Raw genomic sequence first — 72,089 nt, 5'->3', positions numbered from 1 at the left:
TCTCATATCCTTCTGTTGCGAGAGGTGCATTAAAAAGAATACGCAGCGATTTAATAAATAAATGCTACGTTGTGAGTGTTGTTTAAAGGTGATATATTTGTGGTTGATATTGATCAGAGTTAACAGAACAACAGTTAAGGTTGATATGCCTCCCTCATGAATTGGGTCCGGTCCTCCCCTCTTCCGCCTGGGGAAATCTCCCATTGACTGTTTAAGAGAAGAATAACTTTGCCATTATGCCCTCATTGGTCCCCTTCCAGCAAAGCATTTAATCACATGCCCAACTTTAATCATGTGCAATGAGAGTACTCATGAGTTTAAAGGTGAGCACAGGCTTTAGCGTGTTGCTGGATCAGGGCCTAAAGGCATGGTAGCATTGGCATTGGGAGCAGGTGGAGGAGCATTGTTGTGTAATACACAGTTCGTCCCTGCTGTAGAACCCTTATTCACGGTGGTGATCACTTTGCTCCCATGAGTTGTCTGACTGAATTCAACAGGGTCAATGGAATGTATACTCACCAGTGTCAATAAGGGTTGCTCAGTCTGGGCATATCGTGTAGGTTTCTTAATAGTGTTTTACATACATGGTGCAATACCTAGGCATAGCAGTGTGAGTAAAAAATAAATAAATTGCAGAAGTGGGCAAACCACTATATTTCTTTGATGCTGTTGATTTAAATGACAATCTGAATGTTAGTTTACTTCCTCCAGTATTAAAGGACAGTGTATGTGTCTGGATAACCGTTTAGTGGAATGGTCATTCCAATCGAATGCTAGTCTAGCCAGGAAAGGCACTCTTCCATGTGGCTAAACAGACCAGGCCAGCCTTTGCATTATATTGATTTGAGTGGCTATATCGTTACAGTGGCTGCAATGACATACATGCAGCACTAAAGCAGTGAAGGTGTTAACATAATTTATTGTGTTCTTTGTATTATAAATCAAGTTTACATTTTTAATGAAATCAATAAAGTGTAATCATTTATTTGAAAGAGAAAAACTTTGTGCAATTTTCTCAGAAAACAGTTATAATAATGCAGCAATTTGAGTCCAGACATCAATTGACATTTTGCATTTAGTTTTCCAGACTGAGAGTAAATAAATCGAAAGATAATCCAAAAGGTAATTTTTAAAGCCATAAGGGTATACATTATAAAAGGCATGGCCTTGTGAATAATGTTAACAAATGTCTCAGAGTTAACAAACACATCTAGAAATTGATGGTGGTAAACTATCTATAATATTTTTTGCATGATTTGTACATTGCTATTGTATGAAATGAGCACAGTGGGATATTTTATTTTTTATTTTTTGTTTTACTTAATTTTATTTTGCATCCAAAGAGTTGGGAAGGAAATATAACAAGAATGTATTGATAATTGCTCTATTTTGAAATAAAGTAAAGAAAGCAAAATGTATTGTTTTTACCCTGCCTTGATCATTCCTATTTTTAGATTAGTTTATAAAGAAAATAGAGTCAACTTATAATATCCAGTATAATGTAAAACTCAGAAAAAATGTTTCAGTGACCTTTGTTTGCTTTCAACAACATCAAAATATTAGGCAGAATTTATTTAAAAGATTTGTATGGAAATATTAATAAAATTGTTTGGTACAATCATATTTCTGAAACTAGACTTTGTTAAATGTCTATAATATTCTCTTTGAGTTTGTTTTCAGAAGAGAGAGAAAAACTGTAAAGTAATTAGACATTATTTTATATTCATAGATATTAGGGCAAATATTTTAAAATATTTATGAAAGTTTATCGCACTATTCAGTGTTTAGATCAAATCTACTTGCTTACTCACCCAAATAGTCTCACTGAAGTCAAAGTAGTAGCATGAGCAGAACGTAGCCTCTAGTCAGTTTCTGATCTCTTCCACATTGAAATGCCTGGAAGTACAATCATACAATGTCAAGGACATTTGTCTTGACCCTGATCCCCTCTCATTAATCAGTTTGTATAAGACAATTTTGCAAAGGATCAAAATTAATTTATGTTTAATGAATTCCCTACAAATATCCATCCACCTGCCTTTATTATAGCTTAGAAGCATTTGTAGCTGAAAGTCAAGAGGAGACCATCAGGTAGCTTAGGCTCCAAATTTAGATTTTTGTATTAAAAATGTTTTACAAATCTTAATAAAAATCTTCATGAGCGAAAAGATTAAACATTCCCCTGCGGTCCTAGATTAAACATGCAGCATGGCAGCCAAATATGGGAACCAGAGTGAGATACAGACTTAAGAAGTCAGGACTTAATGCTGATTTTTTTTCTTTTCATTGTGCAAGAGCAGTGAAACCTAGAAAGTGACCCAAAAGCACTAGTCGTGAAAAGTATAGGCCCAGTCATGCAGTCAATGGGAGTTCCTGCTGAGTAATAACTTGAAGATTAAGCCCTAAAGTAGTTTTTGAAAATTATTTCATTTGTAGTTATGATGGTGTTATTAATAATATAGATACATACATTTGTTTTCTAAAAATACAGGCTTGTTAACTTGATGGTGTATCGTTTGTATGCCTTGCATTGGTTGTACTGTATTTTTAACTGCAATGCAAATTTACTAAACACATTTTGCAGTGACTGATACTGTGCTGAAAAATAAAAATACAAAGGCAACTTTCAGGGATAAAATCTTCTCACAGATACACTAGTGTTAATGTAGTGTATCTCCACTGACGATACTGGAGTTTCTCCAGATTTACTTTGGTGAGCATGACAGCCGAAATTGGTTCTGTAATTGTAAGGGCTGGACCCATTGAAGTCAGGAGGGTGTTTGGTCATTGCTTTTAGTTGGAACGTGATCAGTCCCTAGAGTAAAGACAACATGCTCTTGCTTCTGCTGCCATTAAGTCAGTGGTGAAGCTAAGATTAACTTAATTAAGAGTGGTATTTAATCTAGTATGGGCTTGATCCAATGCCGACTGAAGATAATGGCAAAACTCTCATTGATTTATGTGCTGTGAGACATTATATAATAATATAGATGCCCAAACATGTTAGTTTGCTGTTTTGAATCCCTACATTTAGTATGTACAAAATTGCCTTTCCTATAACAGCATTTTTCTCAGGATCGCTACAGTACAAACATGTATTTGGAGGGTAGTAGATATTTAATAATAATAGAACCCCAAACACCTCAAAATTATTCAAGTGATGATCCTGGATTAGATAAAAATGTTATGGATACCAGTAACCCTTTATCCTAACCCCACTCCTCCTGAGATAAATAAGGGCCTTATGTAAAGATCTTTACTTTATTAGTGATTTTTTCATAGCCATTAATAATATTTAACCCTGTTTTAGATATTGTCTGAAAGCCATGCATTTTGAGTACTTTACTATGTGTAAAATATCAATCCTTATTCACTGACTCCCGTGCTATACTGTATTGATTTTTCAATCACTTTATATAAAGTGTGTCATAAGTTAACACTGAGTAATTTCTCCAAGACACAAATATATATAGGGCAAGGACAAAGAAGCTCATTTTTTTGTTTGAGACCCAATTTGTATTGAATATGAATCGTTCGGATATAAATAGGCCAATCCCAATCAGCTTCCATGGAGACGCTACAGTTTACACTTTCTGAGCATCTGGCCTATGGTCCCTATTTATCCAAAAATAATGGGTGACTTAAGTGGAGCTTTGCCAGCCTCTTTCACCAAAACAAACAAATATCTCTAAATGGCTGTCCAAGGGAGTTTCATTTCATTACTGAATCTTATGTGTTGTCCAGAAAGTTGTGTCCTCCTACTTCTCTCAGGGTACCCTTCCACTAAACCATCTCAATTTTTATCTTGTATCTATTCAGTTCTGTACCATTCAGTGTTTGTCTAGACAATTTCTAAAGAGCCACAGGCCCAGGTTTCACCCACCATCAGCTGGAAAAAATAAGGCAAGTTGTAGTAGACTTGCCTCTGGGTAGTTTCAGAGGCCTGTCAGATAATGGATGGTGCAAAAAATGGTGAAAACCAAGCTATGAAAAGGAGATGATATTAGCTTCCCTTATGGAAGATTCGGGTTGAGCCTGTGAAGCCCAAACTGTCCTAAGTTCATGACTTTCAGGCACGATGGATGTTAGGCAGAGCCAAAGTGGCAATTCAAGATCCTCCACAGATCTTTTATTTGGAAGGGGATTTGTACTGTAGAAGGAGAAGAAGTGATCCAGCACTTCGAGGCTGCCAAGTCAAACTAGGGACTAAATCACATCCATATGGATCTATTTATAGGATTTACTCCTAAATTTGGTGCCATTTGTAGGTCAGGAGTGCTGGGCAAATGTTTATGCTTTCTGCATCATATTCATTTCCGTATGTGGATATTATTTGTATTTGAGTACCAGGGTAAATTTTGTTTGCCAAAATTTTGGAGAGAATGTATTTTTCAGGTGTATTCGCACTCAGACCTGGATGTGAACCAAAGCCCTATAAATATATCTCCATGAGGAGAGTAACAAAATGCATAGCTTTCTGACAGGTTTTGCAAATCACTCAATGCGAGAAACTGCAGGAAACAATGTACTGAACTGCAGATTTCCTTGCTTCCTGGAAGGATTTCATAGACTGAGAGTCCCTATCTGCATGATATTTTTCTTGTCTATTGTTTACAAACCACAGACACAAGATCTCAGGTTGCTGGTGGTTATTTTGCTGTTCTTTGATTTGTACCCAAAAATAATTTTGGAGAAAAAATGACTCCAGCCCCCTCCCCACCAACCCCCCCCCAAAACCCTCATCTATAACATTCTTTAAATAAAACCAAAACATTTCAGATTTATATTTTCCAATAAGAAAAATACACAGGTTTGAAGAATGGCTACACTGGTGGGTAATTACCTATATTTAGAAAGTATTTTCCTAACAGAGAGAAAAAGCAGGTAGTGGATAGTGCTTACAGGTTTCATGCCTTTTCACTTCATGGGCTAAATTCTGCCCTTTGCTGCAATAGGCAGCCCCCTGTAAACCAGTCAGATTCCATGGGTGCAATTGAGGGTGGTATTTATCTGCATACATAGGTCCTCATCATCTCTCTTCATTTTGCCTTGAAATGAAATGTGAAGTGTTGAGCATTCTCACCTTCCGTTGACTTTAGTGGGAGTTGAGAGCATTCAGCATCTCTAAGGATTGGTCCCTAGGGCCAGATCCTGAAACTGGGGTGAGTGGTATCAGTGAAATCTCTGGGATTGCTGGTGTGAGTAATAGAGTAGACCTCAGTAACCTGACTAGAGATTTTTTCAGGATCAGGCCCATTGTAAAGATGTGTACTACCCCTTTAATGGCCAGGCTGGAGCCAAGAACCAAGACAGCCCGAGGTAATCAAGGAGGGGCCGGGCTACTTAAATAGATTAAATGATATTCAGTTGTAGTGAGTTCTCTCAGGGTCCAGGAGACTAGCCTGACCAGACTGAGCGACTTTGTTTTGTAGACTTTAAATTGAACATCTCTGAACCTGGGTGCTAAGGCGAGGGTTATATAAACTTTTGTTACAATTGCTCCTTCCTTGAGAATTACTGCTTGTTTGTTTTGGCTTCTCATCATCCAGACCCTTTTAAAGTGAAAGCATTGATGCCCAGTTGGAGGAAATTTAAGTGGGGCACATTTGCAGTGCCACGCTGAGCTGCAAAGGGGTGAGAGGGGATGTGCCTTTTACACCCACAATGAATGGAAATAATCATTTTAAATACTCACTGGGGCATGGATTCCTTCATAATTTTTGGCTTACTCAACAGCATCTTGCCTTAGATTGTGATAAATTAGCATCATAAGGGCCTGGTTTTGCAGTCGTCCTTCTTCAAGTGACATTTCTGATGTGAAGGCTGTCGACCACCACGTTCTATCTTTTGCAGTCACAGCAAAGTTGGAAAACTTCCACTCTCCTTTGGAAACCAGTGGTGATGGGTTCTGATGTTTCTCTCTTTCTTTCTCTTCCTGATTTGACTGAAATCTTGTCTGATCACATGAGTGCTGGAATTGGGCTGTTCCGCAATCAGCAAGCAGTGTATGCAGCGAAAGAGGTTATTTTCTTATACAGGCTCTCGAGTAACTGTGATTTTTTTACATTAATCCTCCCTTTCACTGCATTGTTTGCAGTTCTGGTTATCCAGCTAATTTTTGAAGGTAGGCAGGCATTACCATTGGGAATAGTCCTGCTGAAGCCAGTCAGAGTACACGTTGGGGAAAGGGCTACAGTACGGAGCCCAAGAGTAAGCAGTATATGGCCAATAGATATTCTCTCAACACACACAACGCCTTAACAAGTACATATAGAGCAACCGCATCATGAGTAATCTACATTTCAAGACCTCTTTTGATTTAATGAAAATGTCCTTTAAATCTAAAGGTAATACAGCACAGCGAGTAGTTTGAATGAGCTGGTATTTAACTGAGGAGTAACATACTTATCCTGCAGTCTTTCTGCAGGCAAACCTTCCATTTATGCAAGGGAAGTTTTGTCTTCTGGCTAGGCTCCCCAAGGTCAGAGGAGTTTGTAGTGACTGGAATCACGACGGTGTCATATAGTGGCATAAGTATGTTTTTGTGATGTCCTCATGAGAATTGCCTGCTCCAGCGGCCAGAGAAACTGACACCAGGAACTCAAGGGTTCTAAGCCTGAGCTCTCACAAATACGTTCCCTGCTATTTGTGCAAGACGTTTAAATGCTCTTCCTCAACGTCCCCATCTGAAAACAAGGCTAGTGAGGCTTACACATTTAAAAGCTGCGCTTGGGAGGATTCATTCGGGTTTGTAATGCAAGATGAAAGCAGTATGTAAATGATGAGTATTATCTGCATACAAACTATTTCATAGGAGGAATACCAGGGGCACAGGCTTTGTGGGAGCAGGACCACGGCAGAAACTGTTCAGCAGGTCTTCAGGGCTGGCACCTTTTAACCCTACAGAATATCTCAATATACAGTCCATCTACCTGGGTTATACACTAAGGGGAAAAAACCTGCCCCCTTAGGTTCAATCCAACTATACAAAAAGTTGGGGGAAAGGGTTTCCTCTTGTAACTGTTAGCTTTGGTTTTTTGCAGTGCAGCTGCTATCAAATCCTGGTGCTTGTGTCTGTTTGCAGGAGATAGGACTTGTTTTTTTCTGTTTGCTAAGCTTTATACAATATGCAGTTTGAACTATATGAAAAAAATGTTAATGATTCTGTGAGCTATTTATTGTCCATTCTGCAATATCGTAAACAAAGTGAAAATGTAATACCTGTCCATCTTTGGTAAGGGTGATTTGCAGGTATGCAGGTACATGTTTTGATCGCAAATCCTGATCAACACATTCCTGGATAATATGCAATTGCAGTGTTTCCTATTCTCCATAACACAAGGCATTACATGTGTTTATCTGGCTGTTACATATCTTTTTTCTGAGATATAATGCTGTGATTCTCAATAATACATTTAGGGAGAGGGCTTTGGCTTTTTTTTCTTTAAAGTAGCCGTGATTTCTTTTTATATTTCCAGCTCATAACGAGCAATGAACAATTCTGTGCAGGAAAAATCCACTTTGTATACTGCACTGAAGATGGCACTGTAGTAACAAGTTCACACTGTAAATGATAGGATATGCCCATGTTTCTTGCTCGGATTTGTGGCTTGTAATTTATTTATTTAGCTCAGCAAATATAATGCCAAAGGTCAGCTTAATGTAGCAGCACCTGACATTGATACAGTTTTAATTATAGTAGCAGTGTTTCCATTATTTAGACCTATTTGCAAGGGGACTACAACTCAGCTATAAATATGTGGCTTGACTTGTAGCTGATCATACAATATCTTACTAGGAAGGTGGGTTTTTTTAATCTGTTTTTTCCCCTATCCTCTTATCCTTCATTGAGATCTACAGGTGTGGGAGCCTACCCCCATGAAGCCCTATTGACACATGAGTGGATCTCTGCATTGGTGCAAGAGATCCACACATACACATCTGATTACAGGATCAGGACCTACAAAATTGCCATGTTTGTGTCAATTATACAAAATACCTAGAATTTAGCTAGCTTTGGTTTCTTGTTTCAGTCATATAAATACATTAAAAAGCTTCAGTTTTTAAAAAAATGAATGAGAGAAGATGTTAGACTCCGTAATTTGGTGAAATGGCATTTGGGATTTGAAGGGGGAAATATAAGTCAATACTAAACTAATGAGAACTGGGTAGGACCATAGGCCAAATCCTGAAGTCTTTAGTCATGTCTATACCATCCCTTAGTCAACATTCTTGCTCAGGTCAGGTGGGAGTTTTGCCTGGATTAGGACTGTGTGAACACTGAGTAATTGGACCCAGGTGCAGTAATTATTTTTCATAGCTCCTTTCCCTGCACATCTCCAAGCATAGCTATCTATTTAATGGGGAACTATTTTCTTTTGGGGCCCAATCACCCTCACCTTACTCTTGTGAAGTCATTAGGGCTGCTTGTGGGAGCCAGGCAAGCAGGGTTTAACTTTTTATTTTTTGGAGAAATAATCCAAGATTAAAAACCTCATTTCCACAACAGACAGTAACTGTCCCGAAGGATCTAATATGGTCTGTCAGGAAGCCAATTCTATGCCTGTTTAAAAACACCCTGCTTACATGCTAGACTGCAAAAAGGAAGTCTCTCCTGTCAGTCAGTGCTCATGCACTTCTGTGATGGATTGTTCTTTTCTTTTTCTACAGGCTATCGTAGGACCAGCCAGCTGGCACATTGCTTTAAAGTACTATGCAGTCGGCCCAGATTTGATTTCCAGTTATGGGGCCTGCTCCACCAGCCACTGAAGTCAGTAGGAGTCTTTCCATTCATTTCCTTGTGTTTTTCCATCAGGCCTTTATGGTTGTTCCTTGTGCTGACAAGGACTGTTGCAGAAGCAGCCCCCGGAGTGGTGGGAGGGAATGAAAACAGTATTTTGCATCACTTGGCATGACTCCTCTGATCAATTAATGAGCAGTGTGAGCCTCCCAGGATAGTCATAGCTAGTGTTCCTTAGTGGGAAGAATGATAGACAGGCAGGGCGTGGGGAGAGATGTTACAGGAGAGGTTTGCAGAGGAGATACAAACACAGAAGCACTCCGTTGGAAAGCTGAACAGACCTTTACTGCAGTAAGACAGTCGGTGTCACTAGTGTCTCCTTAACGCCCCTAGGCAGGGCTCTTGGTCCCTGCACAGAGCTCTTCCCAACCTGGATTAGCCTTGATCCCTCTTTGGACTGGGCTTCTCTTCAGGCTCAATAGTTCAACCAATGAAGCTGTAAAGGCCCCCAGTCTTGTCAAAAGGCCCTGTCTCCCCTACCCCCTCACTAGCCTTCAATGTAGCCCTCCTTCCCAGCTCAGCTTTCCCTGGCCCATGCAGTCTCATGCTTCCCAGAGTCCCTTTGCTGGTGTGCCTAAAGAACAGCTCCCCCAGTGGCGTAGTCTGGAACTAGACCTCCCCTTTTGTCTTTTCCATTGAACAAAAATATCCACGTTGCCGTGTTTTAAACACTGTTCCAGGCTACAACTAGCACGGCGTGCTACATAAACAAATTCCTTTGCCAAAAATAGGGGCTCATTCTAAGCTGGCCCTGCTGGAACAGGACCCATCACTCTAGATCAGTGGTTCTCAAACTTTTGTCCTGGTGACCCCTTTCAGATAGCAAGCCTCTGAGTGCAACCCCTCTTATAAACAAATATATAAAAAAAGTGTTTTTAAATGCCATTATAAATGCTGGATGCAACGCAGGGTTGGGGTGGAGGCTGACAGCTCGTGACCCCTGAAGTAATATCCTCTCAACCCCCTCAGGGGTCCTGACCCGCAGTTTGAGAACCCCTGCTCTAGTATCTAACCTCCATACTCTCACAGAACAGAACAGAAACAAAATTAAAGTCTACTTAAATTTTCCTCCAAATGGGGCCCGATTCTGACCTTACACCAGGTAAATCAGGAGTTAACGGAACTGCCCTGAAGGAAAAACTGACGTGAGATCAAAATCAGGCCTGCACGACCTTTATCCCCTTCCTAACTCTGGCAAAATTTTCATTTATTCCAGTCAGCATTTCTTAATGCAGCTTGCATACAACATGTGTCACAGACACAAACGATGTTTACAAAATGAATGAGATGATAGTGCACAATGAAGACAGTAAACTAGCTAAGCATGTGCTGGGGCATAAGAGGTTTGAGGCAGAATTGAGCCATTTGTGAGGCTTGCTTGCATGTAGGAAAGGCTGTTCCACAGCATGGGAACAGAAGGGAGGCTGCGGGAGGTCAGGAACTGAGCTTACGGTGGAGTGGAGAGCCAGTGGGTTAGGGAGACAGGGTAGATGGAATTTTGACAAAAATGGCTGCTCTAATTTATACTGTATAAGGGGACAGTGCCATTTCATCAGGCTGCCTCCTCCATCTCTTCTGCTTGTGGGCCCGCTCCAGAAGGAGAAATGGTGGCTCCATTACCTGGGCTCCCCAGATTACTGAGCCACTCCTTAGAGTAGGGAGATGGGTCTGGTACTGTTGTACACATACGCATGTATGTGTAGATCTGTGTGCCTTTTCCACTGCATTGTTTTACTTTAACAGACAGCCTCACATTTTCACTTAGACCAGCTTATTAACATGACCACATCGACCTAACGTAATCTATTGGGTTTTCTTATCATCAGCAGCATTTTCATGTACTTGAGTGGTCCAAAATTCAGGAGAAAAGTGGTAAAAACCGAATAACAATTGTTTGTGAAACAAAGGAAGTTTTTGGTGAAAAACAGTAAAATCCAAAAACAAAGGGCCTTTTTGCAGGGTCTGCACTGATGTAAACTTTCCAAGCCCTACTTGACATCTTTAATATTTAATTCTGTACTAATTAACTAATGAAAATGCTGCTGGTTGAGGGATGTGTTGTCTATAAGAACCTGTTTGAAAGAACTAGCATATTTCTCCCTATTCTCCTCTCTCTCTGAAAGGTATTTATAACCAGCTAGCTGAAGGTAAAACTTCTTATGAAAAAAAAATTAGTCACGTGTAAATGTATCGTCTCATTTGAGTGAAAGATAGATACCAAACTGTCAGAGTATGTGTCATACTGAAGCAATTGTTATGGTTATATTTAAACTGCCAAAAACCCCATCAACTCACAGACCAACCTCCCTCCCCCCACCCAAAACCCACCAACATTGTCTCTGAGGGGGGATGGGACAAAGATACAGGGGATCCTAATTAGTGGGTGCAGAAAGGGGAGGTGACTTCCCCTCGTCAGCATTATTAACGACTCCACTGGAAGCTGCAGGATTCCCTGGACAGAGCTGGGGCTTTTCTAATGGTGAGGGGTGGGCAGACTGGGATGAGAGGAGCTGAGGATAGCAGAACAAACACTTTCATGCATCATCCCCTTCAGGCCCTTATTCAGCAAAGCACTTAAGCACATTGTGACTGGGGTCCTAGTGGGGGCCAGCTATGGTCACTCAATTAGGGTGAACTGCAAAGAATGGGGCAGACAATCCCCATAAAGCTGGTGGATATTCCAAAACTTAGATTCACCAAGCCAGCATAAAACAGCTTCTTTATTACCTTACTGGTTACTCAGGGCTTGGCTACACTCGAAACTCCAAAGCGCTGCCGTGGCAGCGCTTTGAAGTGCGAGTGTGGTTGCGGCGCCACCTCCCAGCGCTGCAGGTACTCCACCTCCCCGAGGGGATTAGCTTACAGCGCTGGGAGCCGCACTCCCAGCGCTGGGGCACTGTTTACACTGGCGCTTTGCAGTGCTGTAACTTGCTGCGCTCAGGGGGGTGTTTTTTCACACCCCTGAGCGAGAAAGTTGCAGTGCTGTAAAGCACCAGTATAGCCAAGGCCTCAGACGTCCAAACAACACAGTTCCCTTAAAGGGATCCAGCCTCAGGTCTTCATCCAGGTGCTCACATCAAATATGATGGACATTTTTGTAAATCTTATTTTATCATATAAAAGAAAAGGTTCTACCAATCCCAAAGGTTCGGCCACACTACCCCACAGGTTAATGCATGTTTCAGATCTTACCCAAATATAGCCAATTCTTATTAACTAAACTAAATGTTATAAAAAAAAAACAAAAGAGAGAGTATGGTTTAAAGATCAATATACATACAGACATGAGTTCAATTCATTTAGGTGGTAGTGAAATTAAAGGAGGTCCACTGTGCAGGCTGTAGAAGGATTGGCATGTGCATGTCTCATCAAGTGTATATATAAGATCTAGCTTATACTGCCAGATAAAAACTAAGTGAAAATGTAGTTAAGGCTAAGTACAGCTCCATTACATATGCGTAAAACCAAACCATTATAAGGCTGTAGAAATTATCACAAACATAAGTCAATACAGACAACAGAAGAAATGGATTTAGCAGGATTCCCTGCTTTAAGTGGAAAACCTCAACTCAACCTTAACTACGGAACTGCAGCCAACACTTCCATAATATTAGAGCCAGATCCTCAGCTTGTATCAATTGGTGGAGCTTAGTTGACATCACTGGCTGATTTACACAAGATGAGGATCTGGACGCCATTGTGTAATTGGAGGCCTTGTAAATTTAATGGGCTTCAGCCCCAATCTAACATGTCTACCAAAATAAATTGTACTTGCATCTCAAGGAGGTAATGAGGTATCATAGAGGTGGGATGTAGATGGACTTAGAGATACTTCTCTGTCCTTTTCTCTATTTTAGTGCTGCACATACACATTGGACCAAAAGAGTTTGTACCAACCACATAATCTGTTACACAGTCACTAACTCCTCCTGGGGCCTTATCCAAAGGCCACTGAAGTCAACTGGAGCTTCACCTTTGCAATTGGTAGGCTATGGGTCAGGCCTTTGGTGTTTACTGCTGCTACTATATAAGCCAGCTCTGAAGAATCATAGAATCATAGAATGGCAGGGTTGGAAGGGACCTCAGGAGGTCATCCAGTCCAACCCCCTGCTCAAAGCAGGACCAATCTCAAAGCCGGATACAAAACTCAAAATCTTTTTATATTTGTGTAACCAAGGCTCCGTAAGTGTGAGTAAGACCCAGTGTTTACACTGTCTAGTGCAGTGTTTTGAGAAATGGAAATCACAGTATTGGGAGTACTATATCTGCAGGACATGAAAATAAAACTGCAACTTTCATTCCTCATTTATGAAATTTTGCACTTGCTGTCAGGGCCATGATATCCTTTGATGGCTTGGGCTTGTGTGGTTGAAATTCATGTTTAATGTCAGTACAGGGGCAACAAAGCGAAAACAACACTGGCGTACAATCATGCCATTATTCAGAGCCTGCTTTTTTCTTAGTCATTGCTGGAAATAGGTTGAAATCTTTGTTAAAAGAGTAGTCTCGGAAACGCAGGCAATAACTACTAGAGGTTTCTTTATTATAGACTCTTACCCCCAAAACACTACTCTAAAGCAAAATAAGCACATATCATTCCCGCAACCTCCTATTTGAACAAAAGTCTTAGAATTCCCACATACAAGATAAGCTTTTCTGAGCTTTTCTTCATATTCAGCACTAGCTTTTCTAGCCTTTTTCCCTCCAGCACTGTCAAACAGAACTACTCATTTGGGGATCAACACAATAATAACCTTGCCCTTATTTCTTTTCGAATTCAAGCTGATGGTGTCACAATTTTTACTTACATGTTAAAGTCTTAATTATTCCATTTAAAAACTAGACATAGCATAGAATGTGCAGCCAGGGCACTAGACATCCTTAAGAAACATTAAAACCACCCTCCCCCCCCCCACACACACACGTTGACCAGAGCAGCAGAATTTTCCATCATTCCATCACTTTCCCACTCAGCAAAGCCCCACCAGCCCTGCAGTGTAAAAGAATGTAGTGTCCAATTTGTCGGTGTACATAAAGCTGGCTGAAACCTTGTTGCCATTTCAAAAAAATGAAAAATGCCTCCTCAATGAAAATTTCCTTTTGTCAAAGATGTTCAGGTTTGTGTTTAAAATCAAAAGTTACTTGTTCTTGTCGTTGTTTTTGTTTTGTTCTCAACAGCTATAAACTGAAATCCAAATTAATGTCAGTTTGCAGTTACTGGAAAAGACAATGTCATTTTTCAGTTGCTGAAAACCAAAACAAATCTCAAGCTTTTCTTTTTGGACAAAAACTCAAAATATTTTGTGGGGGGAAATGATGAAAGGGGAATGTTTTGTATTCGAAATATTTTGCAGGAAAAAAATCAGTTTGTAGTTCCATCTTTGTATACATAAAGCAACTGTGTTGACTTCAAGAATCTGGCAAGCAAACAGCTGAAAATGCTGTATTTTCTATGTGTTGTGGGTGTGACAAATATGGTAATTTCCTCACAGTAACCTTGGAAAACCTTATTGAATTAAGTTTAAGTATGTTTGGAGTCCATTGTATTAAATAAAAAATTAAACATTATCGTGGGCCTGGATGATTGATGTGGCAGACAAGAATGGGACAGTACATGTGAAGTGGATTTCCTAGGGGAAATCTAGGAAGTGAATGGAAATTTCTCTCTGCCCTCACCCTCTGCCTCTGATTATGTATGCAAAAGCCAAGCCCTTTGAAGCTATGCTTTGTAGACAGGGCGATTGTCTGATGATTACCTGCTCCTAGGGTCCCAAGATCAAAGGCCCAGACTGTATGAAGGAAGAGCTCTCAGATTCCTGGGTGCCCTTGTGCTGAGTTAACAGCTGATACGAACTTGTAAGCACAGAAAACCCCCTTGGTGGGCTTACTCATCTGCCAGCGCCCTTGTTGGATGTGGGGATGAACTCTGCTAATCTTATTAGAATGTCTGTAGGCTCGTGTATTGTTTGAATATGTTTGCTCTGTAGTGTTTCCCGTTAAGACTAAATGCACTTGTTTAGAAAGCGCTGTGGGGTAACTGCTAACTAGGAGTAATTTCTCTGGCTATAGCCGCCGAGGAGAAAGCAAAGCAAGCTCGCTTAGGCAGTGTGACTCAGGGAACTCACAGTGTACTCAGCAAACTGTGGGGGCAAACAGTCAGGAGGGAGAGAGACTGCACCCATGAGAGGTGATGGCTAGGGAGCCGGGAGCCTAGAACGGGTGCCCTTGCTGGACCACAGAGGGAAAATGCAGATGCAATTGCTTTGAAATGTGACAGTGGGAACTTTGTATTCAGGGAAACAAAAATATCCTCAGTTTTAGTCCCAACTAACGCAAAACTCACCCTGAGATTTTCAAAAACACTCAGCATAGGCCTAACTCAACTGTTATTGAAGTCAGTATTAAAATTCCCTTTGACTTCACTGGGAGAAGAGACAGGGGAACAGTGAGTGATTTTGAAAATCTTACCTTAACATGGTGTGCCCACATTCAGTGGGAAATATACCTGAAGAAGGACATCCTGAGGAGAGCAACAGGGGAACAGCATGGAACCCTCATACTAATGGATCAGAACCCATCCTTGCAATCATAACATGCCTATTTTCCATATCCGTGTTCAGAACTTTGCATCATGTGTTTTCTGAAAATCTACTTTGACCCTGAGCAGGGGCCTGATCCTGCAGCTACTGAAGTCAATGGCTTCCAGCCATTCAATAGGAGGACAATCAGCCCCAAATATTTGGCTCCAGCCATTTCAGAGGAAGCAGAAGCAGGCTCATTTCTGCTCCTGCTAAGCTCCCTGGAAGCCAGTGGCTTCAGTTTCTGTAGGTTCAGCTTTTTCTCTCCCCCATTCTCCTCTGTGCTGTGTGTGCCATTTTACATTTTGTTTAATCAGGCTTGTTTTAGGCCTGATGTTTTTTTGAGCCAATCACTTGATTTTCGGGGGAGGGGGCTGACACAGTGTTTGAATGCTGGGAGTTAGCAACACTGGAAAAGTTTAAAACTTGGAGGTTTATGAGCCGTATTTGGCTATACCAGCTCTCCATGGTTACACTCATGAGGGACATTGAAAACAACCATCCGTTGCTGGATTTCCATGGGCGCATCTTAACCAGGAAACCCATGTAGAATGGGAGGAGGTGAAGGTGAAATTTGGCTGAACACTTCCACCGGTCCATGTTGCTATGGAAACAATTGCCTTTGTCTTCACTGTCCATTTCATCTGTAGATGTTTAGAAGATCCAAGGCTTAGGTTTATTAGTAGGAACCAAAGAGTATGGCTACACAATAGGGCTGCTGCAGCACAGTGGCAGCTAAGCCGCTGCAGTACAGATGCTTCCTACATTGATGGAAGAATTTTTTTTCCCCCATCAGTGTAGGTTAAACCACCTTCCCAAGCAGCCATAGAGAGGTCAGTGGAAGAATTTTTCCATTGACCTCACTGTATCTACTCTAGGGGTTAGGTTGGCTTCACTACAGGACTTGGAGGTGTGCATTTTTCATACCCCACATGATGTAGCTCGTTTTAAGTGTAGACCAGGGCTAAAACTAAGCAGCTCAGTTAAACTTCTGTACTATGAGAACAATGCAAACAATAACAAACATTTTTTTAAATGACCACCTTGTTTAATGGGCAGCGTGTAGGTACATCACCAGTACCTTGCTGAAAAGGAGCCTCCTAGAAAGAAGAAAAAACAACAAAACTGGTAGATATAGAATTGTACGCTTACATTCAAGTTGCTCACAACCTTCCAAAGCCCTCTTTTACCCGCACAAGGAGTCAATCAGTATAAAATACTCACCCACTGTCATCCAGAACGCACTCCGGGAATATAATGTTGGTTTTACAATTGTTTGGTACATTAATAATGCGCAAGCCTTGAGAAGTAGATTCTTCCACTTAAACCGCATTTTCTTTCACTGGCTGCTGGTTGTTTATATGAACAACTTTGTGACTGTTACCTAGGCAACCAACAGAGAAATTAATTTTATTAGCTATAGATTCAAGGATTTAGACACTGTTTTAACTCTGTGTGTGTGTGTAAAAAGTAAAGCTTGCAAAGTTTAGATGGTTGTTTTCATTATACGAGGAAAAAGACAAAATCAAGGGGGAAAATATTTTTTATTTTTTATTTGGGCTTTTTACATCCTCCTGTTAGTTTCTGTTCATGTTCAGTAGGTGGCGGATTATACTGAAAAGAAATCAAACTGTTCTTCATGGAAACAGATGTGAAAAAATTCCAGTACAGTCAGCAGGAGGATGTAAAAAGGGCAAGCACTTTTATTGTCTCCAGAGATAAACACATTTATCTTTTTTTTTAACGCTATCATGCTTGAAAATAAGTATTTTAATATGAAGCCTATGTGGCCCTTTCTGTATAATAAACTGTACCAGGAGCATATTTTGTGCTCAGTTGCACATGAACTGACCAGAATGGAAGTGATATAGGTGTTAACTGATGACACCATTTGGCCCAGTATGTTTAATTTTGCCCTAGACACATCTGTTGAACATGCAAGTGAAGCAAAATAGGTTAAAGTAAAGTGCTGTATGAACCACGTAGGTGGATGAGACTTGGTAATTCAGGCCTAAACTTGTCCATTTCCCCCACTGTACTTATACTCATGAGAGACACATTTAAGACTATTTTTTATTTTAATGTAGACATTAGCACTGTAGTCAAGTCACAAAGTTCAGAACCAAACGGGGCTAAGCAGATGAATTTCCTCAAAGTTTGGGCCTTTCAGATTTGATGGCCCAGGTCAGTCTTATACAGGGCAAAGCCCAAAGTTCAAATCACGTTCTACGTTTCAGGAAAGGTAGGAAGTTGAGCTCTTATGTTGCAGCTCAGGCTCATCTCTAATACAACAGGATTAGATGCGTAACTGTGGCCATTTTGCTCATGTTTGCAGTGACCTGAAGATTTAGCAGTGGAAAGCATATTTCCCAGTGCATACTGAAGGTGAACTTGGGTGTTCTTGCACTTTCCTTTGCAGATTTGAATGTGTATCACCTGTTACCAAATGGACTTTGGCTTCATGATGAATTTGAAAACAAATGGTATAAGCATTGGTCGAGCAGCATTTTCTCCTCCTTAATTTTTATAATATCGCAACACCTCTCCTGGGACAGCCACGGCTACAACAATACTGCATACATTGTTTTTAAACTCTGGCATTCTGAGAAGATTTTACAGCTACAGGCTAGGACAGAATATTGGCTTCTAGAATGTAGACTCAATAGCGAGATTTGTACTGGGCATAGGATTAGGTCTTTGGTGGCCAAAGAAATCATGAGACTATGGGGATAAAGTGAAGCCTAAGAGTAATCATGAGCAATTAAAAGACTGTCTCCACAATGGTAGCTCTGTAGTGTATCTTCCCCTCAGTCTTCTTGACTCCTGATCGCTTGAAAGTTAAGCTATCTCTGAGTGACTTGAAGAGAAGGTCTATGAGGTATGATTTTATTTTTATCAGGTTAGAATATATACTAGATACAGATAAAAAAACATTGAGCTGAGACAAATATTACAGTTGAAGATGGTTGAATTTACATTTTTCAAGGTGTTTTACTCTGGTCCTCTCCCCTCCCCCAGTCACAGTTTGTTTTCGGTTTTGTTTTTTTACAGATTTATTTGCTATTCATTATTGTTAAACCAACAATTTATGTGAATAAGTGGCAATCAACTGGTAGCTGGAAATGTGTCACCTGGAGTGTTCAGTCGCTGCTCTGTAGTCAAATGATATTGTTTCTGCAGCATGGCTGGAGGATGTCCTTTTTCTACAGAGGAGACTTATGAACAATGAATATGCTCCCCCTGCCAAAAAAAAAAAAAGGCAAAATTTTCCTCTTGTTCAAGAAATGAAGAACAGTCACCCCCTGTTTACAAAAAGCCTGTTTACACAATTGCTAATAAATAGTGAATATACTGGGACACCACTCTCACTGAGCCAAATTATCATTCAGAGTTCACCAGCCATATTTGACTAGCTCTCGTTACAATAACTATGGTACCTCTCAGATCACATCTGGCCATGTTAAATTAGACCCTACTAGTTTTTTTCAGCTGGCATAATTCAGCACAAATTATTTCATTAGCAACTGAATGAAATGACAGTACATTTTACTTTTTTCTTAGTGTTCTAAGGAATAAATCCTCAAAACACAAACATTAGCCATGTGTGCAAATAGCCTTATACTCCAGAAGACCCAAGTTATATTGTTGTAGCAAGGCAAGGACACAAGTGAGCAAATATTTAGGATCCACAGCTGTTAATTTCATTCTCCTTCTAGACTATCCGATGCAGCACAGTAGAAGAATATAACAGCATGCCACGTCTGTGTATCCAGTTATGTTTTGCACAGAATAGTTCTTGATTTTCACTTAGAAATGGGCTTAGCTAGAGAATGATAAGTCAGATGTTAATGAAGGTTTAATGCCCTCCAAGAAATGAACAAAGAAGCTCTGTCAGAGATGTAGATCTGGTACGTGCTAATCTTACTGAGCAACAGAACACATTGTTTTAAGTGTAAGCATATATGTACAAAGTCCCATCTACCCTTACAAATCCTGCATCCACATACGGGGAAAAGAGTACTGCATGCTTTTAATATATTTATTGTGCATTAAAACCTGTCAGATGAAGAAATTACATTTAAACAGTAAAAAGTAATTCAATTTATCTACCGTCTCTTTATAACAGTAGCCTGTGGGCTTTACAATGAAGCAAATGGAGACTGAAACTTTAAAAATGAGGGAGAATTAACAGCTGAAGCCCAGTGTAATTCAGGCAAAGAAACAAATCCAGTCACCTTTGCTCATTGTGAATAGGACTTTTAAATCAATAGGGCTATTTAAAGAGTAAGTCCCTGACTCACAAACACTTCTGTGCATGCTTAGATTTCAACATGTAACCAGTCCCATTGATGTCAATGGAACTGCTCATGTGCTTAAAGTTAAGCATGTGCATAAGAATTTGCAAATAAGGGCCAGTGTTGATACGCAGTGTCAGGGGGCAGGAGATGGCTCTTAGCCAATGAGAATTTTTGCACTTCAAACATTCAAAAACAAAACAAAACAAACCATAAACAATTCTTTTGGCACCGTGGGTTGGAAGAGGAAGACATTTGTTTATTTGCCTTCCGACCTACCCGCCCCTGAAGAATTCAGGGTGTTCTGCAAATATGTTGCCCATTGAAAAGCAGAGACTGGAGAGCAAATTGCTGTTTTTGTTTTATGCCTGAATAATTTCTTTGTAAGCTGAACATATGAATAATTAACGTTGTGTATTTGGCATGGAGCTATGTCTGGCTCTCAGTGTCACTGTGCGTTTATTAATTATTAATTTTATTTGTATTGTGGGAGCCCCACTCACAGATTAGGACCCCAATGAAGACAAAAAGCCAGAGGACTCTTGTGCCTACACAGAACCTCACTGAGATAATCCATTGCAGATACCGGGCCTTAATACTTTTAGTTAGCATCATGATTTTACTGCATACCAGCCATCACCAGGTGGTTGTGCTACACTTTCAGTTTCCTTTTTCTTAACATGCGAGTAAATGCTCAGTCTTGGGAAGACATGCTGTGTGGTTGTTTTTTCTCTTTTTTTTTTTGTCATGCAGAGTTCGGTGATGATGCAGTGGCTGGGGGAGAGTAAGCAGCAGGAGTTTACTGCCTGCCTTGGTCTCTCAATGGAGCCAATTCTTGAGGCAGACCTGCTCCTCTGGAAATGATGTTGGATTGCAATTTCTGAAAGAAGGGATAGCCTGAATGCTGTTTGACCATCTCTGTTCCAGGACTGGCATATGTATATGTATATATGTGTAAATAAAATGTGTGATACTCAGACTATACTCAAGTTTTGCATCATTGGTTTCTTGTCCACTGAGAAGCTAATGTGCAAGGTCCCAAATATCTGCTTCTGCTCTGCAGAGAGACTATATTGATGTCTTAATGGGGTTCTGTTGTTGGAAGTGGGGGCAACAGTATGATACAATACAAAATATCGGTTGCAGTTATAATGAAATATAAATTCTATTGTAGACGGGGGCCATTTAGGGATTTGGGGATTGGTCCTGCTTTGAGCAGAGGATTGGACTAGATGATCTCTTGAGGTCCCTTCCAACCCTAATAATTTATGATTCTATGTCTTTTATTTTCACAGTGAGGCATCTGGCACACATTTGGGCACTGTGAAATACTCAGTAATAATTAAGAATGGTAACAATGGCTTACAGTGGCAGAACAGCCAAAAAAGACTGAGAAAATGTAATCTCTGTTTCTTTACAGTGCAGAAAGGATTCTCAGATGTCTCTGTTGGAGCAGCAGAACACCCATCAAAAATCTGTAACATAAAATCTCTACATTGGTACTCTGTTTTTTTGCTGTTTGTTTGATCGTTACAAATATTTCCAATACAAATATTCAGTTTTGGGTTATTCTTATCCTATCTCAGCATTTTTTCATCATGATCAATCCTATCACATTAGCCCTCAGTCATCACAGTCGGAAAGTCAAAGTTGTACGTAGACCCAAAATGTGTAATTGATATGATGCCTCGGAGTTGATATCAATATTTTTGTTAATTTTTCAAGTAAGATTTTTGTGGTATACTATCTCAAATGCTTTATTAAAGCACAGCCATATTATGTCTACTCCATTCCCTTAATCCACTTATTTGATTAAAAATAAAAAGCAAGTGAGTTTATCTGGGTTGATATTAACCCATGCTGTTTATTGCTCTTGCAGAGATTTAAGTCTCCCACTCTGCAGTGCCCACAGGAAAGAAGCTTTTATATTTTTGAATTAAGAAATCTTAAGCGCTTCAACTTGGGAGAGCGACGCCACTCAAGTGACTGTCTTTGGCTCTGCCCCAAATCTTGATTTGTACTGAATCTTTCCATTTTCAATTTAGGCAGCATTACAACTATTTTCGGATAGGCAGATTAAATTGCTTTGAGGTATGCATTCATACAGCTGTTTCCTCCTGTAGTAAATTCTCCAGATACTCACTTAGTAACCTTTTTGTTCCTGTGAAAAGAAGGAAGGCTGGGAAACGGCCGTGAATATATATCAAGTGGAAAGTGAAATATAAACTAATATATTCTTTAATTTAGATAGAGTGTATTTACTTCCTTGTATGGTATTTGTTTGGGAAGTTGGAAGTGTGCGTGAATGAATTCTGGGTATGATTCTATTTGCCAATGAGTGTGAAAGAAAGGATACGGATTTCTCTGTGTTAATGGAAAATCAAAGGTTTCCTCTAGCACAGCATTTCTCAAACTGGGGTCTGCGGACCCTGGGGGTCCCCGAGGGTACTCCGAGGGGTCCTTGGGCCCTAGTGATCAACTGCTCCCCCTCCCTTTATTTCCTGGAGGCTACTGATGGCAAAGGAGGAGAATTTAGGTGCTAAAAGTCTGGCGATGCAGCAGGGTTAAGGCAGGCTCCCTGCCTGCCCTGGCTCCGTGCCGCTCCTGGCTCCGTGCCGCTCCTGGAAGTGGAAGCTGAGTTCAGTGTAGGAGCGACAAATGTTCAGCCAGTTCTCATTTTGTCTTATATGGTCCACGCATCCGCTAAAGAGATGGGTGTTAATTGTTCAGCCGAGCAAGATTCCTGAGCCTCAACACTGCACATGGGTAAGCGATGGCAGAAGACTGCCCTCAGCCTGAAATCTGGCTCTGTTTCAGTAGGCCTTACCCCACGGTTTGTCATCTGTTCCCATTTGTTGTTCAGGGAGGCAAAGCACAATGCATATTTATTGTTTCATTCTTCCATCTTTTGAAGCGCAAAATCAAGCAAGCTTTTTGTTATGGCTTCAGGCTACCATTTGCAAACTACTGGTTATCACAGTGCACTGTAACCTCAAGGTACCTAAAGGAGTTTCAATGAAATCTTGTTTTAATCCTTTAACGGTTACATGTTACTGTCAAACCAAGCACCTACTTAATGGCTCTGTCAGAATAAATGTTAAAACATGTTTCCTTTTTAAACATTATTTTGATTTACAATAGTGCCAATAGACCACAATCAAGATCAGGACTCCATGATTATCCATTCAAAAAAATACATGATAGGAGGCAGTCCCTGCCCAATGAGCTCACCATCAAAATAGACAGGACACTTGAGGAGTGGGAGACACCAGTGGCGTGGGAACACTTTGAATAGTGGGGTGCTGAAAACCAGCTCCACTACCCCTGTTGGCCGCCGCCTCGCCCCCAGCTGGGGGTGGGGATCGGGCCAGGAGCAGAGCCCCGGGGCCGTCAGCCAGGACCCCAGACGGGGGGGTGGCAGCTGGCCAGAACCCCAGACACATGTTGGACAGCAGTCGTGTGTGTGTGTCGGGGGCGGTGGCTGGGACCTGGGCACGGAGCCAGCAGCAGAGCCCTGGCTGCAGCCCCCCCTGCACTCCTAGTTCCCATGGCTATGAGAGAGACACAGGATAATTATCCCCTGTGGTCAGATGGGGAACCAAGGTACAGAGAAGAGAATTGACTTTCTTAGGATCCCATAGGAAAGCTACAGTTGTGTCAGGAATTGGATCTAGAGCTTCAGCCTAGTTCCTTAACATTATATTGCCTATTTTTGATGCATATTGTATGTCAAAACACGAATGTAATACATCTGGCGAAGCTTAATACAAGACCATTAGGCAAAAAAGACCAGGTTAGTATATACAGCTCCTGGAGTTGGTGTCCGGCTGGAGAGAAAGCTTCAGAACATGAATATTGCACCTCAACACACCCAGCCACTGCCACTTTCATTACTTCTCCTCCCATCCTGTTTGTGTCATATTGAATGGGCTAGTTAACTTGCAAGACAATAAGATGTATCCCTCAGCTGAGTAAAACAGTCAGTGAATTCAATGAGGAAAATAAAACCATCTTTGGGACTGGTCCTGTATCCACTGAGTCAGTGGCGAAACCTGTACTCACTTCAGCCAAAGCAGGCTCAAGTCTACCAATATATCTCTTTGAGTAAGTGACAAGCAGAAAAATAAATAAATCTGGAAACAGAGGACCAGATCCTCAGTGCAACTACAGTCCATTTACTCCACTCGAGTGACACAAAAGGAGCTACCCTTTCACCAGCACAGGGGAAGCTCTGGCTGGCATAGAGCCAACTCCATGCCTTTCACATAGGGGTGTGTCTGCATCAGGACGTGCTGGGCTCCAGCAATAGCCCACTGACATTGCACACCTTCAAGGTTCTGAAATTGCTACAGGGAGTTACAGAAGGATAGGTCCATCGGTGGCTATTAGACAAGATGGTCAGAGAGGTGACCCCCATGCTCCAGGTGCTCCTGAATCGCCAACTGCCAGAAGCTGGAACTGGACAATGGGATGGATCACTCGATAATTGCCCTGTTCTGTACATTCCCTCTGGCACTGGCCACTGTCAGAAGACAGGAAACTCAGCTAGCGTGTGACCCAGTTGTTATGTGCAGCATTACTGCGGCTGCTGTACCTGCAACAGGGACCATACACTTTGCCCCCACATGCTGCTCTGTTTAATGTGTATGATCAGAGCCCTGTGACTGCTGAGCACCTTGAGACATTTTCCCCCTTTTCACCTCTCATCATGTATCTTTATTTGGCTTATTGCCTTAAAAGGAGTTTGACTCAATTAAGGTTGTCAGAATTGGGCCCCAACCTGTTCTCTGCAACACACCAGAAGAAAGAGAAGGATGATTTCAAGAATTTCCGTTGCTACCTAGAGATTTCCAGAAGGCGATTCGTCATTCAAATCCCTTGCTCCAGCCCCAGAAAAGGAACAAAGGAAGGAAAAAGAGGCATCTCGTTTCCTGCACTCATCATGCTAGATTGCTGTGAAGGCCTACTCCCTCCGATTCGCATAGTAGATGGCAAGTGTTTCTGTCAGTTACTGAAAAGGAAAGCTCCCTCCATAGGCAGGAAGTAAGTGGGGTTGCTGAATGTGCCTCTCTCTGTACTATTCAGGTCCTGCTGTCTGATGTGATGGTTGTAACTTTTATCATTGTAAATGACGGTGTTGTTGTGCTATTTCTTCTTCAGGTCTTGGTTTTAAATCTCTGCACAGCTCCTTTGGCATCATCTCTTCTGAAAATACTATCAGGAGAATTAAATTAACTGTGGGGAGGTGAACCAGAAAACCATCAAAATGATGAACTTTGTATATAAGCCTTTTGTTTCAATGGTGAGGTAAGAAATAAACATCTCACCCAAAACAGCCACGAAAGCCAGAATCAGATTTGTCACATTATTTAGAAACTCTTCCCGCCTTCAGAAATAAGGGGCATCACAAGGCAGTGGGTCACTGCTAGGCATGCACAACGCAGAATGTGACTGCAGTAGCTTTACTGTCAAGCACAAAGTGACTTCGGCTTCCCCACTGGATTGTGATGCTTTGGGATGGAGGATTCATGACTTTCGCCACTAACCAAAACCCCTGTGTTTTCTAACAAATTTAAGGCAATAAAAACAGCTTTAAAATATCTAAAAGGTGCAGTGCTCTGTGTTACGTAATAACTCAATTACAGACGTAAAAGTCACAATTCTCCAACAAAAAAACTGACTCCATTGAGAAACTGCAGAATTGGAATTAATTTGCAAACTGGACACCATTAAATTAGGCTTGAATAAAGACTGGGAGTGGATGGGTCATTACACAAAGTAAAAACTATTTTCCCAAGCTAATTTTTCCCCTACTGTTACTCACACCTTCTTGTCAACTGTTGGAAATGGTCCATCCTGATTATCACTACAAACGCTTTTTCTCCCTCCTGCTGATAATAATAAATAATAATAATAAATTAATATATTCTTATTGCATTACCCATTTTTTCATGTTCTCTCTGTATATACATCTTCCCACTGTATTTTCCACTGCATTCATCCAATGAAGTGGGTTTTAGCCCATGAAAGCTTATGCCCAAATACATTTGTTACTCTCTAAGGTACCACAAGTACTCCTCGTTATTTTTTATAATAAAAATAATAACTTATATAGTATTTTCACCAGGGGAATTCAGTGTAGAGCTGGGAGCTAGATGAATAACTCATTCATTAGTTCAGCTGCAGTTCCAACCCCTCTATCCCTCCCCCCAAAAAATAGCTTTGGATCAAACAGAATCTATTTTTTGCCCGACTTTTTGGTGACTTGAAAAAAACTTGTTTGCAGTCGGTTGCAGCGTCCACATCCCAAGTGAGTGTGCTGATGACTAGGCTAAAGGTTATAAGGGGAATAGAGCAGCATGACCTCTTCTGGCCACTTGGCAAACGTCCAAAATGATTTGTGTTGAATTCACGATTATCGGACCAAAAGCGTTGAATAAACTTGTCATCGGAAGAATCCTGTCCAGCGATAATTCAGTGCACTATTCACAGGTGTGCGAATATTGCTGTCTCTACTTTGTAGAGGGGGAAAAGGAGCAACCCAGAGATGCAACAGCTAGAGGCCTAAGGCAAAGCAGCATTGAGAACAGAATCCCGCTCTAACAGGGAGATACTGCATGTGATGTCTGAAGTCAGCGGGACCACTTGCATGAGTGATCTGACTGTAGCCCAGCATGTGGAATGCTGGTGTGATCATTACTAAAAAATACCCAATAATTATCTAAAAGCCTGATCTTGTATCCAATTAAAATCAGTGGCAAAGCTCTCATTCACTTCAGGATAGCCATGTCAGGCCCTTAACAGGCTCAAAAAAGGTGACCTCTTCAAAATATTGTTGGAAAAATGCTCTCAATTTCTTGTGTGCTCTGAGGTCCATTACTGCTAAGCAATCAGACTTTTTCGTCTTTGTTCCTTGCTTACTTTTACCTTTATTTGCTTTATTTGACATTATGTATCATATAAAATAATTTAATTTCACAATTTACATATACAAGAAATAACAGGACTGATTCTGATCTCCTTGTTCAGCGAATTGTTCAAACAAACAAGTTTTTTACATTTGCAGCAGATAATGCTGCTCGCTTCTTGTTTACAATGTCACCTGGAAGTGAGACCAGGCATTTGCATGACACTGTTGTAGACAATGTCACAAGATATTTATGTGCCAGATGCGCTAAAGATTCCTATGTCTGTTCATGCTTCAACCACCATTCCAGGGGACATGTGTCCATGCTGATGAGGGGTTCTGCTTGATTACAATCCAAAGCACTGTGGACCGATGCATGTTCATTTTCATTATATGAGTCAGATGCCACCAGCAGAAGGTTGGTTTTCTTTTTTGGTGGTTCAGGTTCTGTAGTTTCCGCATTGGAATGTTTCTCTTTTAAGACTTCTGAAAGCCTGCTCCATACCTTCTCCCTCTAAGATTCTGGAAGGCAATTCAGATTCTTAAATCTTGGGTTGAGTGCTGTAGCTATCTTCAGCAATCTCACATTGGTCCCTTTTTGCGTTTTGTCAAATCTGCAGTGAAAGTATTCTTAAAATGAACAATATGTGCTGGGTCATCATCCGAGACTGCTATAATATGAAATATATGGCAGAATGTGGGTAAAACAGAGCAGGGGACATACAATTCTCCCCCAAGGAGTTCAATCAAAAATTTAATTAACACATTATATTTTTAATGAGCATCATCAGCATGGAAGCATGTCCTCTGGAATGTGGCCAAAGCAGGAAGGGGCATATGAATGTTTAGTATAGCTGGTACATAAATACCTTGCATTGGTGGCTACCATGTAAATGCCTGTTCTCACTTTCTGGTGACGTAAATAAGAAGAAGGCAGCATTATCTCCTGTAAATGTAAACAAACTTATTTGTCTTAGCGATTGGCTGAACAAGAAGTAGGACTGAGTGGACTTGTAGGCTCTGAAGTTTTACATTGTTTTGTTTTTGAGTGCAGCTATATAACAAAAAAACCTACATTTGTAAGTTGCACTTTCACCACAAAGCAATTGCACGACAGTACTTGTATGAGGTGAATTGAAAAATACTATTTCTTTTGTTTATCATTTTGCAGTGAAAATAGTTGAATATACACTTTGATTTCAATTACAACACAGAATACAATATATATGAAAGTGTAGAAAAACATCCAAAATATTTAATACATTTCTATTGATATTCTATTTTTTAACAGTGTGATTAAAACTGCGATTAATCACAATTAATTTTTTGAGTTAATCGCATGAGTTAACTGACATTAATCAACAGCCCTTATTTTTAGTAATATATATTTGTGTTAAAACATTTCAACATCTTCTGAAGAGACTGCATTACATGGAAAAAGAGGGGAATTAGTACTCTGTTTTATAAGAATACTGCATGTGATGTGTGACGCTCTGCTGGAGTCCAAAAGGATGCTGAGTCTGAGATTTGCATATTGTTTTTTTTTTTACTTGTTTGGCATATTTGGTTGCCACTAAAGGAATCTGCTTGTGAATAGCAGTCTGTGTTTCATTCCATAAGAGGCAAGTGCACTTGGAGTCAAGTTTCCTGGGAGATATTTGTCAGCGTCTGAAAGACATTTCTAAAGTTGTGAGAGAGACGGTGTCTGGCATCTCAAAAATAGCAACTGAGCTGCAGCAAATGCGGTATCAAGGATTTGTTTCCATTAACAGCAAATGAAAGTTATCTTGCCAAAATACAATCCTGCTGGCTACAAGGTAATGGGGACTCAGGGGAAACTTTCCAGCTCCAGGCAGGAACATCTTAATTTTATCTTCATTGGGAATGGCAATTTCCATAAATCGTTTTATAACTTGATTTACTAACTCAGTGTAAGTTAAGCAATATAATAATACGGTTCTGAGAAACAAAGAGATTGTACATACAAATGAGCCTGAATGGGTTCAATCCTGGAGAGGGGATTAGAGGAAGAGAATCTAAGCCAATTTTTTGCTCCCCCAGACTTGAGCTGTCCTAAGCTCTCCTCCAATTGATGCCAGCTGTAGCAGTGTCATAGGGACCTTGTGCTAACCAAGGAGCAGCGTGACTCTGCCTCACGCCTCTCCATACCCCTTCCCTGCCACACATGCCAAGATGGAAACTTCAATTGGTCTTTCAGAGTAGCTTTGCTCTTCCTCAGCCAAAGCTTCCTTTGTGCAAAGCAGCCAGATTAAGCAGCAATAATCTGGCATTGTATTTCTCTGGTGTAAGTGGCATTTTAAGGATACAAAGCTTAACAATTTCAGCACTAACCATTATTAGCTCCAAACTTTGCTTCTCTAAAAAAAAAAAAAAAAGAGCTGGGATTTTCAAAGGAGCCGAAGGGAGATGGATGCCTAGTGGTAAAATTTCCAACAGGGCCCAGGTGATTTAGAAACCTCGATCCTATTGAAGCTTTAGAAAATTTGACCCCTAAATCCCATCAGCATCCAGTGAGAACTGGACACCTAACTCCATAGCTTCCTTTGAAAATTACCTCCACTGGTGAATATTGCTTCATTAAGGAAACCCATGTATAGCAGGTAGGAACAATTGATGGGAGTAGTGATATAACGTACCACAGCAATTTCTCCATGCTTAAGACCCCAGGAAGTTCTGAAAAGGATAGTATGAATAACTAGGCAAAAAGAAAGAATATTTCATTTGAAGTTAGAGTTTCAGAACTGATATAAATATACAGAGAGAGAGAGAGAAATAGTTCTATATTAGTGAAGTCAGCATTCATGATAGGTGCTTGATTAACATTCCCTAAGATGGAAATCCTCAATTTATACACTGAAAACATATAGCATTGGTGGCAGCAGTGCAAGCATTCTCCATGCTACCTACTGATGTGCCCCAGCTCCATTCGGCCCTGATACATCAAAGCACTTAAGTGCATGCTTAACTTTAAACACATGATGAATCCCATTGAGGTCAAGGACTACTCATGTGCTTAAAGCTGAGCACATGCCTAAGTGCTTTGCTGCATCCTGGCCCTGCAAAAGGATCACTCAGGGGCAAGTTGGAGGGTGAGTCACTCTCTATGTTCAGTCAGTCGATCTCTTCTCTTGAGACTGTGAACAAAGGTTCCAGTTGTGATGGTGGTTTCTGAGATCACTAGGAAGTTGTCCTGTATGAAACCAGATCCATAAGTCATTTCTCATGAGCCAGCCATCAGACGGTAGCAACAACTTTTGAGTTAACCTAGGCCAGCTTCAAAATGAAAAACTAGAGGTAAGAGGTGAGAGATTCTTTGTACAGTCAGGACCAGTGCAACCATTTAGGCGACCTAGGCGGTTGCCTAGGGTGATAGGATTTGGGGGGCGCCATTTTCTTCGGCAGTGACCGCGGCGGCCGGATCTTTGGCTGCCCCAGTTGCCGCCGGCATTTAGGTGGAGGGAGCTGGGGCAGGGGAGCGGGGGGAGGGCTGCCTGCAGCAAGTAAGGGGGAGAGGGGCAGCACGCAGGGGAACTCCTCGCCCCAGCTCACCCCTGCCCCGCCTCCTCCCCGAGCACACCATGGCTGCTTCACTTCTCCCACCTCCCAGGCTTGCGGCGCCTAAGCTGATTGGTGCCGCAAGCCTGGGAGGCAGGAGAAGTGAAGCAGCGACGGCGTGCTCGGGGAGGAGGAGGCGGGGCAGGGGTGAGATGCTTCACTTCTCCCACCTCCCAGGCTTGCGGCGTCAATCAGCTTAGGCGCCGCAAGCCTGGGAGGCGGGAGAAGTGAAGCAGCGACGGCGTGCTCGGGGTGCTCATGCTCGTGCGTGGAGCAGGGGTGAGCTGGGGCGGGGGGGGATGCCTCAAGGCGGAGGGTGGGGAGCTGCCGCAAGGGGGGCACCTCAGGGTGGAAGGGGGTAGCTGCTGTGGGGGGGGGGCGCGCCTCGGGGGGGTGCGGGGGGCGCAAGGTGGAAGTTTCGCCTAGGGTGCGAAACATCCTTGCACCGACCCTGTGTATAGTGCCACTGACAATTCATTCTAGTGCCCCCTGGCAATCTTCATCCACTTCCACACCAATGACAATGGTGTTCATGGATTCTGGAAAGACACTGAGTACCTGTAACTTCACAAGGGGATATGGACCAGCCTTGGTATTGCTTGGGGTTAAATGGGAGGATAACTTTAATATCCAGCATAGTGAAGAAAATGTGGGTATGTGTCCAGCTGTGTTCTCTACAAACTTTTAGCCAGATCCTAGCTGGTGTAACGTTGCACAGTTCATTAGAGTTATGCTGATTTACACCAGCTGAGGTTGTGACTTGTTCTGTTAAAAGCTTCCAACATGTCTATAATCTCTGGCAATAAATCTCAAATTTCAATGCTAATTTGCTAGAGAATAACAACAGAGAGCTCATAAACTAAAAGTAAAGATGGTGAAACCAGAATAATTAAAGACACTTTTCTTCTTTTTTCAAGTTAGCTGTTAGATCCCTAAAGAAGAAGTTGCTATGGATTGGTGTTTTCAAATGACACCTGTGGGGCAGCAGTGTCAATTTCCACCAAAAAACTGATATTGCAAGACAAATACACTATTGATTAAAGTATTTTTGCTCAAATAATGTCTTGTTGAAAACTTTTAAATCAACTGAGGCATCTTCCACTTCTATTAATATTCATGCAAGTGAGAAATCATAAAACGAGTCAACGACATCACTAAATTGAATACCAATAAGATCTACTGAAATGAAATGTAAATATTGAACAAGCTTTAGTTTTTCATTTCTAGTGGTTAAAAACAATACTTAATCATAAACATAAAGCAAAGTATGGAAATGTGTCAACTAAATTGAAGGCACAACTCTGAATAAATCATAACTGCTTGTCTAACGTTTGTTTCAAATGGTGCTGTTGAGTTGAAAAACAGCCTAATAAGCAATTGCTTATAACTCATGCTTCCATGAGCTTTTTAGTGCCTGGAATAACACTTTTTTTTTTTTTTACAAGTAGCAGGGATATTTATAACTTTTTTCTATTGGATATATTTTCATGTGAAAAAGAAATAAAATCAAACATAGTGCCTTCTTTAAAGCTCTACTTCTAAAGTCTAAAGATGTGCTTAAAGTTTTTACAGGATCAGGTTCTTCTTTTGTATGAGTCAAAAGCCTTGGTCATTCTTGCATGGAAAACTGACAAATAAACTAATTTAAGTCTCTGTCTTCAAAAGCCAGTCTCAGCTTTATTTTTCTAATTAGCAAGACAGATTTTTATATGGTTAAAGCAAATGAGCTGTCTGTCAGAATCAAGGATATTATGTTGTCCTTGTCATCTGTCAAATGTAATCAAGGGCTTTATCTTTGGAATTATCGGTAGGCAGGTGTTTATAGACAACGAATCCCCAAAACATTCCTTTTATGTGTAAAAAACCTTTATGTTTCCACAGATGTTCATTGCATTACTACCATTACCTAACCTTTTTAAGAATTAATTTTTAAGAAGTAAACTTACCTGCCTTGGTGTCATCAAATATTTGTAAACAAAACAGATTAATATTTGAAATCACAGTCTTTAGCAAATCCTATCAGGTAGTTTAATTGAAAGAAATATAAATGAGGGCTTTTTTTCTGCTTAGCAGCTACTCCTCATTAAAATTTCATGCACTGTAATAGTGTGGGTTTATTGCCTATTCTACAAAAAAGATCCAGCTTTTTCTAGGTTCACTTTGGAGAGCTTCCTTATAGCCGCTTCCACATCACCAAAGCTACAACCTATCTTCCCTTTGGGTTTCAACCTGTCAGCTAATCCATAGCATTAGCAAACCACTGGGTTGTATTTGCTATAGAGGCTGTTTTTAGTGCATGGCTAGCCAAGGACATAATGAATTCACCATTGACACAAAAGTGTCAGTCAGAAAAAGTTCAGTCACTATATAGGCTACATATTTAAGATGTGGGAGATAATTGTCCTGCTCTGCTCGGCACAGGTGAGGTCTCAGCTGTAGAACTGTGTCCGATTTTGTGCACCACACTTTAGGAAAGTTATGGATCAATTGGCAAGAGCCCGGAGAAGAGAGACAAAATGATTAAAGGTGTAGAAACTAGGGCTGTCGATTAATGGCAATTAATTCATGCAATGAATTAAAAAAATAATTGCTATTTTTTTAATTCATTGCATGAATTAGTTGCCGTTAATCGACAGCCCTAGTGCCATGTGAATGCCTGTTCTCGCTTTCGGGTGACATTGTGAATAAGAAGTGAGCAGCATTATGTGCCGTAAACGTTACCAAACTTGTTTGTCTTAGTGATAGGTTGAATGAGAAGTAGGACTGAGTGGACTTGTAGGCTCTAAAGTTTTGCATCGTTTTGTTTTTGAGTGCAGTTATGTAAGAAAAAAAATCTACATTTGTAAGTTTCATTTTCACAATAAAGAGATTGCACTACAGTACTTGTATGAGATGAATTGAAAAATGCTGTTTCTTTTGTTTATCATTTTTACAGTGCAAATATTTGTAATAAAAATAATTATATAAAGTGAGCCATGTACGCTTCGTATTCTGTGTTATAATTGAAATCAATATATTTGAAAATGTAGACAAATGTCCAGAAATATTTAATAAATTTCAATTGATATTCTATTGTTTAACAGTGCAATTAAAACTGTGATTAATCACATGGCATTTTTGTAGCTGGCATTACAAGGTATCTACGTGCCAAATATGCTAAACATTCATATGCCCCTTCATGCTTCAGCCACCATTCCAGAGGACATGTTTCCATGCTGATGAGGCTTGTTAAAAAAAAATGTGTTAATTAAATTTGTGACTCGACACCTTGGGGGATAATTGTATGTCTCCAGCTCTATTTTACCTGCATTCTGCCATATATTTCATGTTATAGCCGTCTCAGATGATGACCCAGGACATGTTGTTCATTTTAAGAATACTTTCACTGCAGATTTGACAAAACGCAAAGAAGGTACCAATGCGAGATTACTAAAGATAGTTCCAGCACTTGACCCAATGCTTAAGAATCTGACGTGCCTTCCAAAATCTGAGAGGGACAAGGTTTTGGAGCATGCTTTCAGAAGTCTTAAAAGAGCAACACTCCAGTGAGGAAACTACAGAATCCGAACCACCAAAAAAGAAAATCAACCTTCTGCTGGTGGCATCTGACGCAGATGATGAAATTGAACGTGCGTAGGTCCACACTGCTTTGGACTGTTATTGAGTAGAACTCATCATCAGCATGGATGCTTGTCCTCTGGAATGGTGGTTGAAGCATGAAGGGACATAGAAATCTTTTGCGCATCTGGCATGTAAATATCTTGTGACATTGGCTATAACAGTGCCATGTGAACACTTGTTCTCACTTTCAGGTGACATTGTGAACAAGAAGCGAGCAGCATTATCTGCTGCAAATGTAAACAGACTTTTTTGTCTGAGCAAGTGGCTGAACAAGAAATAGGACTGAATGGACTTGTAGGCTCTAAATTTTTACATTGTTTTATTTTTGAATGCAGTTATTTTTGCACATAATTCCACATTTGTAAGTTCAACTTTCACGATAAAGAGATTACGCTACAGTACTTATATTAGGTGAATTGAAAAATACTATTTCTTTTGTTTTTTACAATGCAAATATTTGTAATAAAAATAAATATAAAAGGAGCACTGTACAATTTGTATTCTGTGTTATAACTTGAATCAATATATTTGAAAATGTGGAAAACATGCAAAAATATTTAAATAAATGGTATTCTATTATTGTTTAACAGTGTAATTAATCGCACGACTACACTAACTCCTCACTTAACGTTGTAGTTATGTTCCTGAAAAATGTGACTTTAAGCGAAACGATGTTAAGTGAATTCAATTTCCCCATAAGAATTAATGTAAATAGGGGGGTTAGGTTCCAGGGAAATTTTTTTCACCAGACAAAAAACTATATATTATATAGATATACACACAGTATATGTTTTAAACAAACAATTTAATACTGTTCACAGCTATGATGGTTGTGCAGCTTGGTTGAGGTGGTGAAGTTAGAGGGTAGAAGAGGGAGGGATATTTCCCAGGGAATGCCTTGCTGCTAAATGATGAACTAGCACTCAGCTGAGCCCTCAAGGGTTAACCCATTGTTGTTAATGTAGCCTCTCACACAAGGCAGCACGAACACGAGGGAGGGGAGACAGCATAGCAGACAGAGACAGACACACACCTTGTGTGTGTGTGAGAGAGAGATGCACACTGCCCCTTTAAGTAAGCTGACCCACTCTTAAGTGCATTGTCTTTTTAAGTGGATCAGGAAGTTGAGACAGCAGCTGCTGTCCCAAGCTCTCTCTGTCTCTCTCCGTTCGTGTCCCCTCCCTGCTCTATATGGAGAAGCGGGGTCCAGGAGCAGGGGGGAAGGGGACACCCTGACATTAGCCCCCTCCTTTCCTCCCTGCACAGCAAGCAGGAGTCTCTGGGAGCAGCTCCAAGGCAGAGGGCAGGAGCAGCACATGGCAATGGAGGGAGGGACAGCTGAACTGCTGGCAATTGATAGCCTGCTGGGTAGCTGCAGCACAGGGAACTTAGGGGAGCAGGGAGCTGATGGAGGGGGCTGCCGGTCCACCCTGGTTCCAGGCCCCCACCAGCTAGCTCCAATGGGCTGCTCTTCCTGCAAGCAGTGGACAAAGCAGGCAGCTGCCAAACAATGTTAGATGGGATCATTGCACAACTTTAAGTGATCATGTTCCCTAATTGATCAGCAATGTAACACCAAAACAACGTGAACCGGGATGACTTTAAGTGAGGAGTTACTGTAATTGTGATTCATTTTTTTAATCGCTTGACAGCCTTAATTGAAACCTGACCTATAAGGGAAGATTTAAAACACTGCGCATTTTTAATCTTGAAAAACTAAAGACTGAGGAGGGACCCGAAACGGTCCTCAAATATGTTAAAGGTTGTTGTAAAAAGACGGTAATCAGGTGTGCTCCATGTCCACTGGTAGGAGAAAAAGTCATGGGCTTAATTTGCAGCAAGGGAGAGTTAGGTTAGGAAAAAAATTCTAACTATAAAGGTAGTTAAGTTCTGGAATAGGCTTCCAAGGGATGTTATAGAATTCCTATTACTGAAGGTTTTTAAGAACATGTGCCAGGGATGGTCTAGGTTTGCTTGGTCCTGCCTCAGTGTAGGGGGCTGGATTTGAAAACCTCTCAAGGTGCCTTCCAGCCCTACCTTTCTATGATTCTATGTCTAGCAGGAGCAGCTCTAATATTAACACATTCCCAAATCCATTAACTCAAATTCTACTGTGAATTTTCACATACGGTGATTATCAGCTAGTGCAAGGGAGTAACAATAAGAAAGCCCCTACACTTACACCCCAGTACAGGCTACCGTGGGTCCATGTGTATAGGAGTAAGGCTACTTACCTGCCTACTCTCTCCCTGGAGGAGGTGGGAAGGAAGTGGACAGAGCATTGGCTCCCCCATTACTCACTGGGCAGAGTGAGTGGTGGGGAAGGAATTGTGATTTGCTGCTGGTGGATGGCAGCAGTAAAGTACTACCCGGTATGCGAAAGGAAGAAGCAGGGTAGGAGGATGACTCAGAAGCCAACTAGCTGGAAAATTTCCATCAGGAAAATGGCAATGAAATGTATCATTTCAACCTGAATTGGAATATTTTAGTTTTTGAACCGACCTGAAATGCTTTGTGTAATCCTGTGCTGTGAGGCATGAGCTCGGAAGGAGAGGTGAGAAGACAGGCTCATTTTAGCTCCAGGTAGACGACGTACGAAACATAAATCTGTAGGGCGCATAGAAGTAGAAGACCATGGGTTGGGGGACAAGGCCAAGACTGAGATGTTGAACTTGTTTTACATAATCTTATTTTGAAGAAATGGGACTGAAATCCTGTGTCTGGGAAGTGTTCTTTGGGGACCAGCCTCACGAGTTATGTCCCCTATACCCACGCACAAACAAAATCTACCTATAATGATCTTGATCCCATCTCCTGATCCCTTCTATTAATGGGTTTGTATCCTGTACCTAAAGACAAGCTAGAATAAGATATAAAAGCTAGACCACCTGAAAGAAAACACCCTTCACAACCTTAAAAATATCACTTTTTCTTCTTAAAAAACATGTGTGCATCCAAAATATTTGAAGTTTGCAGTAGCGCTCAAAGACACGTTCCTTTGAGACATGCTCCCCTTGTGTATCTGCACCATACAATGTGAATTATTTGTTGTAGTCGTACTCCAGCTGAAATTAAGAAATATTTTTGCACACTCCGCAAGAAGAGAGTCTTGTTACAATACATTTAAGGCTACTGCCATGCTAAGAACCAATACGGATATGTTACATGCACGAATGCTTTTCTCTGCGAGGAATATACTCTGTTACTAAACTGTGTACTTCGCTGGAAACAAGGATACATTGGACAAAACTGAAACAAGAAAAGTGTATGCATTGGCAATGACAATGAGCCAAGTGACCACGTACTGGCAGAAAATAGCCAGTTTAAACACGCTTCCCTGAGAGCAGAGGAAACTGCATGGTTGAAAATCACATTCTGCTCGTAGCATGTAGGACTAGAATTTAAACCACTGAATGAAAAATGATCAAGCCTGAGATTTTCAAAGCTGCCTCTGGGAATTGGATGTCACCTTCCCATTAATTTTAGTGGGAACTGGGCATCAGTTTCCTTAGGGAACTTTGAAAATTTAAGTCTAAATGTCAGTTATCCAGACATAAAATATAGGGTGAATTTGTAGCACTCTTGCTGTGTTAGTGGATGCTGTCAGTTGCAGCACTTCAGTTGAATTTAAAATGCTACTTTCACCCTAGCTCCCCAAACACCAGTCTGTTTTTACAGGCACAATTCTGCGTCTGCAGCTATATTCACATTTTTGCCCGTAGCATTAAACTGCAGGTGCAAATATTAGTAGTTACACATCTGGCTTTCTGGATTCAAATTATTATTAGATTTCTCACTACTAATATTTAAACACATTCAATTTGCTGTGGAGTCATTTCATTATGGACACAAATATCCACCCGCAGAGAGTGAATGCATTTGGAGAGTTATTTACTCTGGCTCAGACAGTTGTCTTAACATTTTATGCCAGTGGCTCTCAACCTTTCCAGACTACTGTACCCCTTCCAGGAGTCTGCTTTGTAAGTTTCACCTAAAAAACTACTTGCTTGCAAAATCAGACATAAAAATACAAAAGTGTCACAGCCCACTATAACGGAACAATTGCTTACCTTCTTCATATTACATATATTTATGAAATAAATCAATTGGAATATAAATATTGTACTTACACTTCATTGTATAGTATATAGAACAGTATAAACAAGTCATTGTCTGTATGAAACTTTAGTTTGTACTGACTTCGCTAGTGCTTTTCATGTAGCCTGTTGTAAAACTCGGCAAATATCTAGATGAGTTGATTTATCCCCTGGCAGACATCTGCATACTGCTGGTTGAGAACCACTTTTTTATGCCATCTCCTGCCCAATATATGCCCTTTATGAGACATGCATTTATTTCAGAAACATATTAGGGAGGTTTTACAAACATTATTGGTCCATTTTCACTCTTATGCCTATCTATAAAGGTGCCTTCCCCATCTCCAAACTCCCAGAGGAGTGAAATCCCATTTCTCACATAGCAAAATTTGCAACTTCTTGTGCTTAATCTGGATGCGTGCATTACCGTAATTTGGCCAGAATGTCAGTATTCTAAGGCTTGAATAGCCATAAGCAAAGATTCTCAGCCTTCTTGAGTTTATAAGTCCCATAGGCTGCCATGGTGGTGGTATTACAGGACTAGGGGAAAGAGGGACCAGACCAATTGCGTGAGACGTTCCCCTGCAATGAGGAACTGCAATAGTGCAGGTAGAGGGAAATTTTTAAATTCTGCCCAGATTTATTGGCCGGATCCTCTGCTGATATAAATTGGTGTAGACCCAGAGAGGTCAGTGGAATGACACTTATTTACACCAGCTAAGGGTCTGGCCCAGCGGTTTATTGAAATTAGAATAAACTAAATTCCCTGTGATTTTAATATTAGGGAAAAGAACAGGTTAAAAAATACTTTACTCAGTAACCCAAACATGTTTCGAAGGCAGTCTGTTCTAGAGCCTATAGAAAGAGGCTTGTTCTCTTTGTGGTCCCTTAATTATTTATGACTGAGTGATTTATGGATTTTAGCCTGTGGTTTGCTTTTGATTATTTTTTTTCACCTTTTTTTTTTCTTCCCACTTCCCTAATCTAAATGTAACACTCTCTTTAATATTGATCCGGAATCTGTTTATGCGGCAAGCAATGTCATTTGTCAATGTTTTCACTGTTTGGCACGCTTCAATTATTGGCATTTATTACCATGAATAATTTATGACTATGTTCTTTTAATCTGTCACTGATCCGAACCGTCTTTTCTCAAAATGAATATAGCGCTCCTGAGACGTGCCAGATTGACAGGCCCGGATAGATGTCTTCTATTTAGCCACAAAATGGATATGGCAGAAATAGCAGCAGTTGAAGCTTTCACACACTCCTCCACCAGTTTGCCTTCGACCTGGTTTTTGCCCATTTTTTTTAAAGGGAAAGCATCTTCCAGGCTCTAGGACTGACACTTCTGTTGATGCGGGAAAGGAGATCTCTATTTGTAACATGATCAGCTTTGGACTGAGGCCATTACCTCATTCCCCAGTCTTTAAGTGCTAATGACTTTCATTCACTACTGATCTGGGTTGGATGTGAACTAGTGACATAGAAGTATAAAATTCCTTACCCTATTAATAATCCCATTTCCTAGCCGATCCTCCTGATTGCTACGTGCTCGCAACTAGATGCATTATGGAGAATGTAGTATGCTGTACTCAGGTAACCATGAATGTAGATGTTGTGGGAACCTCTGCAAGATTCAGAAGTCCCTGAGCAGGCAGTGCAAGTATTCGTCTACCTATGTCATTACTGGTATATACCATCTACAATAACCTACCAGGTCAATGTGCCCATTGGGGGAGGATCAAGGGAGCAGGCAGATGTGTTATGTGACGTTCTCCTTGCCCTATCCCAATGAGCACAGTTCAGCTAGACCCAAGGTCTCCTCTGCTCTCTGCATTGGCTTTCTCATAGAAATCGAGTCCTAGGGTTAGATCAACAAAAGGACTTACGGGCTGAGTCCAAAATATACCGGGGTAGATCCTCAAAACCCCCACTATGCTTCTGCCTAACCCTAGAGGCATCTAAGTTCCTGCCGGTGGGCAGGCACAAAACTACATTAAGTCCTGACACTGTTGAGCTGCTTGGCATCCTAGCTGCCACCTAATGCTTAGATTAGCTGTTCCCCCATCTATCTTGCCTGTGGGGCCCTATGTTGTAGATATTTTCAGAGCTTACTTATCAGAGCAGGTCTCACACAAGAGACAGCAAGGGATGACTGGATTGGCAGTATTTGGGGATGTGTGTCATAATCCTGATTTGCACTCCCTTGGGATGTGGGGGAACCCCCACTCTGCCTGTTTTGCAGCAAGGACTTGAACCCAACTGTTTCATCTGCTAGCTGAGTGCTCTAACCCCTGAGCTTTGGCTTTAATGTGCTGGGTCTTTGTCTCATTTTTTATGAGAAAGCCAACTAAACCAGCTCAGCACTAACTCCAGGAGAGGGCTCACACCTGTGAATCCTGAGCAAAAATAGGTGCCTCCCACTGGCTCAGAGCTAGGGGCCAAACCTATCCTCAGCTTTTCCTACTGACTATTTTATGGTCTCCTCACTCAGTTACGTCCCTTTGGGATTTGCCAGGATAACCATGACTTGGTTCCCACTGAATCCCATTCTTAGGTACCTAACTCTCCCCATCCATTGCATAGGGATCTCTGGCACTAAAGGATCCAATGCCCAAACTCTTTGTGGACCTTGCCCTCAGTTCTTACCTACAAGAGGCTCTGTGGCATGGGCCCAGGGTATCTGAAAGATCTCCTGAAGTTCCAGGATGAAGACTGTGCTCAACAGCTCCACTCCTCAGGCACAATAGAATTTTCCACCACAAGGATAAATCTTGTCTGTGCAGGAGACAGAGCTTTCTCAGGAGCTGGTCTGAAACTGTGGAATGAACTCCAGCAGGAACAAAGGACCATCACAAACCTCACCATCTTCCTTGCCAAGTGCATGTCTTTGACTTGCATTCTGTAACATAAACACCGAAAAAGTGTGTGTGTGTAAACACTACCAAAACAAAACACTAAATTGCACACATGATTTTCCCCCTGGTGAGAGCATGAGAGAACAGTCATATTACTTAATGCACTAGTGGAAGATGCTCAGATACTTTAGTGATGAGGCCATCTAAGTACCATAGATAAGTAGATGAGAAATGGATATTTGTCGGAGCTGAAAAATGGGATAATTAGAATATTGATGAGACCTTCCTTGGAAGAAATGAACCAGAGCCAAGATGGCAAAGGAAGGCGCAGATACTCCACTACTAAAATCACCTTGGGGCATCAATAAATGAAAAGTGTTTGGAACCATGATGACACTATGGTGAAAATAAGAGGTGTGACCTGAACCTGACAGCAGAATTACTTCTTTAGCAAATGCAAGGGCATCTCTGCCAGACAGCCTGCGATTGCCAGTCTTCTCAGATTAAGAAAATAGCTGAATCAAGGAAGAAATAATTCTAGAGTGGAAGTGATTCTGAAAAAGAAATAGCTGCTCTTTCTAGGAAGGAATAACAACAGTGATCCTTCCAGGTAGCATCCCAATTTAAATGCAGAGCTGCATCCCAGCCAGAGAAAACAAAGAGCTGCAGAAAAGCTACACTTTTGTACTGTTGAGATCCTCAGACTGAGTTCCTAGGATAATTATTGTTTGATGAGCAGAGCTGTTAATGGGAATTTTTGTTCAAAATAAGGGAATAAGATAAATGAGTTAGATAGAGGGAGACTGAGTAGATTCATTAACAGAGTGATTTGCTTAGCGTTTCCTGACTTGTCCTTATGTCTAATGAGAAATTGTCATCTCAAACTGAGATCACTACGAGCAGACATTTTTGGAAAAATCAGTGTCCATATTTTCAGAGAATAATATATTAATAGTATTTGGCATTTACGTAGCACATTTCCTCCAGCTAAAGTAAAGGCATGCAATAGTATTTTCCAAAGGATAATTGTTCCAGCATTGCAGGGTCCCCTGTAATGTGGGTATTAGCCCTGCTTTATGGATGGGCAGACTGAGGCCTGGGCAGCTAAGGGTGGGATTTTCAAAAGCATTTAATGTCGGCCTAAGTTTACTCCTCGAATGGCCCTTTCACAAGGTTTCCTTGGTCATTTTTGTCTTAGCAGCTGACAAACTCTTCGCCATTTTAGCTACAAGGGCAATTGATCCAATTGTCACAGGCAGTTGGCTTCCGTAAAAACATCCTCATGACGTGAACGTACTGACCTCCAGAGGGGCCCTGCATGTCAGTGGCTGAGCTGGGTGGTGCTTGATCTTAATGGAGGCTACATCCCTTTGGGATTTGCCAGGATAACCATGACTTTGTTCCCACTGAAGCCAATGAGAGTTTTGCCATAGATGTCTACAGCAGCAGAGTTAGGATATCTCTGAGCCTTTCATTGACTTCAGTGAGAGCAGAGATGGCCCAATGCTGAGCACTCTTGAAAATCTCTTCCGAAGTGACTTTAATCAAGGTATCAGAACAGAGTAGTGGCAGAAATGGGAATGGCATTTGAGTACCCTGATCTAACTCCCACACAGCGCTGCCTGGCTAGAGATGTTTTCAGAAAAGGCTTTAGACGATTGCTGAGAGCCAAAGGAACAGAACCTAGAAAAAATTAAGTGAAAGTAATCTATATTCCCTTCTCCCGAGAGCAGAACACAAGGAAAGGGTGAGAGTGCAGAATGAACATCTGACACTGCTGGCTATATTCTAAACACCAGCTGAGTAGGAGGCCATTTCCCCACATGTAGAACAAAACTTCCAAGTATGTTTGGGGTCACAGAATCCAAGTTAAATATTACAACTCATTATACGGTCACAAGTCATTAGTTTCAGCTCCAAACTGGCAAGAAAGTGCAATTCAGATGTATGTAGGGGGAAAAGTACCCAGAACAAAAATGTAAAAATTAGTCAGTAAAAACCCCCCACAACATTCCATAGCAATTCCCTCTTTTCCCTTTAACACCCTATTGATTATGATTATGGCTCATTAGCCAATGTCAAACATTTCATAATTTAATCCTCAGCCTTATTTGAGAGTGGCTGCATTACATTTTGTATTCTGGCTATCAGGAGCAGGGGCAGCTCTAGGTATTTTGCCGCCCCAAGCACGGCAGGCTGGCTACCTTCGGCAGCTTGCCTGCGGGAGGTCCCCAGTCCCACAGATTCGGCGGCACGCCTGAGGGAGGTCCGCCGAAGCCGCGGGACCAGCGGACCCTCCGCAGGCATGCCGCCGAAGGCAGCCTGCCTGCCGCCCTCGCGGCGACCGGCAGAGCGCCCCCCGCGGCTTGCCGGTCCAGGCACGCACTTGGCGTGCTGGTGCCTGGAGCCGCCCCTGATCAGGAGGCTTGTACTTGTGAGTCTTGTTTTTCCCAATCCACTTTACCAATTCAAATATATGGTTATTCATTTGTCAGTCCCTTCTAAAGTGCTAACTTTGTGATTCAGGCAAAGAGGGAAATTGTATCAAATAAGTTCATTTCTTCTTGCAATGCTAATAATAATGCAAATCATCACTCAAAACTAGTTTAGTGATACATATGGAAATACACAAAAAGATGTGGTCTGTACAATTAATGACTTCCCCTCCAATATGCAGTCCACTCTGTTTCCTCGGTTCCAGCAGTCTGTCAAAATAGTTCTGTGTGCAGCTAGCAAAAACTCTGAACATCTATTAAAACATGACAAATATTTTCTTTCCTTAGTCTGTCTAGGATTATAAGTATTTGAGAATTACTAAATGCCAGAAACTTTATTGCAGCTGTGCACGCACCACTTATTTAAACAAGTGGGACACATTTATCTTGGTTTGACTTATGTTTTTAGATGGAGCAGACAGACGGCATATTGTTTTTTTTTTCCTGAATTTACTAAAGGCTTAGGGCGTCCATCTGTTGTCTTACGAGATGGAATGCTATGAAACAAATGTATTCGTTCAATCAATATGTGGAACTTTTCTTCATGGGGAGAAGTACCGCTTAGTAAGTGCTCTGTGCATTTAAAACTAAAACGGCATAACTTGCCCAATCAGTCAACGATAAACTATAAACTGTTCAGAGCTGCAGATTAGACTTCTTGCATCCAGAGGAAATATGGGGTGAAATGCTATAGGATAAAATTAGATCCTCTTTCCCCAGCTTTGCCACCACTCAAACTGAGCCCAAACTTTGGGGCGGTTTGAGGAAATATTGGTTCATTCACGTGTATGAGAGAGCTAAGCGTGAACCAGATACTGGGCATGAGCACTGAGCTTTACAAAGAGGAAAGAAGTCTGTGTTTAAGCAACCTTTCCACCCGCAATCCTGGGAAACCTGAGGGAAATAGTTAAATCCCAGATATAATCTAAAGCAACCCTGGGGCTGCTCTAAATTACATTAGCAGTGCACTACTGGCTCTCGCGGTGCTTATTTACTGGCCCAGGACAACCAGAGAATAACATGCTATGGCCACATCCTCTCTCTCCCCCAGTCTATCCAAACACATCTCCCATGTTTTAACGAGAGTGCAGGGAGTGGAACTGATGTATAGATGCAGATGAAACACCTTCATGCCACCCCTTTTTTCCCTTCTACTCAAGGGGAATCCTCAGCTATACACTCAACACAGCTTTCCACATGCTTGGTGTAGATGGAAAGGATCTGTCTTGGACAGTTTAAAGTTTTTGTGTGCTTCTGTGCTTCCTGATTTCATCCATGAAAAGAAGCAGAAATATTGAAATAACAAAGGACCCTAGGAACCGGCACACCAGATTAGATTAAAATCCTGTACACGGTTTCTGACAATGTCCACCAGCAGGTGCTTCAGTAGAAGGTCAAAAAAGTCTATAATGAAATAACCTGTACTTAGAAGAAGGTTTTCCCCTAACACAGGTTATTTAAGGGTTTGTCTGCACTAGAGTTTCAACTGGAGTTAACTGTTTGCCAGTCAATTTGCATTAAGTAACATATTTTGTATGTGAGCTTGGCCACTTCAGCAACCTTCCAGAACACAGATGTTTGAGATGTACCCTGGAATGTCCAGGCTGCAAGTACACATGTTAGCTAAACTAGAATGAACTGGCAATCAATTAATTTGAGTTAAAAACTCTAGTTGTCCAACACTTATTCATAGATTATCCCCAAAGCAAAAGATAATTATGTAGCTTCTTTGCAAAGGCCTTAAATTGCTACAAAATAGGAATTCTCCTCTCACTTGTACATTGGCAAAAGCACTTTGCAACCACTTAGCATGGCTATAAAAGACCACACAAGGTACAAGGCATCAGAGAATTGGGCTCTAAGATTTTCTAACTAAGTAACATTACAGTGTGTGAGCCGTGGCACAGTGGAGGAAGGTTTAGATTAGATTGTACATGCTTGTCAGAAAACAATGAGAGGAAGTTGTTTTGATTACATCATTTCATTCCAATGCCATAGAGTCCAGTAGCATTAACAGTATTGCAAGCACAAGGTCCTTCAGCATGATTAGTATAATTACAATGATTAGGGTAGTGGTAGCGGGAATGCAAGCAATTAGCATAGGATAGCAGGGTTTTCAAACAAATAAACTAAAACAATGGTGTCAGATTGCTAGAAGAAAGAGAGCCAAATTTGATCTGAGGACTTCAGTTGCAAATATACAGTAAAATAGGATTCTGCGATGGATGCTATAGAAAATAATGTAATCTGGAGTGCACTTGAGAAATTAGTTATGCCTCCCTTTCGTTGCTTTTTTGACATGACGGAGATCTGGATAAGTGTTAGGTTTTAATGTAAACCAAGAAAATTAGGATGTCTGCCATTTATCTACAAAAAGTCTTCATCCGTTTAATCTCCTTCAGTCCTGTCATCCTCCATTTCATCCTTGGAGAGATGATTTAAGGGGGCGGGGAGCAGGGGCACAGAAATTATTTTGATTTCATTTTAAGAAGTCATCTTGGTGTTTTGACTATTTCTTTTGATCAGTAACTTAATCTTTGGTGGCAAATAAATATTACAGAATAAAATGAGACTGCACTTTCCTGTTCTAAAGGAGTCCAGCTGCTCATGACATACAGTGGAAAAAGGTTTTAATCGCAAGACAATAAAGCCATGTTAAGTGGATTTTTTACCTAGGAGCCCATGTAAAGGTTGGACTTCTGAATGGAGTTACCCATTGCATCCTTCCACTCCATGAACTGTCTAGAAGTTCAGCTAGCACACATAATTTGTAGTATTTTCAGGAGAGTGGAGAAATTTGCATTAGGGACAGGCAATCTATCTGGGAAATGGTTCCCGTGGTTTTGGGAATCAAACTCTAATTGAACTTTTCCTCCAGTTCTGAAATGTTTTGATAACTTTTGATATATTTTTTCCATGATCACATTTTGGCACAGCTGACCTGGAAATGCCAAAATACCCAAAGAAACACCTTCCTTTTGTGTTCCTAGCCTAGACAGAGAGGAATAAGGAATAATCTATTCTCATTCTCATGAAATCTCTAGCCCTATTTTGCATATTTGAAAAGGTTCCCACATTCCAGAAAGACTTTTGGAACTGTAAATTCTTTTCAAACACCAAACCTGAACTTCTAGACTCTTTGAGGTTCACTCATCACTTATTCACACCTAAATAGGTTTTTCCCCCCTTACAAAAAAAAAGTGAAAATTAGGAATTTTGCACATCATTATTAATCATATGTACAATGATATGGCAAAATTCTGCTCTTATTGGCAAGTAAATCTAGTGTGTTTGTGATATGCAGCCGATGGTTAAATGTCACTTTACTGTATATACTTTATTTGCCAGTTCAGCTTTTGCACATGGACCTTTTCAATTATCACACTGTGTAGTACAAGGGCTTACACAATATCCAGCAATTTTTGGCAGCAACTGCTCAGTCTTTGGTTGCTGCCAAATCTCTGGCAGTATAAGCTGAATTCCTGTCTAGTATACAACAAGCACAAGGTTCTCATTATACTGGAATTTGATACTCAGGGCCAGAAGGCTCCACATACAACATATACCCAGAAACTCTGTCTTTAGACTGAACAACTGTTTCATCTGTGGTGTATTACAAAACTGCCATAACTAAATGGACAATTGTATATACACAGAGAGAGAATTAAAAATAAATCAACAAACAATGGAACAGGCGACAAATGCAATATCTAAAGATGAGAGTTATTTCATCAGAATGCATTGAAAACTGGCAGAGACCAGCAAAGGGTAATTGTAACACTCTTAGTAACTAAGCTGGTGCTGCTATAGTAATGCAACCTAAGACCAGAAATGATTTTATAGGCAGCAGTAATCAGACTGTATTATTCCATGGTAAGCTACTGTAAATATTAGCAGAAGAGTAGGAACAGTAATACAAATTGATGTTTTAACATAATCTTTAGGGTTTGATTTAACAACCCCTCCATGCCCCTAAAAAGAAAGGAAGGAATGTGCACAATGATCTGTAGATGGGCCTTCTAGCAAAATTTCCACGTGAGTGTCCTTTCCCCACCGTTATTGTACTCATCTCCAACACACACAGAGTTAAAAAATAGTAATAAAACAATAGTCCCTGCCCTGTAAGAATAACCATCATGTCCCAACTGTTCTCTACTATAAAATATATTAATCACTATATTCCCTTCTGTAAAAATGAAAAAACAAACAAACAAAAAAACCAGCACACAGATAAACATGCACACACTGCAAGTCACTGCTATGCCCAGCAAAACTATATGTGTCAGACTCCCCTACATGTGCTTATGCAAACAAACGTACATCAGGTCAGTGCTCTCTCTAGCTTCAAACACATCAGTTCAGGACTCTTTGCCAAATCAATTACACATTCTCTCACTGTCCCCTGGGCAGACCCAATAATTTAAGACCTCAGGTTAAGAGGCAACTGGATCTCAGCGGTACTCTCAGCACATCAGGTAACAGTCCCAAGGGGGTCAGTGCTGCTTTCAGGAAGTACCATTTGACCAAAGGACAATTTACCAGCAACTCTGGCTCAAGGGCACTGAATTCCATTTCTAGACGTAGTGCTACCAAGAGGCTATGCGGAGAAGGATGGTGTGATGGGCTAGTTGTTTGTAGGGCACATGAGTAAAAGATCTTATGGTGATGGCCACTTCAGAAATTCAAGAAGTAATAAATAATAAAATAATTATTATTAATAATAATAATAATAATAAAATGTTCCCACAAGCAGACAAATCGATAATGAGGTGTTCATGTGCCAATATTCACATCCAGTACACTCATATAGGGTTAGATTCGGACACTTTATGCACACTAAGTAGCAACTTACTCCATGAGTATTCCCACTGAGTAAGGCCCATATCCTCAAAGGTAGTTAGGCACCTAATTCCCATTGGCCTATATTAGTGTCCAACATGAGTTATGCTAGAAAAATCTGGCCCTTAGAAAGAGAAGAGAATTGACTGCTCAGAACGTCAAGGGTGTAAATGAAAATGTTCTCTTTATCCACTTACCTTTATAGTTTTGTTTTGTTCTCTATTAAAGTGTCTCAGGACAATCTATAGTTAGGAAGGAACATCCTGTTCTCTCTCTCTCTCTCTCACACACACACACACACGGAGGAATGTGACTGAATTAAACAGTTGTATTATTGGAAGCAACTCCATTCTACCTTCATTTTAAGGACCTTTCACAGAACCAAGCCATGAGGTTCTTTGACACAAAAGCCCATAATGAATTCAAGTTAACTGGAAATCCAGGTAAACAGTGTGTGAGAGTGCTAAGACAATGTTATAAGAAAACAACTTATTCCTCCTTCAGAAGGCATATTTCTATTTATAATATAGCTAGTAAGTCTCTGTCAGCATTTCATCAGACTATAGTTCAACCAGGGAAATTCCCTCTGGATTGGAATGTGTCAGAACAATGTCTCAGTTCTGTATTATTATTTTTTTAAAGATGAATTTCAAATAAATCCTTTGGGAGCCAGTGCTACAAAGGGCTCCATGTGGATCGATGCTTAGGTCTTGTTGACTTTGATGGGATTCTATGTGCAGGGCTGGCTCCAGGCACCAGCCCAGCAAGCAGCTGCTTGGGGCGGCCAATGGTGAGGGGCGGCACGTCCGGGTCTTCGGTGGCGGGTCCCTCACTCCCTCTCGGAGGGAGCTGTAAAATATGCTCTTCCATAAAGTCCATGCCCTGGAATTCAATGCCTTTCTGTTATTTATAAAACAACATTGTATATAGGTAGGAAAGTTAAGAGGAAAGGATAAAATTTCCAATCCTGATTGCCTAAAGGGAGCACCTGAATAAGTGGCCTGATTTTCCCATGTGCTAGGCACCTGCCATCCTGCCTGCTTGGCGTCTTACATTGCCTTCAACACAGTAATATCTGAGCACCTCGCAATCGTTAAAAAATGTTATAGCCTCACAACACCATTTTGAAGTAGAAAAGTATCATCCCTGTTTTACAGGTGGCCCAGAGAGACGTGCCCAGGCTCGCATAGGGAGGCTGTGGTTGAGCCCCAGCAATTGAGCTCAGGTTTCCTGTGGTCCAGCCTGGTTCTTTATCTACTAGACCATCTTTTCCTACAACTGTCATTGGGGGCGGGGGGTGGGGTGGAGGACTAATGTCATTAATCCCAAAGTTTAGTTTCAAGAGGTATCAACTCCATAAATTCATAAACTTTCATAAATTCAGAGCATAAAAATGTCACATGCATTTACAGTGCTTTTTTAGTAAATAGAGTAATAAATAATATGTACTTTAGATTAATACAATATCAATGTGTAGTATTCATGTGCACCGCAGTTTCCAAAGAAAGCGATTAAGGTTTAATCTAAGATTATGTAGCACTAAGAACAATATCAAAACTCAGCAGTAGTAAGGATCTATATTATGGAATACACTCAGAATGTTTCGTAGCAGGGCCCCCAGGGAGCTAAGATATGTGCTGTGACTATGTGTTAAGAATAATTCACAAAACCTAACTAAATCTTAATAGGTCTAGTGTTACGATATTAAGCTCAAAGGACTCCATAGCATATTAATAGCACATTTAAAAATTCATATATTTTAAACCTACCAAAACAGAACAAACGAAAGAGAAAAGAATGAAATTGCTTTCAACTACAACAAATGGTTAAGTAATAATTTGGATCTGAAAAGCTGCTAAACCAAGGCTAGTCTCAGGTATTATTATTAGGGCTCGTTAGGAATTTTCTGGGGGAGAAAAATGATTTTTTCTCGAAAATGCAGATTCTTTGAACCCAGAACTCGTCATGGGAAATAGCTGGTATCAACAAACCTCCCGATCCAAAAACAAACAAATAAATAAATAAAAATAATAAAGCCCTTCAAAGATCTTCCCATCTTGCTATTTTCAAAATGAAAAGTTACATTTTTTGGTTCAAAGCAACTTTACATTTTGAAATTTGATTTAATTTAGATTAAAAAAATTAAAAGAACTAAAAAAAATCTGAAATCAATCCAAAATTATTAAAATGAGATGTATCAATAGACCCAGTCTAATGAGATATATATATTTGGATTATTGGGCACAAACGGTCGCAAGATTTTGAATTTTCATCCTGATTAGGGATCAAGAAAAATATCAGTATCTCAAAAAATTCTCAAGGGATGGATTTCCCCTCCCCTGCCCAGTTCTAACTCAGTCTGTTCTTACTGAAACTTACCCGGGTTTATGCATAGCAGTGATCTTAAGCTAATGAATGGTCTTGCATAATATAGGCCATATCACCTTTCGTGTGAGTTATAGAACAAATGAAACTAGCACAATGGCAAGAGCTGTCTGAAAGGGCAAAAAGGGGAAATAACATTTTCCTTTGTCCCTTCGGACCCCACCACATGAAAATCGTACAGTAGAGGGTGTACAGGTTGGAACACAGGAAGTGACATCAGCACTTGTATCTGTTGGAAGTAGCAATTTGTGCATGAAGTTCCACTCCACGCCTTGGGGGTGATCCAACAGTAGTATGGCTCCCCTATGAGCTGTGAGGCCAGTGTGGGTGGGGACAGGATCCTGGTGAGGCCCTGTATGCAAATGCCTCAAGCTACAGGGGATTTCTCTGTGGATTTTGTTTTGAGAGGACTGGGGTTAATTTGTACCATTTTTTCCACATTGTGCACAATGCAACAGACAGGCAAATCAAGCCTCCAAAATTCTAGTGAGATTAGATTTTAGGACCAGAAGGCATTATTGTATTGGCTGACCTCCTATTTAACACTGGCCAGAGAATTTGACCCAGTTATTCCTGTAAATGGAGCTCAGTAACTGGTTTTGACTAAGGCATATGTTCTGGAAGGGCAGCTAGTCTTGATTTGAAGTCATGAAGAGATGGAGAATCCATCACTTCCCTGGGTAGTCTGTTCCAATGGCTGATGGATTCAGTCCATTTTACATTGAAGTTAACGGAATGACTCACAATACGAGGGATCAGGCCCAATCAGAGAGACTAGAGAGATGCTAATATCCTTTTTGTGTGTTTCCCCAGTATTCCCACTTTAATTCATTGGGACTAGTGGGTGAGTGGGTGTATTTAAAAAGTGTTCAAGAGGGGCCAGTGGTGGAAAGAACCGAACAGCATCCAATAGTTATAATGTGTTTCTTTCATAGCACAGGTGCCTCTTTTTTTTTAGCATGGATTTTTTGGCAAAACCATATTAAGCTGAATTTCAAAGCTAGGAAAAGCTCGACTAACAAGCCGGATGACAATGACATTGTCTCTTAAATCAAATGGCAGCAATGTCTCCTCTCAGAAAAGGAAGCAGATAAACTTTAACATTGTTTGGCTACCAGACAAAAAGGTGGAATGATACAGCTTCCAGAGTCTGGACTTTCTACCCTGTTTCTATTTCTTTTGTTTTCCGGTCTATTAACAAAGTAAGGGATTTCCCCTGCACTTAAAAGCTATAAAAATACAGTAGCTTGTAAAATTCAAATTCTTCAAGGTTTAGGGGATTTGATTTTTACAGTGGTGTTCTATGATGGTTTCACGAGGCTTTCACAGCTCAGCACCTGTTAAATCTAATTCTGATTCAAGCTCTAAAAATTGCTTGATAATGCTGCCGCTACTCAATGGCATTTCTCACTGATTAATGCAAAACAACAAGGCGTGTTTCTTTTCATGCCCTTGTGAGAACGGATGCTCGTTTTGACAACTGGGATGCTCATTCAATGAAACACTGCACAAAAAGAACGTTCCATTATCGTCGCACATGGAACAATAAGCTCAATAATACTACCTAGGCACCCAATTAATTTTAACACGGTACTGATTATTTTTCTCTCCTGTCTTTCATCTTTCTCTGTGGTTTTGATGTCTCTCCAGCACACAGTGTAACCACAATAGAGCAGTGCTGGCCTGCTATTGTGACCTCTTATGGTGTGCTCATGTTAACATTTTACAAGCTAAGCAAGGTTGGGCATAGGCAGGGCTTCTGGATGGGAAGCTTCTGAGGAACCACTATGGGAATGCTGATGGTGATTTAGTAGGTGGCACACTTACTTCTGAGTCAGTGCTGATCCAATTCTCCAGCAGGCTGATATACTGGGGGAGGCGCTGTCTTTCTGAGGAGATAGAAAATGTAGATCCAAATGTGGCCATTAGGTCTCTGCTGTGCTTTTTGGAAGAATAGGGGTAGTAATAACCTTGGCATGTTGGTCATAGACCAGTCAGAGAGGCTACATTCTCCCTTCCAGTTTAATTAGAAAAGGGGCAAATTCTGCTCTAACTTGATGAGTTACTCCAATGAAATGTAAGTGTAAAATGAGATCAGAATCAGCCCCAAAATCATCCTCTCTCTACATGCTGCATCGTTCTGTACTGTTGATGTACACTGGTAAGTAGCCTCCATGATTCACCCTGTAGGAGGCTGCCTGTCAGCGGTGGGTGAGCAATCCCTATATATAGTCTGTGTATGAGTTTGTAAAGCATTTTGGGATGCTTTTGAATGAAAGGTGCTATATAAACCTACCAGTAAATCACTGTTATTTTATCATTACAGTAGAGCGCTAGAAGCCAACAATTTCAATAATTTGATCAACTCCTTTTACTGCAAACCCCAGCCGGGTTGACTCAGCCCTTTATCTTTCTCAGGCAGATAAATTGAGTTCCATGAAGTTTACTGTGTGCAGCTCTTTCAGACGAGACTTTTTAAAAAAAGTGAGATCCAGGTTGTTCCATGCAGACATTAAAGATCCTGTGGTAGGTTCTGTAAGAGTAGGCATTTTCCCATTGTCCTTAGCCAAAACGTCTTCACCCAGTTATCCAGAGTACTGTCAACCAGCTGGTGTCCACCCAGCTAGTTTCATTGGTGCTAGATGTATAAAGGGCTTGAAACTGCAAGTGTGGCATGATGGTCCAGGGGCACTAGCCTAGGACTTGGTGACACAGGTTCAATTCCCTACTCTGCTACAGATGTAATGTGGGACCTTGGGCAAGTTGCTTAACTTCTCCTCAGTTCCCCATCTGTAAAATGAGAATAGCAGCCTCCTGTTGTGAGGATAAATACACTAATAATTCTGAGGTGATGGGAGAGCCAAATCAGTACCTTAGATATTGGCTCTTGCAATGTGCTGAGCAACCCACAATTCACACTGACACTCAGTACCCTGCAAGAGGGGGAACCATGAGGCGCTTGGATTTCTTTCAGGGTGAGAGGTGCTATATAAAGTGTTAGTAACTGCTGCTTTTACATTGAGTGTTTCACTGTGACGCATTCACTTTAAAAAGCCTCTTTAGACAACACAGCAGCAGACAGATGGCCTGACCCCAGCATCTCCTGGGGAAGCCCTATTCAGTCATTTTTGAGACTTAGGGAATTTGGTAACCAAAACTGAGCTGTCAGGAAGGAAAAGTCACATGGAACAGATTTAGCGTTGCACCAGGGAGCAAGCATTTTCATTAAAGGTCGTGTTCACTGCAACTGGTTCAATACATTATATATTGCTGTGTATTACAGTAGCATTTAGAGACCCCTTTGGGGGTGGCTTCTGTACAAATACCTAGTAAGAGACAGTTCCTGCCCAATAAGTTTACAATCTAAATAAATATAAGAGACAACGGGTGATAGAAAGGAAAGATTATTATCCCTGGGGTTTTACAGATGGGGGTCTGGGACAGAGAGAGAGAGTAAGGGCCCAGTCCAACTCCATGGAAGTAAATAGAAAAGCTTGTATTGATTCCAGTTACATTTGGACCAAGCTTCTGGTGATTTGCCCATTGTCAAACAGGGAGTCTGCTGCAAAGCCAGGAATGAAACTCATATCTGGTAAGTCCCGGTCCAGTCCAGTCCACACAATAGATCCTCTCCAAATAATAAATAAAGTCCAATTATGCCTGGGATTTTCAAAGGTACCTAAACAAATTAGGCAACCAACTTCCGCGAATTCCAACCGAAACCCCAGCCTGCATTTGTACATTGGATATGCTGTGTGTGTCCGACAGAAAAACCCTGTCTTGCCTCAGGAAGCATTTCTGAAAAGGCCCACTGACTTCAGAGGTACCACTCATGAGCAAGTAGACACCATCATGAATCAGACTTCTGCAATCTGTCCCTGTGAAAACCAAAGCTAGGGTGTTATGAACCTCAGAAGAACATATATTATTCTGCAATGGTACTCTATTAAGAACAAAAATAAAAAATCTCCCTGTTGGTTTCTTGGGGTTTTTTGTTGTTGTTGTTTTGGGTTTTTTTTAAAATGAATAATGTGCCACAATTTTTGTTTCTTTGTCTCCCTTGGTTTCAAAGATATTAGTTTTGTACAGTAAGAGATAAGATGAACACACAATTAGGAAGTTTACTTTCTAGGGATCAGTTGTTGAATTCTGCAAGGGGCTGTTCTGCGTCTAATGTAGTTGAGGGCCATGCCATCAATTTCTAGCTGACAGCAAACAGATGGCCTGTCAGCAGAATTTTTCATACTTTTAGTAAGGTTCATCATTAATGAAGCCAAGTGCTAAATTACTATTTCAGCTTCCTGGTATTCTATAAGTGGTGTAATATAGAGTGATTTATTAGTTACTGTAGGTCATTCAAGGAAACTAATTATGCTGAATCTATGACATGGAAAATCTCAGCTTTCTCAGGTAGTATACCCTGGTGATACGTCGTATTCTGCTGGACAAATTAAATTTGTTCTACAGGGGAGTGCATGCTAAAATATTGCTTAGCATCGCCACAAATAATACTGCATTGCTGTAGTTACTATCAATTGTCAGTGCTTACATATTGCAGCACTGCAAGTTATAGAAAAACCTAAGAGAGAGAGAATTGCCAGCAAATCAGCATTTTGAGTTGCATATCATCATTTCTGGAAGCATCTTCCAGAAGCTATCCACTTGAGAGTGATATCAAAAGATAGTGCCTCTGAAGGTAATTGTAGATAAAAGCTCAGGTTTTGAAATAGGTGTAAGGTTTGTGTCCTTCAAAACTCAGCTCACCTTAATCACACAAATAGTCTTCTTGAAGTTAATCACATGAGTAGGCTATGTTTACACTACCACGGTAAATCAGCCTACGCTACGCAACTCCAGCTATGTGAATAACATAGCTAGAGTTGACATACGTTAGGGCGCGTTACCGTGGGGTCTACACTGTGGGGGATCGACAGGAGAAAATCTTCTGTCGATTTACCTTACTCTTCTTGTCGGGGTATAGTACAGGAGTTGACTGGAGAGCGATCTGCAGTCAATTTGGTGGGTCTTTACTCGACCCTATAAATCGATCGCCGGTGGATTGATCTCAGAGCATAGATCCCCACTGTAGTGTGGACCCGGGCTAAGACAAGAAGGATTTGCTGTCTAATTGTTTGTTACTTAGCAACAGGTCTCATTCGCCACTGCTTTGTACTTTGTGTAATCAAGTGCAAAGGAAGGTGTAAATTCTACTAGAACAGTAGTGTTCTATAACAATTTTGTACTGGTGTAAATGACTACACAAGGTGCACCGAAATAATGAATCAGGATTTGATAGTCCAAACTGCTAGAAACTACAGATAATTTCTTTTCACTTAAAAAATAAAACTAATAAAGTTTAGACACAATCCTTAACCTTGGCAGTGGCTTTTGGATTATTAGCAGCATTATTGGCAACAATCTCCATAGACGCAATGCTACCCATTCATGCTTTTTGTTCGGTCCTTTTCATCTATTTTCCGTCTCCCATCTGAAGTACTTTTATCTCAGCTCTTTTGAAAGATGCTTCCTCAGATCCCCTCAGCCATCCATGTCGATTTTATAATTGGTCAGCGGTTACGTAATTTATAGTAAGTTAAAAGGATTTCTCATGTACTATCTCCTTTGGTTAGCAAATTCCTTCAACATCACACATAGGAGGGTGGATGATTTCTGAAGGCGAAAGTGCTTGTGTTGGAAGGGGTGGGTTGGGGTGGATTTTTTGTTTTGTTTTAAATAATTAATTATCATCTTAGAAAAAATAAAGCTATGCCAAAGATTATAGCTCCCAAAATGTATTGCTGTACATTTCTTCATGTTCAACACTTTCTAGTCTTCCTCTCCTGCTTACTATTGATGCTCAGGATATCTGTCAGCTGATGCCTTTTTATATTCCATTCTGCAAGTTGAACACAAATAACATGACAGCTTGCAGGCTTCTTGTTGTCATGGTGTTCAGACTTTGCTCTTAGCAATGCCATATAAAGACTATTACATATCAGCTCCTATTTGCATCTACCAAATATTTTAACAATAACACAATGATATCAGGATGGCAGCATGTTTATATTGTTTCCAGCACCAAAGACAGCAGAATCAAATTATGTTCTGCTTCCACCTACACATGTTCACACCCCCCCAGGTTCTATACAGTCAGAGTTGTAGAATTGCTCATTGCAATGGAACTAGCCTGATTTACACCCGCTGAAGATCTGGGTCCCACTGCAAAACTTCTTTTAAAAAGGCATGCAGAATACAGAAGCCCACCCGTTCAGACCACCAGGAGTACATCACTCAGATATGCAGCACTGGCTTTCCATTGAACACAGAGTCCAGTGCAAGGGAGCTGGCCTGATTTTCAAAGCTCTATATTATACCTGCATTCCATTGGACCAACGATACTGTCAACCACGAGCAGGAGGCTCATGACCATGGGAGAAAGGATGTGCACCAGAGCTGGACTAAGACTCTGATACTCGGTACCAGGACAATAAGAGCAACCTCTACCAGGGCCGGTGCAACCATTTAGGTGACCTAGGTGGTTGCCTAGGGCACTAGGATTTGGGGGGTGGCATTTTCTTCGGCAGCAACCGCGGCGGCTTAGGCTTGGATCTTTGGCTGCCCCGGTCGCCGCCGGCATTTAGGCGGAGGGAGCTGGGGCAGAGGAGTGCGAGGATGGCCGCCTGTAGCATGTAAGGAGGGGGGACAGGCAGCACGCAGGGGAACTCCCCGCCCCAGCTCCCCTCCTCCCCTCCGCCTCCCAGTTTTGCGGCACCAATCAGCTTAGGCTGGTCAAACTCTAGAAGGTGTTTTCTGCAAAAAATATCCCAAAACAAAACATGTCACTTTGTTGTCAATTTTTTCACAGTATTTCCTTTTTTCTTTTTCTTTTCTTTTCTTTTTTTTTTTTGACAAAACCAGGGGAAAATATTAGATTTTTCATAACTGAATTTTTTCCCATTGACAAAAGGGAAGGAAAAAAGAGAAAGAAAAGGGTGGGTAACACCAAAAACTGAAAACCGAAAACTTTTTGGTTGTCCAAAACCAATGTCATCACAGTTTTAAAAAAAAAATTAACAGAAATTATTTTTTCTGCAAAAACATTATCTTTGATCAAAACCTCATTTTTCAATGAAAAAAAGTTTTAACTTTTTTTTTTTTTCAAAAATCCAACCTGCTCAATTTTTCATCTTAACATAATGGGAGGTCCAGATACTGTGGTGATGAGGGACGTGTAAGTACTCGGAGAGATCCAGGCAGTGATAAAACTTGCCTTTCTAGCCATACATGGTATAATAATGTACTGGATGCTGATTTAGAGAGCTGATGCTCATCTCCACTAACACAAAGGAATCGCTGCAGGATAAACCTCCACATTTGTTTTCTTTAATTCACTGTCACTCACCTGTGGTTTGTGACACAGCAGGTCACGGTCTGATAGGTTTGCCTGGATCGAGATGCTGTCAATGGATTTTGATATGATAGGAACAAGATTTCTCTCTCTGCAGCTGAAGAATTAACAGCTTTTCCAGGCCTTCACTTGCTTATTTATTTCCTCAGTGTGCATCATTCTCCAGAAACAAAGGTATTAAGGGAAGTGAACTGCATTTTGGTTTCTCAAAAAAACCACAATACGTCCCACAACTACTATGGATATAAAGATGTATAGAATGATTGTTTTCCTTCTTCCAAACACAAAAGTGTAGGTGTAATTTGTTAAAACAGACTCTAAGAGTAGAGATTAGTAAATAATGTATGTAACTGGCTTACGGCCAGTTAATGAACATATTAACAACTAGGCAACTTCTGTAGCCTAGTAGCTTTGCAGCTTCTTATTACAAAAATGGAAAGTCGCCAGGCAAATTGCATCCATATTTATCATTTCCTTCATTGCTCTTACTTTAGACAGTGATGTTCCCTTAAATGGTGGTTGGTTTGTTTTTCTTTTCCTGAGAAGTTTTACATGAACATTTTAGTCTTGATTCCCCCAGTGGTAGGTCCCATTGTACTACGGGGCTGCTGCAAAGTGGCCCTAAACAGCGACTTCCAGGGGAGATGTGTCTAAGGAAGGACGTCTATATTAGGCCCAGATCAAACAGTCACAAGCTTCCCCCTCTGCACACACACTTTAATGCCAGCCTCTCACTGTTGATCAAGTTAGAAATGATAAAAAATAATGGTGTTGTTTTCTTGTTATTTTCTGGTTTCTATTTTCAGGTTGTGTATGATTTTATAATGCCTTTATAATTGGCCAAATGCATCCCATTTGGTCCAGTATGATGCATAATACCTGTGTAGGAATGACCAACTCCTAAGAGCCCCGGGTGGCAGATAGGGGAACATTCTGCAAATATTTAAGCAGCAGTCATGGACCAACTGGTGGCATCTCTCAGCAGGCCTTGTGGGGTAGTTGTTGGTGCAGCTGCTTCTATAAAATACCACTTAAGCCCTATGATGAGTATGACAAACAGAATAAAAATGACCTTAAAATAAGTCTTTCTGGGACAGGTGAGGCTCATCCGCCTTGGCAGACAGCTCACCTAAGAGAAGGAAAACTCCAATTTCAAAGCAAAGGTGTCAGGCTTGTAAATCTCACCCAAAAGATATGCTCATGTGAACTGATCACGATATATCCAGCAGAGAGTGGACAGCTGTATTAGTAGGAAGGCTCTTGCAATGATTGTGGATGGAAGATTACCAAGGAGGAGACCAAAGAGGTAGTACAGGGAGTGGATATCAGCAGACCTGAGAAAGACCAAGCTGCAGCCTTGAATATGACCATGAGTTTTGGAAGAAGGCTATAAAAGTTGCCAAACCTGAATGAAGAAATGGCAAGAAAGAAGATGATGTATCATGCTGTTCCAAAACACTGAAAACTGGAAAAGCATCAGAAGAGTCCATGCCCACATGCCAGCTTTTTAATGAATACCGGTTCTGAAAACTAGTGAATGAAATACTAGTGAAAGGATATTTCATATTTTATGAATATGGTATAATGTAAGGTCAAGTGCTCATAGAGTCTTCTAACATTGATTTATGCCATATACATTATATCTGTAAGCCACAGAAAGATAAATGGTTGGAGTATATTAGTGTCTGTCTGCTATCTTCTTGGTAGGAGCAGAGAAAGCTGCTAATACTAATTTTAGAGATTGACATTTACACTATTTGAATATAAAAAAAGATTAGAAGATGAAAACTTGCACTGAGATAACTCAAAGGGATTTTGGAACCACCAATGTGCAAATTAAATCTTAAATTCCATCATGGAAATATCTCCATACCCATTGTATATGATGATGATGATGCTTCAGTTCATGCAGTTTCCAGAGAGGCATGCAATTACTGGATACCATACTGCTTATTTAAGAGAGATTCATTTTTCTGAGGTGTCCACCTGGAAACTATTGAGTAGGGATTTGAGTACTACAGCAACAAGAGTGCCTACTCTGTCATTGATTGGGAAGGAAGAAGAGTTTTGTACAAGTGATACTGCCTCCAAGTCTTACCCCATGATATGCCCTGGGGAAGAGTCCTATAGAATTGAATAGCAACAAAACTAAAAAGGTTCAATGAAAATTACTTTACCCCTTTACAGCCAGCTCCTCAGGCCCCTTTGTGATATTCCAGTGGTGCAAAGTGACCTTAAACTAGCCCTAAAGGGACCAAATAGAATTCTTCCAGTTTAGGGTAATCCTGGAGATTCAGCAGGCACTTCTGCACCCCCTCCTTCCCAGCACATGGGGCATGGCTGAGCAGACATGGGGCTGAAGGAGCATGACAAGGGAGGAAAGAGTGAAGCTGCAACATGATGAAGCGATCCCCGGCCACTGAGTGGTCCCCTGGAAGACTGTTCTAGCTTGTGCAAATTATAGCATAAGTCTCATTAGAGTCTGACTTGGCCCCAGTTGCTCCAAGAATATGAAGAAGCTTGCATGGGGCTTATAGCTACCTTTGCATACCCTCCTCTTGTCTCATGAGTGCATGACAGAGGATTATATTTTTGCTCTAGAATGCGATGATTGGTTTCAACAGTCTATAGAAGAATCATCATTTTCTGCTAAGCTCAGTAGGACTTCTTGCAGAGCTTTGTACAGCTGTTATTTGGTGGGGGAGGGGGTTTGTCTGCATTTTCATTTATTGTGGAATGTAATAAAAAGAGACGTTTAAAATGTTGCTAGGGAAACCTAAAGCAGATGAAACTTGTTTGCTTTGGACTTTTGTTGCAAATTCAAAACTCAGAGACATCTTCTGCTGAAACACTGATTAAGGGTTATGAACCTACCGAGCATCACTCGTCCCCTCCTTAACTGAAGCTGCACTGGGTTTATTGTTTGCCATCTGCTTCCTGTTTAATTTTTGCAGCTTTGAAGGTCAGCAAACCTGGAATGTTTTAGACCAAGGGAATATGAATTCCAAAGATCAGCGGCCCTCACAGAGAATGCATTGCCAAACAACTTTTCTCTCTGAAAAACTGTAGGGAGTTCAGCTCAAGCACCTTCCCTGATCTCAACTTTGGCAGTACCATCGGGGGAGAGAAAGGGGCCCTCAGCTTGGCAAGATGCTTAGATTCTGCAGCCATTGGGATCATCTAAATCAGACCTCCTGAGGAACTCAGGCCACAGAACCTCACCCATTTGTTGCTGAGCCCTTTCCTCACAATAATTACATCAGGCCATGAATTTTGAGAATTAATTTGGCAACTTACAGGGTCCTTTGTAAGGGCTTGATCCAATTACCTCACCTGCTAATTTCTGCTTCGGGCCCCAATAACATGTGGTGGAGCTAAAGCACATCTTTTAGAACGATACCCAGTACCAACTCCAAGTGATGGAGAATCTACCACTGTTCCAATTGTTAATTACCCCCATTGATAAAAATTTGTTCCTTATTTCCATTTTGAATGTTTCTAGCTTCAGCTCCAAGCCATATGCTTTTGTCTGCTATATTAAAGAGCCCTCTGTTTGTGAAAATGTTTATCATTAAATGCACTGGGTTCATTAAACATTTACTAAAAATCTGCCTTTACCAAACCAACTTACAATTTATTCAGTTCCTTGACACTTTTCCTCTTTTCTAAGCCTAGCCAAACTTACAGTAAAATAACTAATCTTTTATCCTTTTTCACAGAGATCATTCTTAAGCCTTCTCAACAAGCCAAATGATCACCAAATCCTCCCCACGACATATCATAAAATGTTGGGTTCTTAAAATTGCTTGTTTCATTCCCAGTAGAACTAAACCTGCTTCCAAAAGTCACTTTCTCCATATAATCTCAGAATCACTCCATTAACTTGTTCTTACACTCTTCATTTCATAGCCCCTTTGTATGTGAGTTGCCAAAACCAGCCATTTCTAAATGTGCCATTCTGTTCTGTTCATTAAATTTTCCACTGTATTTGTTACCTTTATCTCTTGCTGAACTAAAAATCCATTTAGTCCTTAACCTCTTCCCACAAACCCCTACATACTCAACCCCTACATACATTTATAAGGCACGTGTACAGCAGCTGACTGAGCCATACAGGTGCTCTGAATTAAGCTGATAGTGATCAGCAAATGTTCACCAGCATATTCACTTAGCAAACATCAAGATTCCCATTATTTTATGATCCAGCTGTCAAGTGAATTCAGTTCTGATATGTCTCTGAGAGCTTAAGACACATTTCATGTTACAGTGTGAGCTTAGTACAAAGGGAAACCATTTTCACAAGAATGCAGCGTTTTTTTATAGAAACCCTAACGTCTATTTTCTAGGTTTCGAGACTTTATGCCAAAATTCATCACCTTGGCGATTAAGAATTAAGTGGCTCAGAAGAGCTATGGAATAAATAAGAGCATCCATCCATGAGCATCCGGGCTACATTCTACCCTGAGTTATACATGTGCAACTCACTGACGTCAATAGGGGATAAATTCATCCCATTTCCTCAGACTTTCCCAGGGCTGAGTATGCATACAGCTGACTTCTGAATGGTTCAATACATCTATTTTCCCCACTCTGCCTTGGTACCAGGAGAGAGAGAGAGAGTGAGTGTGTAATCCCCCCTTAGTGTGGGCAATGGACTACATGACATCTTGATGTCCCTTCCAGCCCTACATTTCTATGATCATCACAGTGGGCAGAAGACCAGTGTCACATCTTGGTCACTTCTCATTCATGTTGAAGCCCTAAGGGCCAGATCCTCAGCACAAAGCATAGTTTAGGAAGGGGAGTGGTGTAGCGGTGGCCTTTATGATCTCTCAATCCTGACCCAGCGATGCAGCAGTCCATTTTCCTGGGGTCACTTGGAACAGCAGGAAACCCCCCTTATGTTACACAGGTTTCTACAGAACCCAAAGGTTGATACTACAGCTAGGAAGGGATGCTGTAGCAAGGCTCCTTTCCCTTGGTCAGTCCACCTAGGGCAGGGATAGGGAAGAGGATGAAGAGCAAAGGAGCCACAACACCAACTCAGTGCCACCGTGGGATCACTCATTCCATTGTGGTGATCCTTCCCTGGCCAGCTGTCAGTTTTAAGACAATGATCCATCAGCAATGTGGTACAAAGCTGCTGCACTGGACTGGAGGATCTGGCCCCACATCTCTAAAGAAAAGTCGCCTTGCTTTAGCATGATACTTCAATAGTTGTGATGTACTGAAAACTCTTAAAATTCCAAGATGCTGCTTTAAAAGCAAAGAGTTTCCTGGTCCTGCTGGTAGACTAGGGGACTCTGTAGGGAAGCATGAGATCGGGATCTTCTGCTGTCAGTCTGCAAATAGCAAGCTGGGGAGAGTTGGGCCTCTCTGCCTTAGAGAACACCCTATTTGTCTCTCTTGGTTTTGGTTCTTGTGTATTAGGATTCTGGTTTTTAAGAAATAAAGTAGTGTTACATGGCAACCTTCTGACAAGAGTATTTAATGTTTCTATCTACCGTATTTATCGGCGTATAACACGCACTTTTTTCCCCTGAAAATAGGGGGCAAATGATGTGTGCGTGTTATACGCCGATATAACCTTAACAGGGCCGGCTCTAGGATTTCTGCCCCAGGCAGAAAAGAAAAGCGCCGCCCCCCCCCCAGCGGCGCGGAGCGGCGCCCTAGCCCCTGCCCCACTCCCGAGCAGCGCGGCCCTAGCCCCCCCCCCAGCGGCCCGAGCCCCCGCCCTCTCCCCCCCCCCAGCGGCGGGGCCTGAGCCCCGAGCCCCGGCCTGCGCGAGCCCCCACCTCCCGAGCGGCGCGGCCCGGCCCTAGCCCCCTCCCGAGCGGCCCGGCCCGAGCTGCCTTAGCCCCCGCGCCCCTCCAGAGCGGCCCGAGACCCCGTCCTCCCTCCCTCCCCCGAGCGGCCCTGGCCCTAGCCCCCGCCCCCCTCCCGAGCGGCGCGGCCCAGCCCGGCCCGAGCCCCCGAGCGGCCTTAGTCCCCGACCCCCTCCCGAGCGGCCCGAGATCCCGTCCCCCCTCCCCCCCGAGCGGCCCTAGCCCCTGCCCCCCTCCCGAGCGGCGCGGCCCGGCCCGGCCCAAGCCCCCGAGCTGCCTTAGCCCCCGCGCCCCTCCAGAGCGGCCCGAGACCCCGTCCTCCCTCCCTCCCCCGAGCGGCCCTGGCCCTAGCCCCCGCCCCCCTCCCGAGCGGCGCGGCCCGGCCCGGCCCGAGCCCCCGAGCGGCCTTAGTCCCCGACCCCCTCCCGAGCGGCCCGAGATCCCGTCCCCCCTCCCCCCCGAGCGGCCCTAGCCCCTGCCCCCCTCCCGAGCGGCGTGGCCCGACCCGGCCCGAGCCCCCGTCCCCCTCCCGAGCGGCCCGGCCCGAGCCCCCCTCCCCGCGAACGGCGCGGCCCGCCCGCCGCCCCCTCCCAAGGGGGACATTAAATCCGGACACTAAGGTTCAAAATTTAAAAAACACTCACATTCCCCTTACTACCATCCTTATAAGTGGTAATAATATTAATAAAACAAGTTCTGAGCTACCCTTATTTTGCTTCAAAGTCCTTTATTTGAAATTTAAGTTTTTTTCCTGAAATTTCCCCCTTAAAATGAAGGTGCGTGTTATACGCCTGTGCGTGTTATACGCCGATAAATACGGTAACTTGTTTGCATGTATTCTATGAATGTAACAGAAGGATCTAGATATTCACAGCCTTGTGCAAAGAGAAAGAAAGCACTGAATTGTTTGTTCTCCACAAGATCATCAATTTTCTGATTCTCTCTGATTAACAGAATCACAGTTGGGTTCCATGTGCTCTAGGAATATAATCAATTAAATATTACCAGAGAGAGAATTATATTGGCATACCGATGATGTAAAACTGGGTAATTCCTTTGCAATGCTACAATAATTTTATCAAAAACCTCATTCCCAACAGAATGTAAGTCTCTATAAGAGGATTTTGTGTTCTTTTATGCCACTGGCCTCACTTTTACATTTGATACCATAGTTTCTCAACAGATCAGTGAAATCCTTGATACTCTTTGAATATTTATTGTAGACAGCTTTCCACATACAGATAGGGAAATATTTCTAATCTCCTTCATTAACTCAACATTCAGAGGAATCTAAACATTTAAAGTATTTCCTGTTTTGAATATTTTCCATACGAGTTCAAAATGTTGCTAAACCTACTGCAAACCTCTGTGAGATGTTTTGGGATGAGATCAAATGTAAAAACTAATACAGCTAATGCTTGCATAGAAGAAGGTTGAGATTCATCTTTGCTTTTAGCAAGTGAACTTTGGTTTGACCACATGGGTGATTTCATTTGTTGCACATTGATAGGAATGGTTTGATATAAAACAATGTTTTTGAAATTTAAAATATTTATAATCAGTGTCACGATGGACACATCTACACACGAACTGGAGCTGTGATATCCAGATTGGGTAGATGTAGGTGCACTAGCTTTGATTGAGCTAGTAAAAAGAGACGTGTAGCAGTGGCAGTGTGGATGGCAGAATGGGCTCACTGTGCCAATTGCAAGCCCAGCTGGAACACAGCGGCTTGTTGTCTGGCACCCGCCAGACGGAAAAGGTTGGGGACCACGGCTCTAGGGCCTCCGCTCGAGCCACGAGATTTGTTATTTGAATATTCGGTGCCCTTGTTCAGCATTTTTAGATTTTCAGCAGCTAGACAATGGATTTGATTTTGTACAATGCAATTTGTACTCCAGGGCCCAAATTCCAAGAGGACTTACATTAACTTCAATGCAGTTTTATGGAGTGTAAGTCAGTAGTAATGCTAAGCACCAGTGGTGCAGTATCTGTGTGCATAAAGGAAGTAGCTGTTACGTGCTGAGCAATTAATAGCTTACCTACATCCTTGATTGTTAGAATGTCTTTGTTTTTATTCAGGGAGGGAAAATGTGGGTCACGAGCCTGGGTTATCTTCATGTTTTATTTAAGAAATGTACAAGGAATCTGATATTTGTAGGAATCTGGCTCAGTAGCTGTAAATATAATAGATTTATAGCCCTCTTTTGCCTTCCATGGAATTTAAACTGACAATAAAAGACTACAGAAAAATAATGAGAGTTTACATCATTAAAGTTATGAGTTAAAATAATAAGCAAGAGACTATCAATATAAATGTCCCTTGGGGATTTTATCCAGCTTGACTTGTTTGATCATACTGCTTCTGCAATTATTTTACAAACTACACTAACCACCTTATTCTAAAAAAGTTTTCTCATTGAATTTAAAGAAAAAAAAACCACCCACACATTTCCTAACTTCAGATTCTGATCCAATTTTCATAAAGGGTCTCACATTAGAATTAGCCAAAAAGGCCCTGATTTGGGAAAGAATTAAAGCAACTTCTAAATCCAGCCCTATTCCATAAAGTTTTTCAATACATGTTTAACTTTAATATTTCAATTGATGTTAATACTTTATAAAAATGATTTTAACTTCAATTGACTTTAATGATTTTAACTTTAATAAAAACTTTGCACATACTTAAGTGCTCTTCCTGAATATGATTGCATTCCTGAATAAAGGCCCAGAACTTCAGTTCCTAACCACCTGGTAGTTTGGGGGTGGTGGATCCAAATCAAGAATCCAAATCAAACTTCTGCCTCTGAACACCAACAAACTTTTTGGAATGGGGGGGGGTCAAAATCTGGATCTGAATTTTATGTATAGGGTCCATATAGGGTCCATATCTACTTTAAACCAATACATTCTCAGCTTTTTTAAGAAGGAAGGTCTTGCTGGTTCTATCAATGTACAAAAGGCTATTGTACTTCCAAGTATTTTAGACACCATTAGCATATCTTCCTTCAGCTTCCTTCCTTCCATTCACAATCTCCTTTAAAATTACTTTGTCCTGCTTTAACTAACATAACTAATCTAATTACTAAAGCCTTAGACCAAAAGGAGCAGTTGAAAAGCATCATACAACATTGACTGGAGAAAATTTAAAATCTATATAGCAGCCCAGAGTGTAGCAGTTTTCCTGGTGCATGAATGGTATTTTAAATGAGCAGCTATTACGGATGAAGAATAAGTCAGTTAATTAAAAAAAAAGATGATGATGTACCACTCATATATGCCTCTCTGCCTCCTAAACACCATGGTGCTCTGTGAAGGCTCACAAAATGGCTAGGAGGGTAAGCACATTCCATGAGCAGTGGTGGCTGGGATCATTATGTGTAATACTTCAAGATATGCTGAGGGGCTTATTAAATATTTACAAAAGCTACTTGCTATACCTAGATAAAAAGCTTAGCACACACACTTCCAACTGTTGCCAGCTAGTGTGGGGAGGAAAGAGATTTTGACTATCAGCACACTCCCACCAGACAGACACCATCCGAGGTGGTTAGTACTAACTGAAGCTCGCCAGAGCACTTGTAGAAACATCGTAGCTGTTTGCTGAACAGAAAACTGGAAGTAGAGTCTCCATGCCTTTGTTATGTTCTCTCACATGCATTAAAAGGTAGAGACATGATTTAGTCCCAAATGTACAGAGGGAACCTGAAAATCAACATCGAGGGCCAGTGCCTAAATCAGATTCCATCACTTCCACTCCACCAAAGTTCCTAACCATATCCGCCCGTTTGTCAGCTTCATATACCACTGCTTCTGTGCTCTCTTCCATGCAGGCCCCTATGCATGGCATAACCTCCCTCAGCTCATACACGAGGCCTGTATCTTGCCCACATCTAAGTCCCTGTTCAAGACCCACCTCTGCTGTGCTGCTTGCATTTAAGCAAGATGACATAGAATTATAGAAGATTAGGGTTGGAAGAGACCTTAGGAGGTCATCTGGTCCAACCCCCTGCTCAAAGGGGCAAAAATTGGTCCTGCTAGTGAAGGCAGGGGGCTGGACTTGATGACCCTTCAAGGTCCCTTCCAGTTCTAGGAGATTGGTATATCTCCAATTATTACCTTTATTACCTTTAAAGCAGGACCAACCCCAATTAAATCATCCCAGACAGGCTTTGTCAAGCCGGGCCTTAAAAACTTCTAAGGAGGGGGATTTCACCACTTCCCTAGGTAATCCATTCCAGTGCTTCACCACCCTCCTAGTGAAATAGTTTTTCTCTAATATCCAACCTAGACCTCCCCCACTGCAACTTGAGACCATTGCTCCTTGTTCTGTCATCTGCCACCACTGAGAACAGCCAGCTCCATCCTCTTTGGAACCCCCCTTCAGGTAGTTGAAGGCTGCTATCAAATCCCCCCTCACTCTTCTCTTCTGCAGACATATATACATTGTTGTTCCCATTTCCCTTGGTTGTTTCCCTGACCATCCATAGACTGTGCACTTGTCAGAGTGTAGATCATCATTCTTCAGAGTTTGAAAAGCCATGAGTACATAGTGAGGTATGACAAGTTTTCGGGTACAATCTAGACCAGTAAAGGGTTGTGTCACCACTTGCCCTGTAACACGAGGTTCCTCACAATGCTTTCCTACTGCAGTGCCCAACCTGGGACACTCACAACTAACCTACCAGCATGCAGGTCACACCTTGAATGTCTGTGTGCTAGACAACCCTGCTTCAGCAGCTCTGACCCCAGAAGCCTGTCTACAGCCACACAGTCCTACTCTGGCTTCCACCAGCCAGTACTTGCGGAGTGGCTCCAACAGATTCTCAGTCCTGAATTTTCCTAAAACTGTGTGTTTTGTAATGCCTAGCCCTCTCCTGGACAGTTCAGAGAAATAATAAGATTCACTTGTTTTTCAAAAGACAAAAAAGCACATCTCAACTTATTAAATTAACTAATTGTAAATACACCCTTCTCCTTAAACGCAGAACTGAGTTGGTTTATAGTAAAATAAAACAAATTTATTACCAATAGAACATAGGTTAAGTGATGCCAAGTAAAAGGAATAAAGTTTAAAAGGGTTACAAGCAAATAAAAGTGAAAACGTGCATCTAAAAGTCTAAAATCTAGCAAGGTGCAGGCTTTGTTCAAGGTGGTTTCTCTAACTAGTCATTTTCTTCCCAGTCACGGATGATTTTTCCTCAGTCAGGACCTTCCACAGAAGTACAAGACACTGGCTTCCCTTGTCTTTCTATGTGAAAGATCTTTGCCTAAGCAGGTTTCTCAACTATATTCAATTTCCAGAGACTTCAACCCCCTCCCTGCTTAGTCGAAGGAAAGATAGTCGGATGACCTCATGTTCTTCCCTTCCTCTGGGCATCCCATCCTCCCGTATGTAAATAGAGCTTCCATTATTTCGATTTCACCATTCTTAATTTACATAGGAAACTAGCTGCCTTCTCTTCTGCCAGGAGGGAACTTGTTTCTCCCCGTTTGGCCACAGACTTTAAAACACTGTGTCATTAAGTATCCATATTGCCTCATAAAGCGTTAATACATAAATTTTACAATGATACTAATCACTAGGGTGTCATTAGCTTTTAGATGGGACCTCACTCTAAACACTGTATACAATATTACTGTATTATAAGAATCAGTTGATTCAATTGCTTATCAACTGAGGGTCAGCCCCACTGTCTTTATAGACCAGTTAACCATTGAAAAGAATTTATCTGAGGGTTACCCCTCAAAGTAAAGTTTATTCAAGATGCTAGGAAGACAACATGGAGTCTGGTGGTAAAGGAAACTCCGTGTTCTTGCTTCTCCCACTTCTGCTGGCTGAAATGCAAATTGTTCTGTTTCCTGCCATCTTCTCCCCCTGACATGTCTGGTTTAAACACACCTTCATCATAAGTCTAGCATGTATCCATAACTCTTAATAGCCACTGCATACATACATCATGCAAGAATAGTAATGATCAGTGATTTATTAGTTTTCAAATGATACTACACAAGGCATACTTTGTACTAGGATTAATACAATAGTGTGGAGGGTGTGAATATGGGGTGCTTAGCGTGACAGTGGGTGCTATTGTAAATAAATAATAATAATCAAATAATGATGCCACCGCTGCCCTGCTAGAGTCATCTCGATGATTTCTCCAGCTGCACATCCACTATAGAGTGAACTTTTCACTCCATTGCTATTTTCAATGTGAAAAGATCAGATGGATGCCAAGAACTCCTGTAGATACACATAAATGTTTGTAGAACCCAAGGAAGACAGACAGACCAGCGTATGACCAAACAGTCTAAAACACAAATCTCTCTCTCTCTCTCTTATCCTTCTGCCATTTCTGCTTAAGACATATCATTTCAAAGCACAGAGACGTGAAAGGCTTGTGTCACTCCTACTCGTCTCAGCGTGCAGTGCTTTTAGATCTCCCATGTGTGTAGCAGAGGTGAACAGGGACCCGCGGAGATGTTAAAGGAACATTAAGTTTCAGGCAAGAGAGAATGGCAAAGGGCAACAGTGCTGTGTAAATTATGGGCTGAATTAACTCCAAAAAATAACAATCTGGCCTACAATATGTAGCTCAAGGGTAGGATACGCAGTTAATCACACTTAATAATTAAAACTCAGCTGGTTAAAAAATCTTGAGATTTATAGTTCACTTGTGAGAGGTGCCAGGTCTGGCCCTAAAAACACAGAGCCAGCGACCTTCCCAGCAAGCCCTCTCGAGATACACGTACACAGCCCATGGCAGCAAGCCTCCGAAGCCAAGGTTAACTGACTTGGGCCTGCGGGGCTCATGCTGCCATGCTGTGTACACATTGTGGCTTGGGATCATAAGCCCAGGAAGGATGCAGGCTTCAGAGCCTGAACTCCAGTCCAAGCCACACTTAAAATACTGTCTCCACAGCTCATCTGAGCACACTGGCGCAAGCCTGAGTCTGTTGACATGGGCTTGGATGCTGGCTGTGCAGATGGACACTGGAGTCCAGTGGATTCTACACTGAAGTCAGATGTCTCTCCTACCCAAAAGGAATATGGATGCCTTGCTCATCTATCCTTGTCAATACATGCTCTCAAGGTTTGGACAATTGCTTTGTGTCTTTAGCTATTCTCCTCCTCCCTAGCATTGCTAGAGAAGCTAAGCTGTAAACCAGGTGAACGTGACATGATTAGGATGCCTGAATTCCCCAGCGGTGCAATAGAATTCTCTCAGGTGAAGCTCATCCATCCCGAAGTAGTCAGGCTTGAGAGAGATTACTATATGATGACTTTCGATGACATTCACACAATAAAGGGGTGGCCACAATCCATTTCAGAGTAGATGCAAAAAATATCATTTGATTAGATAGAAAGTAGCAGCACCCTTGCTGTCCCCCAGGAGAAAGGCTGCTCAAAAGTTTTCAAATAAAATTTGCCCCTCCCCCACCAACCCCCTCCACAAACAAAAACATTTTTTTTATTGAAAATTGTTGAGATTTAAAAAGCAGAAATATTGACACACAAAGAAGGAATCGTGCCTTTCCCCTGCTCTGAATTTGAAATGGAAAACATTATTACAGTGGTTATTGACATTTTTTCACATACTGACAGACATTTTCTTTAAATTAAACATTTCAGTAACCACTTTGATAAAGCTTTTGATTTTTTTAAAAAAGGGAAAAGGGTTCAAAACATTTCGAAAGAAACAAAAATGGGTCCATTTCAAGAACTTCCAAATTAAAATAACGTCTATATTTTTTCACAGGTTATTTTTTTTACTGGCTCTAAGGATTGAATAGGAATGGAGATTGAACCACTTCTTGACCTTAAAGTTGACATAGTACCTTCAGCGAGAACCTTTGGTTTCCTGGCAATCCCACAATGTTTTTTAAAGAAAATGTTCCTAGTCGATTCAAAAAAGTAATACAAATATTATTTTGGGGTCAAATTAACTGTTTTGTTCAACCCAGAACAAAACATTTCATTTTGATTTCGAGCTCGGCTTTTTGTTTTACATTTTTTGCATTTTTTAAAAATATACAATCAAAGGGAACATTGACAGAAAAGATGATTTCCAACTGAAAAATCAAAAAGTTTCATTTTCAAAATGTCAAAATGAAACAACTCCACTTTTTCAGAATTGTTGTGTTTTCAAGGGGAACGCTTTGGCAAAACCAAAACGAAGTCACAAAATGTTTTAGTATTGCAGAATCTGCATCTTTTGCTGAAAAAGAGTTTTGGCTGAAGACTTTCACCCTGTTCTACCTCCATATCAAGGTTGAGGCACCCTGGCAGAGTCATAAAGCTGCTTATGTTGTGTTTGTTCCCCAGATGAACAGAGGATCTCATTCGCCAGGCTTGTCAGTCTGGAACTTTTCATGTGCACTACATTTACTTTTAAGGAAAG

The sequence above is a fragment of the Mauremys mutica genome, chromosome 9 (genome assembly GCF_020497125.1).
Source record: "Mauremys mutica isolate MM-2020 ecotype Southern chromosome 9, ASM2049712v1, whole genome shotgun sequence".
NCBI lineage: Eukaryota > Metazoa > Chordata > Testudines > Geoemydidae > Mauremys > Mauremys mutica.
The sequence above is the reverse complement of the archived record's forward strand: the minus strand, read 5'-3'. Positions refer to the sequence as shown.